Source organism: Helianthus annuus, chromosome 13 (assembly GCF_002127325.2).
Source record: "Helianthus annuus cultivar XRQ/B chromosome 13, HanXRQr2.0-SUNRISE, whole genome shotgun sequence".
Lineage (NCBI taxonomy): Eukaryota > Viridiplantae > Streptophyta > Magnoliopsida > Asterales > Asteraceae > Helianthus > Helianthus annuus.
The window spans coordinates 91574480-91646568 of NC_035445.2; the positions used below are offsets into that span (position 1 = coordinate 91574480).

Below are 72089 nucleotides of genomic sequence, written 5' to 3' on the forward strand. Positions count from 1 at the left end.
GAAATCATCTTATTGTAAATTGTTGAGTTTTATCCATAGATTATATAAACGGGCAGTTTTAAATATTGAAAGATCCTGTTTTAAAAAGACTTCCGCTGTCGCCTAAATTAAATACCGCAGGATTTCTGTCCCGCGGCTCCTGGAACGGGTCAAACCGGGCCGGGGGCCGTGACAGAAATATGGTGGTATCAGAGCCACTTCTCAAGCCACTGATTTAAGCCAATTAAGTATTTAGAAAATACTTAATTTCCATTAATTGCTATTTTGTAATTATTTGTTTATTTATCTGACTAATTGTGTATAGTATGAGCAGATCTTTACATGCTAGTCAATGTAGTAAGTAATGCAAATTCTTAAATAATTTAACTCAAGAGTTAGTACCTTTATTGTCCACAATCTTGAAGTCTTATCAAGAAAATCATAAAATTTACAAAATAAAACCTCGTGTAATGTAAATTTCAGTTATTTTAATAGTACCCAGTAGAAACTAATATTTAAAAAAGTTTTCTATAAATTTTATGAATTCTGACTATATCTATTTTGCTAAACAGCATGAGTAATTTGTCTGAGGCCCTTCAGAATTTAAATCTCTATCCAGTAAGAGTAGAAGTTTCCAGAGATTTCAATAGATATATACCAGATATAGAAGAACCTATAGAATTTGATTCTTTACCTCTCGAAAAACCCAAGCCCAAGGAAATAGAAATTGGGGAAAACTCTAGGCAAATTGAAAAGTTACCATCTCAGGAAGAGCTAGATTTTATAATGGCAAGCCATAATATTATTAAGCCTGTTAATGAAAATATTTTTAATCACTCTCTTGAAACACAACTACCAATGAACTTAGAACCAGCCATTCCAAATTCTTCAATCCACTCGCAAATAGATGAATGGTTGACTAATAAAATACAGTTACAAAACCATCCCTATAAGCTTTTTCCTCAGTTCAGTTCAGAACCTTTACCAAATCCACCAATAAGTAACAAGAATACGGATGAACTTCGCTTTGCTGAAGAACTAATGGATACTGAGAATAGAATCCAAGAGATTTGGGGAACAGATGAGAGGGAACGCCATTACTAGAATATCATCCACATGATAGGGGATATATGGAACTGTGGTTATGTAATAGTAAAAAAATAAGTATGTGTAAAATAAATAATAAAACGGCTATACATAGAAGCATGATATAATCAATAAAACAAATGAAATTTTAGAAAATTTACAAATTTTGTTCGTTTATGTGATTATGTGCAATTAAGTGTAACCTTGGATTATTTCTTGTATACTAATTATTTATCTATAAATTAGTTATCGGATGGAAAATGCTAATAACGAACCAGTTAACGAGATTAATCAATCTGAACATCAATCAGGGGATCAATATATGACTAGGCAGGATATAGAAAATATCGTTGCTCAAGGAATCGCCAACACTATTCCAACAATGATTGCTCAAGGGATAGCCAACGCTATTCCTGCAATCGTTGTTGCTGTTAAAAATCCAATAGAACCACAACAAATCATTCCTAGCAAACGCATTTCTGAAGATAACTTCAGTAATAGTGTAAACAGAGGCAATGATCATGTTAATCATGACCATGAACCACAACAAGCGCCGCTCCCTAAGAAAATGAAAGTTGCAACGCCTGGTTGCACTTACAAAGAATTTCTTGCTTGTAAACCATCTGAGTTTGCAGGCAATGAAGGAGCAACTGCGGCACTACGTTGGTTAGAGAAAACTGAGGCAGTAATTGCCATAAGTAAATGTGTTCAGGATGATCAAGTCATGTATGCGTCAAACCTTTTCAAAGAAGGGGCACTAGAATGGTGGAATACGGTGTTACAACCAAAAGGAAGAAGAATGGCGTATGCTCTGAACTGGGAAGAATTTAAGAGTCTTGTAGAAAGAAAATTCTGTCCCGAATATGAAAAGGAACAAATGACAAATAAGTTTCTAACCCACCGGATGGTGGATGTAGATTGTCGAAAGTATACTACGACATTCTTCGAGTATGCTCGAGTAGTACCATCCCTGGCTTCGCCAGAACCGGTACTTATTTCTCGTTATATTTGGGCATTGATTGCTGAAATCCGTAATATCGTCAAGGCTGCGAAACCTCGCACGATTGATGATGCGGTGGACTTAGCCAATACTCTGACTGACGAACTAGTACGGACAAGAGAAGAAAATAGAAGAAAGGAAGTAGCCCAAAAGATTACCCAAGTATTCCATTCGGGTAACCATAACAATTTCAAGGAAGGAGGGAATGGGCAATCTTCCACTAGTCCATTTTGCAATTCTTGTAAAAGAAAGCATTTTGGAAGATGCAAGGGATATTGCAATTTTTGCAAAATTCCAGGGCATCAGGAAGAAGACTGCCGGAGGAAGAGATCTTCAGTCTGCTACAACTGTGGAGAAGTTGGACATCTTAGGCCAGATTGTCCAAAACTGAACAAACCATCTGACAATAAAGCCAAACCTGTAGAAGGAGCAAAGAGGAATGTAAGAGCCTTCCAATTGACTGCTCAGGAAGCAGAGCTCATTCCAGATGTGATAGCCGGTACGTTCTTAGATTACAACGGTTACACAAAAGTATTATTTAACTCTGGTGCAAACCAAAGTTTTATAAATACTTCATTCTGTCAAGATCTTAACTTACCTTTAACTAGCATTAGACAAATCTTTACAATCGAAAAGGCAAGCGGAAATACCCTCATCTATTTCAGTAAATCTCGAGGACGAGATTTTTCTTAAGGTGGGGAGGATGTAACAACTCTCATTAAAATCAATAATTAGGATGATAATTAATCAATAAGGAAACCCTAATTAAGACACCCAAGCATGTCAAGCAGGTAGCTAGGTATGTCAATCAAGCAGGTAGCTAGGCATGTCAATCAAGCAGGTAGGTAGGCATGTCAATCAAGCAAGTAGGTAGGCATGTCAATCAAGCAAGTAGGTAGGCATGTCAAGCAGGTAGGTAGGCATGTCAATCAAGCAGGTAGGTAGGCATGTCAATCAAGCAAGTAGGTAGACATGTCAAGCAGGTAGGTAGGCATGTCAATCAAGCAGGCAGGTAGGCATGTCAATCAAGCAGGTAGGTAGGCATGTCAAGCAGGTAGGTAGGCATGTCAAGCAGGTAGGTAAGCATGTCCCAAAAAATTAGTATAAATAGAGGACATTGGGACTTGATCTGGGAAGTTGAAACGACGCTCATAAGTTCTGTGTACGTCGAGTTATAGTTAAATCAGTCCACAACACACACTAATTCACGAAGTGTTGCCACAATTAGGGTAATAACTCGATCGCTATTACGATTCATTTTCCGACTGATCAGTATATCCAATGGATGTTTAAGTGCCGCCCACATTAGGGTTATACTTTGTCGTTCGTCGTTAAATCGATGGATGTTTAAGTATCGCACTTTGTCGTTCGTTGTGAGAATTTGATCTCGTGAGTTATCGTAAATGTTGTATTGATTATTAACCTGGTTTTGTGTGCATGGTTATCTAAAATTAGGTTAACAAGGCTAATCAGTAGGCTTATACTCTGCTCGTTAAATCTGCAATGTGAGTCATTCTCTTTTTCTCAAACTGTTTTACAATACCTCAAAGTATTTTCAAAAAGTTATAATTACAGGGACTAAGTCGTGGATATCTTGCTTTATTGGTTAGTGGGGTATTGTGCACATTACTAATTTTATCCCAGTTAGGTTCATTGACCTACTTGGGATAATCACTGTTAGGTTCATTGACCTACAGGGATAATCATCACTATTTAGGTTCATTGATCTACTAGTGGTATGACTATCGTCACCATTGTGAAAGTGCCAGATAAATATAAGATATAAAACCATTGTAATCGCTCTTATGCTGTAATTAATAACTACGCATCATTTTATGTAAATAGAATGATTCACTCAGTATTTCCCCGCTGACAAACCTTTTTCAAACATGTTTCAGGTAATCTGTTGTGAGCAAAGAAAAGTGCCATGAAGCACTACAAGCTTAGAAAAGTGGCTCAATGTAAATAAATAAAGAAACATGTTTTGTAAAATAAAGATTTCCCCGTGAAATCACCTTATTGTAAATTATTGAGTTTTATCCATAGATTATATAAACGGGCAGTTTTAAATATTGAAAGATCTTGTTTTAAAAAGACTTCCGTTGTCGCCTAAATTAAATACCGCAGGATTTCTGTCCCGCGGCTCCTGGAACGGGTCAAACCGGGCCGGGGGCCGTGACAGTTAACATGGCGCATAATTGATTCAATAGGGTTTATGGTTCCAACTCTCCATAATTTTGATTTTTGATTGTTGACTTAATGACTTCCTTATGAGTTTACTAGGTATACTAATCTTTCTCTCACTTCTTATTGTCATACTTGGATCAACAAATCCTAATTCACCGTTTATTTTGCAGATATAGATAATCACCAATCTTTGTTCTGTATTAGATTGGATTTAAGAGAATTCATCATGTTTCGTTTCTATCTGGCAATCCAAAATCGGATGGAGTTTGAACAAAAGGTCAGATATGTATTTGTCAAAGAAATATGCACCGTTCCAAAATCATGTATTTAACAACATAAACAATCCATCGTTCCAGATTTCTCTCCTAATCCAAGCATTGTCGTCGTTCGAAGCCATACGATGACTGCCGCTCCCTTCCACCGAACCGGCGATAGAAAACACAAGTGAAGGTAAAATACGATTTTCGTTTTTAACTATATTCTTTTAAAGTTGGTGATTCTCATTCAAACATCAAAATCGGTAGATCACTGAATGTGATAAAAAAAATCGATATTGAAAAAGTAAAATAAATAATCTCGAAGCGCCAGAATCAAAATCTGAATTGTCAAATCTTATGTTATCACAAAAATTTTCACACACTTCTGTGTGAAACAGATATGATAACTTCAGCAACTTTAATAAAGCAGCAATCAAGTTCGAAACTGAATTCACTGCATTAGTTGCTCGTAATTCATGAATTAACATCCTTGAAGTAATTTCTTATTTGAAGGTTAATTTGGTCTGCTTCCTCTTATGTTCGACTTCATCAGCAACTTTTGATTCAACAGCTCCAATTTCAAAATCGAGTTTTCTAAAGAACATTGCCATGTAATCAGCTACAAGCAACCACTAGGCAATCTCTCGATTTCTCTTCTACCACGATTTGTTATTTAAACTAGCCATAAGTTCTTCATAATCTTAAATATAGATACAACCTTGATGTGATTTATGTATGCATTTCAATGACATCTTATTATATGGCATATGCATTAATAGTTATCTTGGTGTGGTTAACTATCTGGCTTGGATTTTGGTTTGTTTGTGTAGGGTAAGGCAGGACGTATTTTATTTGCAATAAATCCCTCCAAAGATATCAAATTATTTGAAAATGATTTTGTCACAGCTCAAAAAGAGAAGATTTTGAACAAGTCTCATGAATAGCGGGTCGAAACGTGTTAAGGGGTCGGGTGGATGTAGCACGGCCCGTGGCTTGGATGGCAGCAATTATGGATAATCTTTCTTGCATTTATCGTAAGATATTTTTTAATTCTGCTAATTATTTAACAGTTCTGTTATGTTGTGCTTACATTTTAATTTATACTAATTTGTTGGTCATGTGGTTCTAGTGGTGAGCCAACTATGGGTAAAACGAGGCCTAAGACAATATTTCGCCAACTTAACACAAATAGGGGCAGGTAGTAGACAAAGGGATTCCGCTTCAGTTTGATTTTTACAGAAATTTGTGTGACAATGTGTTAATGTTAATGTTAATTTAGGTGTGCATCATGCTTCAAGCGAAAAATCTATGTGTAGATACATTGCTAGCAAAATGGGTATTATGGAGGATTTTAGCAATGTTCCACAACTTGCTGGAGGTATTATTATAGTGATTTTTGGCATGAAATGTTTTTCTACATTGATAAAAGAGAATATTAACTATTTAAGTGAGCAACTACGCTGGGTGTATGCCTCTGTTATTTGTAATCTAGCTTTATGGAGTAGTAAAAGAACTTATATACTGTTACAGACTCTGGGAAGGTGGACTTAACAATTATTGCAGTTGAACATGGAAGTGGTGGCATCTCGGCTAGTGGTGGAATTTCAAGTGGGTATGTGATCTAATTTTGGTTTCGTGTAGTGTAACCAGAGGTGGCAGGATCGGGTTGGGTAATGGGGTCAAGGTAGGTTTGGGTTGAAATGTGTCCTTTTTTATTAATGTTGTATCAGTTGGGGTTGGATGTCTGTTATTAAGTCTATGTGTAGTGGGTGTTAAACCACTGTCACATACCCCCATAGGGCGCCATACACCGCATCACACCACCTTTCAAAGGGCACCAAAGCTTGGGGTGTTACCCCCTTGATGAGTGCCATGGAGGGATTGATCTGTTGAATGGTTTCGAGGAAAGGGGGCGCCAAACACCATTACACACTTTTAGTGCTTTAGTTAGTGAGAGCCCCACTACCTATGTGGCATTCCAGTAAGCACTCACTTTTTCACTTTTTAGTTAAATCACTACACAAAGTCTAAACTTACAATTAATGTATGAGGTGTGAATTTTGAGTGCATAAATGACAACATAGTAATAATACAAATCTTTGAATAAATTTATAAAACTGTTTAGGAGTTTGGGGATGATTAAAATTGGCTTTTGGCTGCTTTTACCCCTTTGACATGCTCCCCCTTTAGATATTTTTTGATGTGTTCATTTGACCCCTTTGATATAAAACACCACCCAAATTGACCTATTGATAAATAAATGGATTGAAAATGCTACCTCTTGGTGTAACCTTCTATGGAACTACTTTTTGGTACTTTTCAGTTCCTTCCCTCATTCGCTTTTCTAATTAAAGCATTTTTCACTCTTGAAGGTCAGTTTGAAATTGTGTATGTATATATGTATATGACATATGCATCATGTATGGATGGATGTATGAGTACAGTTCTGTCTCCAAGGAATCGGATACTCACTAGATTCGACTTTTTCATTCGTCAAGATTGCTACACCATACGCACAGGTTAGTTACCTATCTTTTGCGTTGTTTAAATCATGCCACTCAGCAAAAAAAAAACATGGTTTGAAGTATATTTGAGATCATATATCTTATGAAACTAAAGATACTGGCATTGGCAAATCATTGACTCAATTGTTTGATTGTTATTATAGGGAACCTCCGGGTCATGAATGTGATAAAACACGACTGTACACAGGCAAAGGAAAATGAAAAATGTATTGTCAAGTAGAAGCAGGTGTCTAGCCTACCTGTATTTTTAACATATATGAACAAAAAAATTAAATTCTTATTACATATATGTGAAAGTAAAATTGTGTTTGTATTTAGGTCCTTTTTTCACTATCCACATTGATGTCTTTATCTTGGACATTAAAGACAAGATCTTTCAATTTAATGCGACAAACTTAAATAAACAAGAAAGGGCTAAAGCATCGGAAGTTATTCAGTTTTTAAAGGATAAATATCATAAGGGGACATGTGATGTTGCAATTGTTGGTAAGACATGTTTTTATATTTAAATTGATTATTTCATTTAAGCATATCATTTTCTTTTCAACAATCACCAACAACAATACTACAACCTAACATATGCATAAAATGCATCTCTATGATGAGTTTGGGTGGCTTTGCTCCTATTGAGAAAAAAAAGTTAGTGAAGATGATATAATTCCCCGCAACATTCAGATTGGATGTTGATATTAGTTTTCCTTTTATAAATTAAAAAATGGTGTTTTTGTTTGTCGTGTTGTTTAATTTTGTGTACAATATAGGTTCAGTCATGTTCTTAATATATATTACATTAATGTAACCCGGTTACTTTCTATCATTTTGTGGTTTAAATTTGTTGTAGTTCGTTTTCCTTTTATAAATTAAAAAGATGGTGCTTTTGTTTGTCAAGTTGTTTAATTTTGTGTACAATATAGGTTAATTCATGTTGTTAATATATATAAATTAATAGGGGTGTTCAGAATTCGTTTCGAATTCGAAATATTCTAAATTCGATTAAATTCAATTCGATTATCAGGAATTCGTTTCGATTATAAGAATTCGAATTCGATTCAATTCAATTCGAGTAAAGTAAATCGAATACGAATCGAATACAAATTTATAATTTCAAAATTCGATTCGAAATTCGAATAAAAATTATACATTTTATTTATTATTTTTATATGTAATACATATATAATTTTTATTGGGCTATACTATAAATTATTTTCAAAATTTGTTCCAAGTATTAAAATTACCTATTACCAAACCCACTACATGACCCATAACTAAAACCTAAGTAGCAAATCTATCAGTAGATTTCTAACCCTAAAAATATTAACTTGTAGTGGTTATTCCCGAATTCTCGTTTTTAATGTTAGACTTATGGTATTTTATTTGGAATGTTTTATGGCTGCTTTAAAACTTATGTTTCATTTTAATAGTTATTTACATGTTTTAAAAAAACTTAATCAAATCGAATTTATTCGAATTCGAATTTATAATCGAATACGAATCGAATACGAATTGGGTTTTTTTATTCGAATACGAATTCGAATCGAATTGGTTTGGTTTTAATCGAATACGAATCAAATTCGAATTCAAGTAAAAATAAAAATTATTCGAATAATTCGATTCGAATAATTCAAAAATTCGATATTCGATTCGATGAACACCCCTATAAATTAACGTAGCCCGTCCACCTGACGGGTATTAAACTAGTTGAACTAGGTGCATCCAGAGGGTAAATATGTGGTTGATATTGATAAAAGCATCGACATCACTAAGATTACACCATCAACCAGAGTTGCTCTTAAGAACGATAGCTACGTTCTTCATTTAGTTTTACCAAGCAAAGTAGGTCCTCTGGTCAACCTTATGAAAGTTGAAAAGGTTCCCGATTCTACATATGACATAATTGGTGGGCTTAACCAGCAAATCAAAGAGATTAAGGAGGTTAGTTCCCATTCGTTCCCATTTTTCCATTTAAACTTAAAAGTATCATTTTGGTGTTATTATAAATCATTATTCATTCTAAAACAATATTTTAGGTTATTGAATGGAACGAATGTTAATAGGTATTCAATGGAGGTGGGGAAAGAGCTGTTGGAAGGGACAAAGAGTTTGGAAGAAATCGTTAAGAATGTTTGTGAATTTGGGGGATATCTATAACTAGGGTTCATGAAGAATGAAATTGGGGAAGATGATAATTTTGGGTGTTAAAAGAGTCATTAAATATGACAGATCTACCCTCACATGATCTGCACATGACCACTTTTAACTGAAAAATTAAACTAGGTTATGCCAAAAGGACAAAACATGATAGATTTTAAAAGATAAAGTACAAAACCCATCAATTTTAAACATAAAGGACAGCGCCTAAAAATGGGTATAAAGATAAAGGACAATCCTTGAAATTCACTCTAAGTTTGAATAGTGATGTAATACCTGAAATCACACAACATACATTTATTTAGCAAAATGCTAGTTAAATACAAGAAGGTTGATGCCGAAAAGGTCTATAGTTTATCTCAAAAATAGAACATTGTTTACTTTCGTTTCATATATATGTGTGTTTTTTACTTTCAAACAATGTATAAAACAATCTATATCTCTAATAAAGCAAACCATTGGGGGACACATGTCACCCAATGGTGCAAGCTAACTAAGCATCCACATGGGTAATGAGGTGGCAAAACTCAAATGAGAGGACATGTGGCATAGTTGTGGTGAGAGTATTGGAGAGGCTTATTATGTACGCTTCAATTACTCCCTCTCTCTCAATTTTTAATCATCTTTCCTTTTCTTATTCAAAACCCACTTACTCTCTCTCTCTCTCTCTCTCTCTCTCTCTCTCTCTCTCTCTCTCTCGATGACCGTGTAATTGGTTTCTTTCCTAAATCAAATTGTTGACCATCTCTCTCAATTATCAATCGCCTTCTTCCGAAAACCCTAAAACAAAAGTCATCTGCCTCCATATATCTGAATCAACCCTGTGCGACAACCTTCAATCCATCTTCAAGACCCAAGACTCTAAAATCGACGGTAATGTTTGATTCGTTGATCTTCTTATTAAATATATTCGATTTGTCTTCCTCTTCTCTATCAATCGTGTTTATATGATTTTGTTTATTCTTATTTGAGGTGTATTGTTCATTCAGGTCTATGGCTATTGTTCTTTCAAAATTGGGGTCAGATCAAACCGGTCGATTTTCCTCCGTATTCGTTTCATTTGTCTCTGACAAAATTGAGTTTAGATTGCAAGTTCTTTGCTTTGTTTTAATGTTGGTTGCTCAATATCATGTTAAACATTGATGTTCATCTGAAATCTAAAATATTGAATCATATTTGATATTTTTTTATATATGTTAATGTGTTTATTGCTTGAAATATAGAATCATTTCTGAAATTTGTATTCTTGATTTCTGTTTTTTGGAATCGTCTTTGATTCTATCGGTCATCAAAGGGCCGTAGCCGTCTTCCGTCGGCTAGGGTTCCATCATGAAACACTCGCGGCGGCAGATTCAGGGAAAGACCTATTGAAGTTAGGGTATTTCGATTCCATTGAGAGAAAACTAGGTAAGAGGATTGATTTTAATGTGTTTCTAATTGTTGGGTAGTTTATTTTATGAATGATTTATCCTCTTTTTTTACATTGAAACAGATTGATCCTCGACATGGCTATAGTCAAAATCTTCAATTTTGTTTTGCCAAATGGATTCACTGTTAGAGTAGACAAGCTTTTTCTATTGGTAAGCTTCAACACTTACTGTGTTTTTGTGATTTAAAACAAAGATTTAAACTAATATATAGTTTTGTATAACTAAAGTTTAGATAAATAAAATATGGAATATGAAATAGTGGATGAATCACTTTAATCAGCAAGCAATCTGATTGTGAGGAGAATGAATATGATGTATAATAGTATGTTAAAGATTACAACTCTATGATACACTTGAGGCATATAAAATAAGAAAACATATGACCGAAACCTACTTTTAAGAAGAAATAATATATTCGAGTTATAAATTTGAATGTGAAATGCAGTAACATTTTTAATTTGAAAATAGGCGAGTGAATGATATTGTTACATATTATAATTTATTTAAAAAGGACAAGCTTTTTCTATTGTTATGCCAAATGGATTCACATTATATTTTCTCAGGCTTGACATAGGGGAAGGGAAAGAGGTGGATCGTGAAAGATCCTAAGAACAAAGCTTCTTCAGCAATGCATCAAGTATCTTGCCCCTGTAAGTATTAGAGGTGCAAAATGGGTGGAATGGGTAACTGAGAAAATGATGGAATTTGTTTAAATCGGCTTAGGATGCCACGAAAGACTTATTATCCAGCTTTTTGTTTAAATGCCTCTTAATCTTTTGTATTACTAACACAATTCATAACATATACAAGCACGAGTTTATGATGGATCTTCTCATTTAGGCACGAGTTTATGATGGATCTTCTCATTTGGATGAGCTTAACCTTTTACTATGTGAAAGGTATCTTTTTTTTTCAATGACAAATAGAAAATTAACTAAAATGCGTCAAAAGGTATGTGGGGGCCACCAACAATGGGGTGTGAATTTATGACATGGCACGAACCCAACACGAAATTTACGGGTTTGGGTTTTTTCATAAATAGGTTCAGATCAACTTTGAGTCGAACCCGTGAACATGTTTAGCTAATTGGGTTGTGTTCGTGTTAATTTGGCAAGTTCGTGGGTTGCGCGATCTAGCCCATTTATTTATTTTTAGTGATTTATATGTGATTTTAAAAAGTTTTTATGGTTTGATAGCTGGGATGAATGTGTAAGCATGGATCATCTCATGGCCAATAACAAAGACAACCTTGAGAATCAAAAAACACCGAAAATATGAATCTATCGATCTCCTTCTTCACCATTCTCGCAAATCCCCTTCTAATGCCATATGTAAGTCCTCGAATCTTCAGTTCTTATAGCTTTCAGTTTTATCTTGATTGATAATCCCAACAATCATTTGTTTTTGGCATATTGTCTAAATGATAATCCCAACAATCATTTGTTTCTGGCATATTGTCTAAACTATTTGTTAATTACAAACAAACGATTAGAATAGAGATCCAAATGCCTCCTTTTGGCACATGTTTGAAATCGATTGATGGTTAGTTTTAGTGATACATCTTAAGAGTCTTATTATCATTTGGTAGAATTGCAGGTATAGGGAACACCGATGGGACCCTAAGCGGCTTATAGGATCGGGTGGCATGCCCTCATCACATCCTTTAGCTGAAAGAATGCTATTACACGAACTTCTTGGCCACACCCCTCCTCGGGTCTGTTTTCATAATTTGGTCGATTTGATCTGTGTTTTATGTTAAACGGGTCAAATGGTTCAGATTTTAAAAAAATAGCTAAAAAGGGAACGGGTCAAACGGGTTGCAAGTTATCAAAAGTCACTTTTATTGCATACAACCTCTTAAATTGTTTCTCACAAATTCAGATTATTATTACGTTGAGCTAAAAAGGGACGAGTGAAATGAGAGAGACTGTTGTTAAAAAAAATTAAATTGAAGTAGTCTTGATTTTTGTAATCAAAGTTAACATATTTATTATTTATAAAAAAAATAAAAAAACTGGATGAAAAAGTGTTGGTAGGTTAAAAGATTTATTGAACAATAATAATGTAAGGATGATTATATGATATGCAGGTAATTGCTGGTAGGTTATTGAGGATGATGACATCAACAATTATTTACGTGATCTCACATTCAGGTAATAATGCTTGAATTCATTTTGCATCAAGGATGAATGTTTGAAATTTTTTAATCTGAATGTGAAGACGATGCTGGTTGTTTGAATTTATAAGGTATTGTGTCTTTTCTTTTTTACTTATCATTGTATTGATTTTGTAAAAACCTTTTGTTTTGGTTTTTAGGTACATAATTTCAATACGAGTAGAGGATTGTACAGGAACCGCAAATCTAACTCTATATTAGATGAGGATGGACAAGTTACAAGTAAGACAACAATGTGGTGTACAAGGAGATTTTTAGTGAAATTTGAATTTTATTTTGTACTTTTTAAACTATCATATATATTTTTAACTATATTTTTTAAATATAGAATAAAATTTCTATCTTCTTTTTATCATGCAGGATTGTCACTGTGATAGATGCGGTTACGGTACAGAAGATGCGAATCAAGTTTTTGTTAATTGTATTTGGGCCCGAAGTATATGGTGGCAAATTGCGGTTTGGATGCGCATACCCCGTACGACTAATATCTGCAGTTTAAAGGAAGTGGTGAAAGCTTTGACCGGAAACATAGGGTCGGCTAGATGGAAGAGAGTCGTCTACACGGTTATTCTGGCTACGGTGTGGCGAATCTGGAATGCAAGGAATCTTAAAGTTTTTGAGGGGCAGTTTGTTCCAACCCGGAGAACTGTCGATCTCATAAAAGAAAATGTCTTCCTTTGGATTTCTCATCGCACAAAGTTACCAAAGCTGGACTGGAATAAGTGGGCTGAGTTTAATGTTTCAGAAATTTTGTAATGGTTGTGCTTTTGTTTTCTGTTTCCTTTCCGTTTCTTTGTAGTTGTTTTGTCCAGTTACTCAACCCGCCTGGATGAGATTCAATTGGATCGGGAAGTAGTTTGTGCTGATTGATTTTTTTTCTTATTTGGATAACTAGATAAGTTGGCTACCAATGTCGAACACCTTTTTAGGATTTGCTGAAAGTGTCATCATCTCATCAGGTCATCAGGTAAAAGTGTTGATTTTAAATGTGACATTTGTTATACAGCGCCATCTTATTCTTGAAAATATTTCTTAGACAGGTCACTCACTTGGTGGCCTGAAATCAAGATATGTTGTTGCTAAACTCTACAATCTATACATACGATTACACAAAATCAATTATGCATGTCAAGGATATAGAAAGATGTGAGGAAAAATCAATTAATTAAGCCAGTTTATCCTGTTATATGATTAATTTGTTAAAAATCATTTAACTAAGTCAATTTCATTTATGGTTTTGTAGATGTAAGGCCAAAGCATGGATGATGCAGTTGCATGTTGTATATCATTTGCAGAGAAAAAGGAAAAGACTGAAACACAACACACTGATGCTTGATATAAAGGGACCATAAGATGGCATCTAAAAGGATGCTTGATATAAAGGGACATTGATGCGTGAGAGACAAGAAACATTTATGTCTGACAACTTAATAACGTAAGACAAAAGACATTTTGTTAGTACTTTTCATTATATTATTAAGGTATCAAAATGTTTAGTTAGTGCATAATGTGCCACTTACATATATTTCTTGTGACGTCATCATGTAATGTGGCCTCCCACCCATTGAAAATTCTTATGTGTTCAACCCGTGTATCATAGAACATTTCATTTCAAAGTAAATAATATGGTTTTGGTTGAAGCTCGCGTATTACGCGGGCATTAACCTAGTAAGATAATATAACTAATTTCATCAGTTTTATTTCTCAAAAGCTTTCAATTTATGTTTTGAACTCTTTATTTGAGGTGTACGTAGTCGCATTTTGAAAAGCCTATGATCCACACATTGTTCAAATCATTCAATCTAGATAAATTCTTAAACTTGTGTCAAATTCTTCATATTATAACTTTTTTACTCTTACACGTAAGCATCCATCCATGCTAGACCATAAACTTACAAAACATACCTCTGGTGGTTAGTAGCTCAATTGGTTTATCTATTCAGTTTTTAATCCACGGACATGTCTTTTACCTTAATTGCACCAAAATTTCACTTGTAAGTCATATACTCCAATTGATATTCTAAGTGAAAGTAGGCAATAATCTCTTGGTTACTTCGGATGGTGGAATATCCACTAAGGTTGCGGGGCGTGGGCGGCTTGAGTTGGGAGCATTGCTCGAGACTTGGTAGATGTGGGCTCCACCTGTCCACACCCAAAAAGTGGAGTGTGGAAGGGGTGTGGCTAGTCGGCGTTGGGGTGTCATGTGGCATCTAAATTTCTTTTTTTTTTTATTGTAGTCCTAGAATTTACTAAATAATTTTAAAAACATATTTTAGTTATATTAAATAACTACAATAAAAAAATACATTACATCACCAAAAAAAAATCAATTATCTTCATCTTCATTGGAGTCGAATTTAGGAAGTGTCGAAACATGTTCTACCAAATCAGCTCGAAGGTTTGAACTTATTTGTCTTGACTCGATTAGATGTTGGTTTTGCGTTCTCTCTTCGTCACTAATATCTTCGTTATTTGATTCGGTCTCCTCGCCATAATATTCAACGATTGCACGCCCTTCATCCTCTAAAATCATGTTGTGTAGAATGATGCATGCGTACATCACGTTTCTTATTTGATCTTTTTCATACAATCGACAAGGCATGCTCAAAATGTGCCACCTTTTCTACAAAACACCAAATGCTCGCTCGACGTCTTTGTGTGTCGCCATCTGAACTTTGTTAAACTTTATTCTTTTAGGATCTAGGGTTCCATCTCTTGAAAATGATGTCACAAAAACAACATACTCAGGGTAAATTCCATCAACAAGATAGCACCGATACTTATATTCAACCCCATTTACAAAAAAATGTTCATTTCGGTCCAATACCATTTATTAGATCATTGAATAGAGGCGAGTGATGTATAATGTTTATATCGTTATATGAACCGGGCATACCAAAGAATACATGCCAGATCCAAAGATCTTGTGATGCAACCGCTTCAAGCATCATAGCCGACATTCCATAATATCCATTTGTGTGAGAGCCTTGCCATGCAGTTGGACAAAGTTCTCACTCTCATTTCATACAATCTAAACTACCGATCATCCTGGTGAGACCATAATATTCAGCGTGATGTTGTGAAATTTGTTGCATATCACTAAACGTCGGTTTTCTCAAATATCTTTTCATATATAGTTCAATGATATACGCACAAAAATTGTGAAGACTTTCCCTAGCCACTCATGCCGACATTCTTAAATAGTCGTCAATTATGTCGGAACTATTGTCGTAAGCTAATTGTCTTAGAGTGGCCGTAACCTTTTGCCACGTGGTAAATCCTAAATTACCACGTGCATCGGGTCTTTGTCGGAAAAAAAGCATTATTATCCTCTAAATAAATTGTTATTCATAAAAATAAATTTTTACTCATACGAAAACGACGTCTAACATTCTTTCATTATACGTTGGTTCGGGTGAGAAATAATCGCTTACTAGCAAATCGCTTGCGGTTTTGCGTTCACGAACAATATACTTCCTCTGTTTGAGTTAGGGTTGGAAAGTCCCTTCATCTGCATCTTCAACAATAGCTTTCATCACCATCGTCACTGCTGATAATATTAATTCCGCCCCGTCGTCGGATAAGGATGACAAAATAAATTTATCATACGAATCGCTTGAACTTGAAGAATCCATTTTATATACGAATCGCTTGAACTTGAAGAAAGAGAAATGGATAAGAAGGACGCTGAAGAGAGAAACACAACAAAAAATACATCCGCAACCTGAAGAGGAGAAAAGAGAATTCAGTTAATTCACGAAAAAGGTGAATATCCTGGTGTGGAGAGCGCAAATGGGTAGGATCGCCACGTTGGACGCTCTCTCCAAACGTAATTGTTTTAATGGGGACGAAAGGTGTATCTTGTGCAACGACGGGCTTGAATCTGCTGACCACCTATTTCGTTCGTGTAGTGTTGCCTCAGAGGTTTGGTATCTTATTAGTCGATGGTGTAATATCAGTCCGATCTTCGCCTTCTCGTTAGAAGATTTACTTGAAGTTCATGTTTTCTCTGGTTTGGGGATCAAAGCTAAGATTGCCCTGAAGGGCATCATTATGGTAGGTTGGTGGTGCATTTGGATAGCTAGAAATAACAGAAGATTCTCTAATAAAACGTGTTCGGCCTCTAGTATTGTCCAGGACATCAAATCGCTTGGTTTTCTATGGTATAGTAATAGATCTAGATGTAGAGATATCAGTTGGAGAGATTGGCTGTCGTTTTCTTTTTTGTAATCGGTTTTGTTTTTGTTGGTGTTGGCTGCCCTTGTTTTTGAGGGTGGGCCTTTGTGAATAAAAGTTAACTTTCAAAAAAAAAGTTAAGTCACGCAGACAGTGTTAAAAAAGTTTTGAACATCTTTTATTTCGTGTTGTGTATGAAACTTGAACTCAAAACCTCCCGATTGGCCCCAACCACTACCTATTAAATGTCTTTTAAATAAATGTTTTATTTCCTCTTTGTAACAGTCTATAGAAGCAAATATTTTCTTGATTTCTTCATTTCATTTTTGTTAAAACAATAACTTTCCATTATCTTTTTGACCTCAAATCTGTCTGCCAATGGATAGTGGCCCAGATACGTTGTACACAATACACCTATAAAATCACAAATTTATTAATTATTAATTTATTTCTTCCCTCTTTTCCTCCACCATATTTTCTAGGGTTTCAAGAATCCGTTCTTTTATGTTACTATCTTCAAGATTTTGGAGCTGATTGACACCAGGTAACGAATTCTACAACACCCATGTGTTCAATTTTGTTAATCTTTCGTTTAAATTATTCTATTTAGCTTTTGATTGACGTTTCGGTGAAAAAGATTGAATCTTTATTATTCAATAAGTTTGATTAGTTTATTGAAATTGGATTCTTATGTGTTTAAGTTATTAAAGTTTGAATCCGTATTGGGACATGGTTTCGTGCAGAATTACGAGATTGGAGGTTTAATCAGTTTGATTCGTTAGGTTTAACTGTTTCTTGTTTGGATTAAAGATTTGGGAATTTTTGTGCATGTGAACTGTTTGATGAAATTCCTCTGAGAGGCGGGTTTTTGTAATATATTGGGATTAATACGTTTGAAGAGTGATGGATGATTATATGATCGATACGAATGGATTGGACAATGGTTCGGATATTGAAGGGGATGATATAAGGTGTGAAAATATAGCGGAAAAAGACGTAAGCGATGAAGAGATTGACGCCGAAGAGCTGGAAAGACGGATGTGGAAGGACCGAATTAAGCTTAAACGGATCAAAGAGAAGCAAAAGATTTTAGCACAACAAGCTGCGGAAAAGCAGAAGGCGAAGCAAACGAGTGATCAAGCGCGTAGGAAAAAGATGTCTCGGGCTCAAGACGGGATCTTGAAGTATATGTTGAAGCTTATGGAAGTGTGCAAAGCGCGTGGTTTCGTTTACGGGATTATTCCCGAAAAGGGTAAGCCCGTAGGTGGTTCGTCTGATAATTTACGGGCTTGGTGGAAAGAAAAAGTTAAGTTCGACAAAAACGGGCCTGCGGCCATAACTAAGTACGACACCGATTGCATATCTAAAGGACAAGGAATCGGTTGTCAAAACGGGAACTCGAACGCCATTCTTCAAGATTTACAAGACGCTACATTGGGCTCGCTTTTATCAGCATTGATGCAACACTGCGACCCACCGCAGCGGAAATTCCCGTTAGAAAAAGGACAACCGCCACCGTGGTGGCCCACTGGCGGTGAAGATTGGTGGAGTAGATTAGGGCTTCCAAAAGGGCAATCTCCACCGTACAAAAAGCCGCATGATTTAAAAAAGATGTGGAAAGTCGGTGTTCTTACTGCGGTTATAAAACATATGTCGCCGGATATTGCTAAGATTAGAAAGCTGGTTCATCAGTCAAAGTGTTTGCAGGATAAGATGACCGCTAAAGAGAGTTCGATTTGGTTGGGGGTTTTGAGCCGCGAGGAGTCGTTAATTCTACAATCTAGTGGCGATAACGGTGGTTCGGCGATAACCGAGACACCTTCGGGTGGCTGTCTTGATAAAAACCGACCTTCAGATAGTTACGACAGTGATTATGATGTTGACGGTGTTGACGATGCACAGGCCTCGGTTTCATCTAAAGATCGTGAAGCGCCACCACGCGTTAATGATAAAAAGCAAACGCGATCTGGTAACAAGAGAAAACGGGATACGTTAAAGCCACCTCAGCAACAAATAACGTCAGATGAACCACGAGATTCGGTGCCCGATATGAACCAAATAGGTACATCGTTAGCTGATTTCCCGGTTCAAGAAAGCATACAAGAAGAAGATCATACGTTGACAGGTGTCGGACCTCCATTGGTAGAAACCGGAACCAATGTTCAGAATGTTCAGATCGCCGCTAATGACATGTTACTGTATCCGCCGTATCAAGAGAACGAATATAGACCGAGTGGGGTCCATTCCGGACGACAAAGTTCCGAATTACATCATATCGTTCCGTACCGTTTATATACTCCATCAATCGAAGAACAACAGCATCCGGTTAACGAGTTCCAGATTGAAAACCATAATGCGATACAGAGTGAAGGTCTGCACAATCTTGAAAAAGACGGGTTTCATAACGGGCATGAGAGACCCGTTGATAACCATTTTGAATCGTCAATCAATAGTTTGTCGCTAGATTATGGGGGATTCAATAGCCCGTTTGATCTAGGGATCAACGCAACGACTTCACTGGATACGGATTTTGATTATCTGCTTGATGATGACCTTGACCTCATGCAGTACTTCGGAGCTTAAGTTTTTTAGAATGTTCTTCAATGGATAATTGTAAGTCTTATTAAACTATTATTTTTGAGTAAAGTACACGGAGGGTCCCTGTGGTTAATTAAAATTTTGGATCTGGTCCCTATCTTTTCAAAAGTACACGGATGGTCCTTGTCGTTCGCACTTCGTAACGTATTTAGTCCCCAGCTAACAAATCTAAAGGTTTCAGTAGGTCCAGGTTATGAACTAAATACGTCACAAAGTGCAAACCACAGGGACCATGAATGTACTTTTGGTAAAAGTTGGGGACTAAATGCGTTAAAAAATGCAAACCACAGGGACCATTCGTGTAGTTTTGGAAAGCTAGGGACCATATCCAAAATTTTGATCATCTACAGGAGTACAGGGACCATCCATGTACTTTACTCTATTTTTAATACAAAAGTAACTGTTTTGACTCGAACCGTTTTGACCCAGTGCTCAATGCGCCTGTTTTGCCGCTTCTGCTTTTGTCCCTTTTTGTACTAGTTTTGTTTAGCAAGGTAGTTATGTTTTGTTGGATGCAGGTATGAGGAATAATACAAAGATAACAACAATGGCATTGTTCAAGCCGATTTGTCTGACAAGAATGTAAGGTAATAGATCGATTTCGGTGCTAAAATAATGATGATCCTGAATGGTTGGTTTGTAAAATGAATGTCTTTCTGGGAAGTTCAGTCGTTTTCTTTTTTGTTACGTTTTATGATTCTTTTTTTACGAAAGAAAAAAATCCTTTAGAATTTGGTGATGTTGCCATGTTTGCCATCTGTTCTGTCTTTACACGATTTAAGAATTCTCGAGCATGCTATTTTTGATATAGAAAGGTACCTTCGTTGGGGCGACAAACTTATCTGCCTCCTCGATAAACAATAGTGACGAGTCAAATCACTTGTAAATAAAGTCAATAGTGATCATGTAGACGATAAACTTTTGGTACCAAGCGTGAGGTCCGAATTGAGACAATACCAAGCTAAGAATGGTGCATATGGCGGTCGACAAACGGATTGAATATGTCATCACAAACAATATGTTATATTTAATAATTTACACACTTTGTGTGTCCATCCTTCGCGTGTAAGCGAAGTGGGTTTGGTCTTTAAGCGACATGCTATGTTTAATAGTTTACGTAGTTTGTTTGTGTGTATGAAACATGCTTGTTCGCTAGCCGCACTTGTTTTTTTACTCATCATGGGTTTCACTATGTACTTATTTACTACATGCTAGTGGCAGATTAGGAAATATATTCTAAGGGTGCGAACGGCCGAACGAGTGGTTTAACCAAATTTTCAAGGGTGCGATCGAAATTTTTTCATATCAAATACACTATTTTTTTTTCCAAGGGGTGCGCCTGCCCATCCAACCCTCTACCTAGGTTCGCCCTAGCTACATGCCCGTTCAAAAAAGAAAAAGAAAAGAAAATAAAAACACTTGTCACCTACATACAAGACATCAAAAAAGAAATAGAAAAGAAAAGAAACACACTTGTTTACTACATACAAGACATAACAACACGAGAGGTCAACACTGGTCATTTTGATTGAGAGGGACTTTTTTTTGTCAAGTTTTTAAAAGAAGATTATATATACAAAACATGAGTCAATTTCGAATAATTTTTTTTTTTTTTTTTTTTTTTTTTTTTTTTGTAAACTTATTGTTTTATAACTAATAACAACTATGTAAGGGCTAAAGGGCATGTGTTATACCTAATTAAAAAATGTTAGCTACGTAGCTATGTAGGCATTACACATAAGAAGCAAGGACACTCTCATTAAACATGCATTATATCTTGCAAGTGTGAAGGTGAGTGATCTTTTTTAAAAGTTTTTATACAATCTAGTAATTATTTCTAAGCAAGTATTATTAAAAATTTGAAACAAATTAATAAATAAAAGCCGGTTAAATATCATTTTGAAGCATGCAGTAAAACTGCGTTAACGAGACTAAAAATACTTTATTTACAAAGCAACTCATTTTTTGTTAAAGTTTATATCGGAATGTTTAGAAAAAAAAAACAAAACAATGTATTTTGCTTTTTTAAAGCTAACAAGTAAAAGTTATTTGAGAAATAAACATATTAAATGTTAGGTGAGCTATGGCAATAAAATATTAAAAAAAAAAAAAAAAACAAATGCATGAGTCGTCTCTCTCATTGGTTGATCATTTTACGAAAAAAAAAATGCTCACATTTGTAATGACCCTCACGCTTTCATGGCTCACGTCTCACCCTCACACCCACATGGTGTTCTAGTGCGTAGCGAGCTCTCCCACACGCCCACACTGTATAACAACCCTAATTTGCCATGTTACTAACAAGGATATGCGCTATATGGGTTGAGGATAGTGTGTCACAGGAGTGCTGACATGGAGGTGGGGGATCAAGGGGAACACCACGCCCCTGATGCGGGAGAGAGTGAAAGCTGGACTACGGAAATGTTACAGATAGAGATCTAAAGCTGATGTGAAGGTGAAGGATGGAGGAGAACCCACGCTTTTTACTGGATGTAGCCCCTTTCACCCTCTTCCGAAACCATAACAGATAGTCTAATCCGTTCAATCTTTTTATTAATATGAAACAAATAATACTTTGAACCTAGACCTTAGTACATATGTTTTATGCCAAACACCTAAACATTCATGATAAGCCATTTTAGGCAACTCAACACTCAAAGTGCTATGAACATCATAAAATACATCCATAAACAAAGTATCCGAGGGGCAATTTTGGTAATCCAACAATCTAAATGCCACATAAGCAAAAAGTGCAAAATATCTAAATGCCACGTCACACCTTCACCTTCATATTAAAAAGCCGGTGAAACTAAAACCAATCGGAAGCTTCTCAACCACCACTAACCGCCCATGGCTGACGTCAATTACGACGACGTTTTGGAAACTCCGGTGGTAGATTCGGAGGCACACAACCTCCTGAGAAGGATATTGAAAGAAGGCGGTTACGCGTACGTGAGTATGTCCACACGCGCCGCGAGTGGAGACGTACGAGCGGCAGAGGCGGCGCGTGAGATGGCGTGGGAGCAGCTTCACTCCGGTCCGGTTCACTCGGTGGTTCCTGTGTGGAGAGACGCGTACGCGATGGCGTGTTTGTACGTCGCGAAGTGTCATTATGTTCGTGGTGAGTTTAAAGAGGCGGTTAGGGTTTTGGATATGGCATTGATAATGGGAGCGACGGTGTTAAGAACGGATTTGGTTGCGGCGGTTGGAAAAGCTATGGAGAGAGTGAATGCAGTTGAAGAATCTGTTAACGGTTCTGTTAATAATGTTAAATTGTTAATGGATCAAACGGCAATTAACTTGACGGAGGTGAGTTAGTTAATTCAGTTAGGTTACAATGTTGTGTTAATTTGTTATTTGAATAGATTGTGTCTCTGGTGGTATAAGTTATAACCTTAGGTTTTTAAAATGTGTGCATCCGGAGCGCATTATGCGCGCATCACACGATGAGGTGATGAGATCGCGGTGCACGTCGCACGATGCGATTTCATGATGCGCGCGTCACCTGATGCCGCGTCTTGTATGGTTGACTAGTATTTAAGAAATTTGGACCGTGATTGCGATGGGTTGAGTAACGCCTCGCTTGGGATGATGCACATATAATGTATATATGTGTGGGTGCTCGGGGGGCAAAAGTGAAAGTGCACTAATTTTAACGTTATTTTACTAATTTCGTGAAAATAATGTTAAAAGAGGGGGTACATGCAGTAATCGGCCTTTGTCTCAATTGATCAGTGTTATATGCCTTATGTCCAAGGCGTGATGCAAAACTACAATTGCGTCAGGGGTTTCACTGAATCCCTGGAAGCAGCCTCTATATTCCTACGGGGTAGAGATAAGGCTGTCTACATCTCACCCTCCTCAAACCCTACCTTAGCTTTGCTATTGGTGGGATTTACTGAGTATGATGCTGATTGTGATGGGTTGAGTATATGAACAAATTAGATTATAGATTGAACAAATCTGACTAGAGATGAGGAGAATATATTATATTTTAGTGTTTAAAATTATCCATACATCAAACCGTATGATTTTTGTTGATGAAACTATGCCCATTGATTGCTGAGTAATGTTTTACCCGTCTGGATTATATATTTATCAGCAAAACAGTGAAGATTGCAAGAATGTTGACATCATGCTTAGACGGTTCGAAAGTGAACCTATTTTGTTGATGAAACCTCGCTTTATGTTTCCCTGTTTTCGAAGTCTAGAAAGGCTGGATTCGTTAGCTTTTCTCGTGGTTCAGAACTTCAAATCATTTCTTTAAGTTGTAGTTTCTTATAAATAACTTGCTGCATTAAACTTGTAGGTTCTTAAAATCTTACCCAAAAAGTCCTTATCTTGTAAACTTGTTCACAAGAGATCTGCACTTTCATTGGAGGAATTTACGCGTGACCATTTCCTCTGTGGTTCTCCAGTTATATTAACCGATAATATGACTCATTGGCCAGCTACGACCAAGTGGAACGACTTGAATTACCTTCAAAAGGTTGCTGGATACCGCACAGTTCCCGTGGAGGTGATATATATCTTCAATCAACTGATATTAGATTGTTTTTTTCTTAAAATTTTCAGTTCTGAAAAACTTACATAAAGTGTTCGATATATGAAGCTAAAATATGAACTGATATTGCAGATCAGACCTTTGTGTAGATTCTGAAAAAAATATATTATAGAACTTCTTGCAGGTTGGGAAAAACTATTTATGCAACAATTGGAAGCAAGAGATGTTAACATTCTGTGAGTTTCTTCAGAGAATTCAGTCCAATAGTCCTCGTGTTCCTACTTATTTAGCCCAGCATCCTTTGTTTGATCAGGCATGTGTATATTTTCATGCATTATAGCTAGAAGATGTGGCTAAATGGGTTGGTTGGGTAACAGGTCAAAACAAGTAATTTGAATCGGGCTGGGTTGAGCCAGAACACCTTTTGTTTTGTGTGTGTTAAATATGACTGCATAAGTTACATATCTTAATGAGTAAAATGCCATTTTCGTCCCTGAGGTTTGGCTAGTTTTGCGACTTTAGTCCAAAGGTTTGTTTTTCCGCATCTGGATCCAAAAGGATTGAAATCTTGCATTTTCATCCGGCTCGTTAACTATATATCATTTTTCTCCGTTAAGTCAAGGGTATTTCTGTCCTTTTTGTTAACTTAAAGGGAAATTCGCGGATGAAAATGGCAAGATTTCAAACCTTTTGGATCCACATGCGGAAAAACAAACTTTTGGCCGAAAGTCTCAAAACTAGCCAAACCTCAGGAACGAAAATGGCATTTTACTCTATCTTAATTATAATGTAATTTTTTAAGGAAATAATTTAGAAGATTTTAACTTCTATCCACTAATAAACAAGGGGCAAAGAAAGCAAGTTTTGTATTGGGTTCATATATCATAACTAAAGTTATAAATATCCAGCGACGAAGCTTGAAAATTTCCACCGGGGGGTCGGAAGTCACCGGACCTAAAAATTCTATATAAGTAAAAAACAATTTATAAAACCGGGGGGTCGAAAACGTATATACCTAAAAAATTCAATACGAAACGTACATACATAACACTACTGAGCGAAAAGTTCGGGGGGTACGCCCCTGTAAATATCAGTGGGTTCAATGTGGCTCTGCTCTGCGCCTGATTACTTAATAGTTAATACACCGATAGACCCTCTTCTGCCTATTTGATATGTTTTCTTTTAAGCTGGTTTTTTTTATTTACACGTTTGACCCGTTAGATAAAAAGAAACCCAAATCGACTCATTCATAAATCAATGTGTTCGATGGGAGTTTTGTTATTTTGTTTGCCTTATAGCTCATTCATTATCTTTGTCTTATAAACAGATACAAGAGCTAAGGAACGATATTGTTATCCCTGACTACTGTTTTGTTGGTGGAACCGAAATGAAGTCAGTCAATGCTTGGTTCGGTCCAGCTGGCACAGTGACACCGTTACACCATGACCCGCACCATAACATTCTTGCTCAGGTAATCTGTAACTTCAGTTTATAATTAGTTATATACCCTCCTCGCTGTTTCTTCTACCGACAATTATAAAATAAAAAAGTAAATTTGATATTTTTATAGTAAAACTTGGATATCACTACACCTTCAGGTTGTTGGAAAGAAATACGTGAGGCTTTATCCAGCTTCATTGTCAGAAGAACTTTACCCGCACACTGAATCAAGGCTTAACAATACCAGCCAGGTAGGACTAGTATTAAAATGGGAGATTGGATAACGGGCCAAAATGGGTAGCTCTTACTGCAGGTCATGATAAGTCAGGCTGGACCAGAAACCAATGTTTTCAGGATCGGACTGGACGTCGAACTGGTCTCCTTACCGGTCCACTGGTCGGGCCGGATGTAAGAACCAGGTTATATTGTAAATATTATAAAAATAAATAGGGTAAAATTGAAAAAATTAAATCAAAACCCGGTTCAACCCCTAAAAAATCTGGCTCGACCACCCGGTTTGCCGGTCCGACCGCCGGTTCGACTCAAAAGCGGTTTGATAGGGTGAACCGGACCAGTCAGACCCCCGGTTCCTGGTTTGACCGACCGGTCCGGTTTTCAAAACATTGCCAGCAACCCTTCTTTATTATCTTTAATGAATTAACATGTGACATATTATTACAGTAATAATCTTAACTTTTATTTGATAAAGTGGTTCAGAAGGTTTTATGCACTTAAATATATATTCTAAACAACCTGCTCCATCCATTTAACCGGTTTCCTTGTTTAAATGGGTCATAAGTACCACCTCTAAATGGCGGTATTGGTTTCATTGTTTGAAGGTGGATTTGGACAACATCGACCCGAATGAGTTCCCGAGAATTCAAGACATCGAATTTATGGACTGCGTTTTAGAGGAAGGTGAGATGCTATACATCCCTCCCAAATGGTGGCACTATGTTAGATCACTCACTACAAGTCTTTCGGTTAGCTTTTGTTGGACCGCTTCGCCAAGCTCACCAACGTCTTGATCCGTTAATTACATTGTATTATTATTTTAAAATAATAATAATAATTATAATTTTATTAATATTATTATTATTATTTTATTTTTTTCATTGTTGTTATTAATAACATTGTAATTGCCTTCTTGTTATTTCTATTCATTTTAAGCCTATCCTTAATTTTAAGAGTAAAACGTCATTTTCGGTCCCTGAGGTTTGGCCGGTTTTGCGACTTTCGTCCAAAGGTTTGTTGTTCCACATCTGGAACCGAAAGGTTTGAAATCTTGCCATTTTCATCCGGCTCGTTAACTCCATCCGTTTTTCTTCGTTAAGTCAGGGGTATTTCTGGTTTTTTTTTTTTTTTTTTTTTTTTTTTTTTTGCTAACTTAAAGGGTAATTCAATCTTTTTCACTTTATGTAAAAAGACCGAATACCCCTAAAAAAAGAACAAATGCCCTTTAAGTTAACAAAAAAGACCGAAATACCCCGACTTAACGGAGAAAAATGGATGGAGTTAACGAGCCGGATGAAAATGTCAAGATTTCAAACCTTTTGAATCCAAATGCAGAAAAACAAACCCTTGGATGAAAGTCGCAAAACCATCCAAACCTCAGGGACGAAAATGGCATTTTACTCTATTTTTTACTCTCAGCATTTGCATCCAACAACGTTAAGGTACAACACAATTGATTAAATCCACATAAAGAGAACATTTTGTTAGCCACTTAAGAAAAAATAAACAAAGATTGACAAATTAAGACTAGTGTTTATTTTTTCAACCAGCAGTCTTATACCTGCAAAGAACCTTGCATCTTAATACCCTATCTTGCACATAGAACCCAGGCATCACCATAACCTTCACTCGGGTCGGGTTCTGAACCCGTTGTCTATCCACAAACACATCCTCCATGAACATCCCATCAAAGCTTCTATTCTCTTCCACCCTCAAAATCCCCAACGCCGGATTAAACGAAAACGCCAACAAATGTAACAACCATATGCACTTAGCCGCCACAAAAAACGCTTGCAACAACTGTTCGGGCCAGGGCCGGGTCCAGTTCAATGACGTGATTATACCGCTCATTTTCTGATCACAAAACCGACTAAAGTCATCGCTGTAATACTTCGTTCCCTTCCTCAAAACCTCGTTCCAACTCAAGTTTCTAAGCGCGCAAAAAGACGAAAACTGTGCTTGGCGTTCTTGTTGCGGGTCTAAAAGCTTCGGGCTTCCGTTCTTTTGAAACACGCAGTTTTCAAAATCTTGATATAACGATTGGGTTATAATCGCTTCTAGATGGTACAAAACCGCTCTCGAGTATTTTGAATTCAAAGATAACTTATGAGGTTGAAGAATCAGGTTCAAATTCTCTAGTAAAACCGCATCGCCTTCATCGATTTGAGCTACTAAAGTTTTACAAAAGTGTTTTACCGATAACCTTGCTTCGGAAACTATCTGCATAAACCCTTCCACCATTACTTCATTGCTAACCGGCATGTTTTCGTTGTTTACATCAACGGGTTTTCCTTTCGTTACCGCTCGGGAGTGATCGTTATCTTTCGTTTGTAACACTGCTTGACCTAAAGCCTTCTTCAATTCTTCACAATAGTTTTCTAAATACTCCAACTTTTCTTTCAACCCACCTATAGAAGATTTCATTTCCGAAACTTCCATTAACGCTGCATCCCGTCGCTCGTTCGCTTCAAGTAATTCTTCCTTTAACGCTTCGATCGATAATATACCCAACTCTTTATACGAAGCTTCATCCGATTCTCTCGGGTTTGGAGAGTTTTCTACAGTTTTGTGTTTTTTCTTGTTTAACCGAGGAAACAACCACGAAAGACTCTTTCCGGATTTCGGTTTGGAATGAGAGTGAAGCGATGAATGGGAATCGGTCATTGGTACCACCAAGCTAGAGTACTTATGATTCTTGGTACCGTTTTCCACACCGTTGTTATTGTTTGTGGTAAGCGTTGCGGGTTTGCATTTGTTACATGATGAGATGGATCTAAAATCGCCGAGACTGTTTCTTCTCGATCTGGAGAAATCGGGTCCCGGTGAGGCTCGGAGGAGTGTGATGTGGTGGTTTGAAGACGCGGTGACAGAGTTTTGATCATCGGATGGGCACGTGTGAGGGACGATGTTCATTAGTTCGGGTGGCAACAATGTTCTTGATGATGCGTTCGGGTTTCTGTAATCGGACAAGAATCTTAAATCGTCGTTAACTCCTCCGTTTACGCTACATTCGTCCCAACTTGGAAAACTTTGATTTCTTGGTACATCATCATAACTCTGTCAAGATCAAGTAGTATATGTAAGACTATTAGTTAAGTTCATTTTGTTACAAAAACACCTAAAAGTTTGTTCAAAAAAAATTCATACATATGAATTGAAACTGCTGATGTTACAAAAACACCTAAAAGTTTATTCAAAAGAATTTTATGCATATGAATTGAAACTTCTGATGAATTTTTTTTTTTATTATTTATATTTACATGTTAAAAAAAATTACATTAACTGCATGATAACTTGATATATTTAAAACTTGGATTTAAAATCACATTTCAATTAACTAGCCATAATAAAAAAAAAAAAAGGCATCACAACTACATGCACTCGCTATAGCGATACAGTGTCAATTTATATCGAAAGAAAAAACAATAAAAACAAATACCGGTACCAAAACCGATGTTGTTCGTTAAGTTTTGGTTTGGTCCCCTATGGTAGCGGCATGATGATCGGTGCATTTTAAATACACCTTGTTTCTTATTAATTGTATTATGAATGCAGTGATATAGCTGTAAAATATATTAGTTTAGTTTGTTATTGTATTTGATAGGTTTTAAGAGATTACGGGCTAAAAAGATAAATTTCTAATAGGAAATTAATGATCGCAATAAAGGTTGTCTTAAATGAAAACTCTTGATCAAAAGCACTAATGAACCATGGGTGAGAAAGCATGAGAGTTTAGAATATTGATTGTATTTATGGTCAATAAATAAATAAATTAACTCAATATATATTGTTTTGACATATGGTTTTGCAGGTCATGGGAATCAAGTTAAAAGGAATTTGTGAAGAGAATAGGTTGTGTGCGTGGGATGCTGATGGAGTGCAACAACAAAATAATATTTGGGCTACAATAATTTAAAGTGGACTAAGCTTAAAATGGAGCCCAGAAGGAAAAAATATTAGCAGCCCATGTAATAAACGAATGAGAACTTTTGGTGGGGCGAATTATAGATGATAAATAGGAGAGCACAGCCGTCACGGAGGGCTGGAAGCCTGGAAGGGACGAATTTTAGTATTTTTCTCCTTCTCTCAAGCCAATCAAGGAAGTCGGATCAACTCGGGATGACAACCGGTGTCGTGAAGACAAGCATGTGCGGCTAACCTTCTCGTGACTTCTACCCGGATGAACTTTTGCTTGTTTTTACATTAAACTTTGTTTACGGATTCTTATAACTGGTACAGCTTGACCACTTGTGTTGGATTATTGGTAAACGTTTCTTGTGTTTGAATTACTTGTCGTTTATTAAGCGTATTGGCAACTTTCTTGCGTTGTTAGCGGGTTAGTAAATTGGTGGGTAGTTGATACAAGCAAACGGGTTATTAGGTTGCATAGTGAATCTTAAAAACTATCCCTATTAACTAATCAAATTCATTAATTCCGATGCCATGTCTATGTGGTGTTCTGAATCGGTAAACAGGTTTTTATGTTAAACGGGTAATTAGGATTCCGGGTGGAGGTCATAGTTATCGATAGCGAATAGCGACAACGTACCTATATGCTACGTAGCGATAGCGATGAAATAGCGCCCGCTATTTCGTGTTTAGCGATAAGGTAGTCAAAAATTTAAGAAATAAAATATAGCTATCTACATAACTTTCTTTTATATATAACGTTAGTTTTATACTTTTTATGTATAAATTTATAAGTTTAAGAACCAAATGTAAGCTAGTGAAAATAGGGGGGTTAAATGTTAAAATACACAAACTAATTTTACACTTTTATGTAAATTTTTACAAGTTTTAATTACTAAATGTGACCTAATGAGAGATGGAGGGGTTAAATGTTAAAATCCATAAACTTATTAAACCCTAGAAAGGCACAAAAACGCAGCAGCCGCTCTTCTCTTCTTCTTCTTCATAGTTTCCAGCAAGTTTCCCCAGCGACAGAAATTGCAGGTTTCCGGCCGGAGCAACAAAAACAAAAACGCAGCCACTCTTCTCTTCTTCTTCATAGTTTCCAACAAGTTTCCGGCAGAAATTGCAGGTTTCCGGCAGAAATTGCAGGTTTCCGGCCGGAAGTCGTCGTCGGAATCCGCTATTTTCACGCTATTCAGCGCTATACAGCATATAGCGACCATGTCTCGCCTCGCCACGCTATTCGCGATAGCGGTCGCTATGGCCGCTATCGATAACTATGGTGGAGGTTACTTCTACTTAATATTGATAACACTTTTGGTGACAAATTGTGTTTTCTTTTAAATCTACAAACAAACCCCCAATTTAGATAATTTAGTTTTAATTAATTTCTTTAACGCTAACCACAAATTCTCCGTGGATACGATACCCTACTTACGCTATCTACATAGTTTAATTAGGTTTTTGATTGACCCTTACGACAGTCATCACATAATATCCATTATCGAACAAGAAACCAAAAAAATAATACATATCGATATCGATATTGTTCAGTTCGGTACGATATGGTGGAGATAGAGTGTTTGTTTATCGAAAGTAAAAACAATAAAAATAAATACCGGTACCGAACTACTGATACAAATGTTGTTCAGTCGTGTTCGGTTCGGTTTGGTATGATAACGACAAGGTATCGTTTTCAAAAAAAAATATCGCAATGTTAAAATAAATAAACATAGAACGCAAACCAACCGAACCGATATCAACAGAACAACATTGGTACTAATATCCATCTTCGTTTTTATTGTTTCCGATCTTTGTAAGGTTTTCTCTTTCAATTACCATAGCGAGTGTCGGTACCATAACATACGATCACACACGCGACTAAGACCGTATAAATCCTAAATAATTGGAACCAAATGTGTAACTTCTGATACGAGATTCAAAGGTTTAACTTTTCTTCTAAACTTATAACATAGTGTTTATTAAAAATGTCTCAAAAATAAGAGAAAGCGTGTGTTGGTCCAAGTAACATGTTGCAACATTTGCATGCATGAAAGCCTTAAAAGGTGAACTTTCTTTTTGAAGCAACTTTAGTCTAAAAAGCTGTCTAACAGAAACTTGAAACTGTAACAAACAAAGTTTCCTTTTATTTTTTTTTTTAAATAAACAGAGAATCTTTTTTTTTAAACCAACGTTAGTTTTCTTTTTTTTTTTTCGGAAAAACCTAAGTTTTGTCATCTTATAAAATTAACGTCAACTTTTTAAATAAATCGGGTCAAAAAAGACGGGTACTATAAAAAATCAAAAAATCAAAAAAAAAAAAAAAAAAAAGAAAGGTCTAGACAACTTTTTAAACAGCTATGATGGACATGGAGATGGAGTTATCAGTATGAATCATCATCCACAGGACCACATGATCTTTCAAAAAGAGGAACCTTAATAATGCTGTAATATGTAAATATCGGGTCTATTTTGTGGGTTCATATGAACTTACTTAGTTTGGAAAATAAATTGAAAAAAATTTGTGAGAATATATCAAAATGAACCCAGTAATAAAAAAAAATCATGAATCCGTCACAGTTTGGAAAAGAAATTGTAAAAAATTAGTGAGAATATATCAAAATGAACCCAGTGAAAAAAAAAAATCATGAATCCATCACTGCCCAACTTCACCTTTAGTTTCAACCTTATTTGACCTGACCCGACCCGAAAATTATATAATTACAAAACATTTTGATGTTCAACCTAATAATGCATGGTTGAGATTGAATTTGATTGTATCCAAAACTAGATAAAAACGGAAACCAACGTGCATCAAGGTGTGTAGAAAAGGTGTTTCTCCTGTAGTGAGTGGACACTGGTGTATATTTAGAAGTACGTTTAAAGGTTGTATGAGTTAGTTGTTCTAAAAATATAAAATGGCGACACATGTATTTTAATTAGTAGACAAGATTACATATTTACAAAAAAAAAAAAAAAGAAAAAAAAAAGCTTACTGGGGTAAAAACAGGGTAATCTTGAGCAGAGAGTTGAGAAGCAAGTTGTGGGTGGGGGGACGCCCGAAGGTGTGCGGGGCTGTTGCTTTGCAACAGCGCCGCATGAAGCGCTCGAAGCTCGACCGCTTTAGCAATGGCTGCTTGAATATCCTGCTTGCTGACCTCGGTGGCTGTTCGGTTAACGGTTGTATGGAAAAGTTTGGATGATTCCGGAGTTCCGGTGGCCGCGGTGGTGGTAGTGGTGGTCATTTGTAGAGTAGGAGAGAACAGAAAATAATAATAATGATGATGATAATAATAATAATAATGATAATGATATTAAGTGGGAGGGAGAAAAGAAGAGTGTATGGATTGAATTAACGGTTGGATTTGAATTCCAAATAGAGAAGAAGGATCAGAGGTTTATCGAAAAAGGAAGAGTGAGACTGAGAGAATTTGTCATTGTTACCAATGGAATAAAGGGACGGGAGCATGTGAAGACGAGTGTGAGTGTGTGTTTGTGTTTTTCTAGTGGTCTTATTAGATGGTGGGTTGAGTGTGAAATTTATCAATTACTATATTGCCCTATTAGTTTATTTATTAACTTACCCACCTTAGGTTAAAAGAAAATTAACCTATATGATTTTGTATAGTTTGTATAGTTGTCTTATAGACCTTATACCAATATATAGATAAGGCATTCCATCATATAAACATTTTATGTAGATTGACACAAAGTATGGTATAAGTTGGAGAATTATGTTTAATGAATCAAGTTGGTTTATTAACTCAGGGGTTGTTTGTTTTGAGCTCTGAATGAGCTCTTAATGGTTTAGACTTCTTACTGGTTCAACACTTAATAAATTAGACTGTTTGTTTCGCGAGCATATGTTTGAATGGTTCAGACATTTGCCTCTAAATGGTTAAGCATTGTACTGAGTCTGAATGGTTAAAACCTCTTATCTGAATTGGTCAGACATTTGCCTCTGAATGGGTAAACATTATACTAACTTTTAATGGTTCAGACCTTTTACTGGTTCAACACTTAATGGTTTAGACATTTTACTGGTTCAGCACTTACGTTTTTAGAATTGCCAAACAGCCACTTACCTACTTAGGTTAGTTTTCTTAACCTTATGTTGTGTAATTGAATAGTTGCCTTATACATATAATATCGTATAACCATTGGGGTTGGTGGCCCAATGAGAGAAGTGAAGCTTCTAGGAACATCTAAATCAGAGAGTTCATTGATTCAAGCCTCATAAGAAGTAACAATGAAATTTGTCGTTAAAAAAAATGATAATAGTGTATAAACATTTTGTGTGAGATAATAGATCTGAAATTGAAAAATGTATCATGTATATGTATAGTTGCCTTATATGTTATATAGTATAAATATTTTATGCATAGTGACAAAAAAAGATGAGATAATAGATCTAAAATTGTAAATGTATTATGTGTATGTGTTTTAGCGAAGTTCTAGTATAGTTTGGGGAATATGTTTGGTTAATACAGTTGATATACAAATTTGGATTGATCTGCTAACTAATAGATCAATAAAGATCAACCAAAAATGTCTTCACTTATATGTGGTCGATTATCAAATTATGAGAATGTAACTTTAAATGATTTAAGTTGAAGTTTTCGATGTGTAAATATCGTATATGAATCTTTAAATTAATCAAGCTTAACTAAATTAGCGATACAACGTAAGGGAAGAGAAATGCAGGGTAGATGACAATGGAAATGACAAAAATATACGAGACAGCAAAATGTGAATGTTGATATGGGGACGAGGTTGATACAGGGGTGTACGAAGAACATGTCGTACCGTCTAAATTGTCTCATACCTAATTTTTCTATAAATTCACGGGCTTGTTATGGATAACTAAAATGACGACAATATAAGATTTTTCTAAAATAAAATGTTAATAACGCTGTAAGTAGTTTCGCTATCATGCTGTTAAAAAAATAGTTTTTTAGAATTTGAAAATCTCATTCTTTTTTTTTTATGTTTATAAACATAAAGGGTGTAGCATACAGTTGTGGTCTATACATAATAAAAGTTATTTACAAAGTAAACTTTATACACATCTCTTTCTGTTCAAAAAAAAAAACATATAAAGTATTTTCTTTTTTATTTGGTTGGTGACCACAACCACAGATAGGATGTGCATTAGATCGAGACCAACGATATTTGATGATTTTTTCTTTGTTAATTGATACTAATTTTACTAAAAACTTATAATAGTTGATACACTCATTTTCTAATTCATTTACATACTTTTTTAATTACTTTTTGCATCATTTTTTAGTTTTTAAAGATGCCTGATTTTCTCAGTCTTATCAGTTACAAGTGTAGAATAGATATGTAGTGTCAAGTCATATGTGACATATAAGAGTCTGGGAACCATTACACATCACATTATCATTGTAAATATGGTTTTTATTTGAATATATTTTAATAAAAATGTTTAATCATTTTAAAGCATATATAAATTTAGAATAGTGAGATTTACCACCCAATCAGTAACATATAAAACAAATAAGTTAGAAAACAGAATTTTACTGAAAACAATATATATATAAAAAGAGAAATTATTTTCGCTTTTCTTAAAAAAAAGATTCATGGAGTTTGCTTCGTCAAACACTATATATATAAATTTACTATATAGCCTCCTTTTTATTTTATTAATTGGAGTGGAGTAGTTTTAGGATATGAGAAATACACAATCATTAATTGTAATATTTAATTTTTAACATAAGCTAATGAGAAAATGTTTAAAAAAATAGTATAGACTCTATGTCTCTATGCTTTCATTTATCAAATTCACGAACATATTAATATATAAAGTTATACCATTGATTACATAAAAATAAATAAAAACTAGAAAAACCAAGTGAATTTTCATTTATTTTTATAAAATAATAATAATAATAATAATAATAATAATAATAATAATAATAAAATGGTGGGGGCCGAAAGACAAATATATCCAAAGGGCTGGCGTTGTACAGTTCATCCCGTGGATACTTCATTGTCATCAAGTGGGGACCTATACCTTTACCTAGACCACCCAAACATGGAAATTTTACCTACTTAAATAGACATTTTTACCCCTTGTATTTACTCTCACAAATTTTTTAATTTTTAATATAGGGTAGAGTAATTAGAGTATAAACAAGCTGAGCTATTTGAGATAGCAATGAAAAAAGTTCAATAAGAGCCGAGCTTTAAAATTTTAATACAAAGGGCAGCTGTAATTAGAGGTATAAACAATCCGAGCTATTTGAGATTGGCTCGAAGAAAAAAGTTGAATACAGTGGCGGACCCAGAAATTTTTCCATGAGGGTGCGAAACATTTTTAAAAATTTTAGGCCCCTAGGTATATAAGTAAAAAAATCGGTTCGTGTCGGGTCGGTTCGAGTCGGGTCATGTAAAATAAAAGAAATTGCGCCATGACGTCCCTACTCATGGTTCCTATCACAAACAAATTGATGCATAAGTTCATCGCTCCATAAAATAATGTTTCAATTTTAATTTTCAACCCTAGAAATCGTGTGCAATCACCCTAAAAATCATCTAAACAACATAATCACCCTAAAAATCATCTAAACAACCATAAAGAACGTCAAAACACATGAAATTTCAAACCTATTTAAGAATTTTGTTACCTTTTGGTGTCGGACGGCGATGGTTCGCGGCTGCTGATGACGTGCTGTTGTGGTTGCTGTTGTGGTCGATGATCGCTGGTAGGAGACGACCCAAGAGAGGGAGGGCGGGATGAATTCTAAGGGACTATATGGCTTATTTTAATTATTATAGTTTGAACTTAGGTTGAGTTTGGTTAATGGGCTAGTAATTAGTGGGCTAATTATGTTTAATGAAATAGTGGGTTAAGGTATTGGGTATTTGGGTTAAGTTGGGTAGTATAAGTTTATATAATTTAGGTAGTTTTTTTAATTAGAGATTACTAAAAAATTTAAAATATAAACCGAAAACATTTTTTACCTAAGGTGTGTGGACGAAAAATTTCAAGGGGTGCGGATAAAAAATTCAAGGGGTGCGGACGAAAAAATCCAAGGGGTGCAGACGGGATTTTCAACGGAAAATAGCACTAATTTTTTTTTTTCCCGGGGGTGCGCCCGCCCACCTTGGGCTATATGTATGTCCGCCCCTGGTTGAATAAGAGCCGAGCTTTAAAATTTTAACACAAAGAACAGTTGTAATTAGAGGTATAAACAAGCCGAGTTTATTTGAGATTGGCTCAAAGAAAAAAGCTCAATAAGAGTCGGGCTTTAAAATTTTAATACAAAGGACAGTTGTAATTAGAGGTATAAACAAGCCGAGTTATTTGAGATTGGCTCGAAGAAAAAAGCTCAATAAGAGTCGAGCTTAATTGAGCTCGAGCCCAAACCTAAAAGTAAATTTGTTTAGTAAACAAGTGCAAGTCTCGCTTATCTAGCTTAAACCGGCTCGCGAGCCTAAACAAACATATTACTTGGATAATAATAATAATAATAATAATAATAATAATAATAATAATAACTATATAAATATATATTTAACATATCAATGAAAAATAATTAATGAATATTTTTCATTAAATCTATACATATAATAAAGTAAATCATATGGGGTACACATGTCGCTCTATTAGGTGATCTCAACTATTTTTTCCCGCCTAAATAAGTAGATATAGATAATATTATTTAATAAGATTTAAATAAAAATATATTATTTTAATCCATAAATTTTATCTTTTTATCTTTTACCCTAAACAAATAGACAAAGATAATATTTATTAATAAAATTCAAACAAAAAATATATCCTAAACAAATAGATATAGATAATATTTGTTAGTAAGATTCAAATAAATAATATATTATTTTAATCTATGAATTTTATCTTTTACTATTTTTTTCCATTTATATTTATCATGACTTTATTTTATAGTAGGGATTAATAAAACTGAATTATAATAAAATAAGCATAGGTAACTCATGGCTTCTACTAATGTTTTAGATTTTTAATTTAAAAATATAAATAAAAATACAAGTAATAATTTTTTTCTTTTACTGTTTTGTTTTCCATACTAAATTATAAAAAAATATATTTCAAAAAAACACGTGTATTGCACGGGTTGAATAAATTTAATTTTGTATACCAAATAATAAAATTGATAAATATAAATGGAAAACAAAACAGTACAAGATAAAAAGATAAAATTGTTACTTGTATTTTCATTTATTACTTGAATCTTATTAACAAATATTATCTATATATATTTGTTTAGGGTAAAAGATAAAACGATAAAATTTATGGATAAAAATAATATATTTTTTATTTAAATCTTCGGTCGCCGGAAAAACGTTTTTGGCCGAAAAACTCATTTTTGGCCGGAAAACTCATTTTTTTGTCCCAAACCTCTTTGTGACCTTATTACTTACTTTAGGAACCTTTTTCTACTAAAAACCCCAATTATTGAGGTCGCCGTAAATTCTTTTATCGCCGGAAAACTTCTTTTTGTCCGGAAAACTCAAGTTTTTTGCTGGAAAACTCAACATTTTCGTCTGAAACCTTTTTGTAACCTTAGATCGAACATTTAGGAACCTTTTTCCGGCTAAAAGCGTTTTTCCGGCGATAAAAGACTAACCCACATTAGGGTTCTGTTAGTCAGGGTCCATTGGAAGCCAATATGTTAATAGTTGGGACAACCACTCAACCAGTGGTTATTTTTTAAATTGGAACTGTTAGCGGGCAACGACGAATAATTGAGATTATTAAAATCAAATATTCCTTTCTTTAATTCAACTTTTCCCAGGTTTTGTTGGTGTGAATTTTGATGACTTTGTTTTTTTATTTTATTATTTTAGGAGGTTTATCCAATGAAATTCAATGTTATTAGAGGTTTCTCCCATGAAATTCAATGTTGTTAATGACAACTTATGAATTTATCATGTATGTTCAATCAAAACTATCAAGAGTAGATTAAAAATAATAAGTAATTACAAATAATAAATTATATCGTTTTCATTAATCAACCCGTGTAACACACGGGGCCATAACCTAGTATATATTTATATAATAATAATAATAATAATTATTTATACAATTATGGAAAAATAATTGAGTTATATATAAGCGAGTTAAGCTTAAGATTGAAAAATCATCCACTAGCCGAGCAAGAGCTCAAGCTTTTATAAGCTAATCAAACCTGAGCTCGAGCTAGTCGGGCTTAGAGCATTTGCACCCCTTGTAGTACATCAATTTTTTATATTCATGTTGGCTTTTTTATATGATACTTTTAATATTATTTATATTGCAAGTGTTTAAGCAGATGGTTCGGTTATGGATTAAAATATCAAACAAATTTGGTCGAACACAATATTTTATATTTATATCTTTGTATTCATGTCGAATCCTTTATCTTTATTTATATAAAAACACATATTTCTTTAAATTTTATTAATTTTTTAAAAACATCTTATATCCAACTCTCTGTCTCTATCTCTATCCATTTCTTACTCACAAACAATTATTTTATTAATTTTTTCTCTTTTCTGCACACTCACAATAGCAATATAGAAGGTTGAATATAAACCTCTAAATATAAATGTGTATTTTACTTTCTATATATTTTTTTCTATAGATTTTCGATAAATACAACTTTAAAAACTGTCTTGAAGTTAAGTTTTTTCGTACATTATTATATCTTTACATCACACCATCAACTTTTGAGTAAATTGTCATTTTGGTCCCTGTGGTTTGGTCACTTTTGCCACTTTAGTTCAAAACTCAAACTTTTTTGCATATGGGTCCCTGTGGTTTCAGTTTTATTGTCATTTTGGTCCAAAAACGAAATCATGTCATATTTGTCTTAAAATATCTTGCTATTTTGTCATTTTTCGCAGGGGCAAAATGATCATTTCTTTTTTATAAATAAATACCATAGTTTATAAGACAATATGACCTGATTTGCCCCTGAGGAAAATGACAAAATTGCAGGATTTTATAAGACAAGTATGATCTGATTTCATTTTTGGACCAAAATGGCAATAAAATTGAAACCACAGGGACCCAGATGCAAAAGGTTTGAGTTTTGGACTAAAGTGACAAAAGTGACCAAACCTCAGGGACTAAAATGGCAGTTTACTCTCAACTTTTTTATGTTATTTATTAGCTTGTTGCTCCCGCCACTCCTCATGGTTCTTCAACCTTCTTATTTATACATTACTAGGTTATCACCCGCGAACTTCGCGGGTAGGAAAATTTTATCTACATTATCACAAAGTGTATAAATATAAATACAAATATAAAAGTGACACATTACATAAATTACTTGTTAACAATATGAAAATATAGTTAAAATGCACTAAAGTATAAAACAATAAATTTTTTTACTTTTGTTAAGAATTAAAGTGTCTCCAGACAAACAACAGTTACTCTTTCTGGGAGCCATCTATAATATCTTGTTGCGGCCATCACTATAGATCTGCAAGTTAAAAGACAATTCTAAATAACATCACAAGGTAACTAAGCTCCCAGTGAAAGATATGTTCACAAAAAGTATAAAAAAAGCAAGTTAACAAATAAGATGTGCATATTTTCATAGTATTCACATGTATATTCTATTAATTGATAGGCCAGCTTTTAATAAACTCATCTTCAGTGTGTATCATGACATTTGTAGGGCCTTGGTCTACACCCCATATTTTGCACGCAGCGTCGTCCGGAATAGACTAAAAAAACAAACATATACATTCTTAATTATTAGTATAATAAGAAATATATAAACAGTACAATAATATTAAAGTGTATTTAATAATGATAAAAAACAAAATAATAAATATAAATTATAAAGTAAGTTATCAAAATACCAAAATAACTTCGTCCGCTACATTCATTAGCCTACAGAACCAGTATCCTCTGAAACTAATTTAAAAATTACAACATTAATAAAGAGTAATAAGTAAAGGTTAGTGTGAGAAAAATAAAAAAATATGAAAAAATAAACAAAGATAATACAAATTAGATGTTACATAAAGTAACAAAATTAAAAATAAATACCTTGATGAACCTTCAGCCATAAGAAATACCTACAAAAGGACGTTACATAAAGAAACCGCATCTAATTAGTTATTAAAAAAATATTACTAACAACATAAATAATATGTGAACAACATCTTATAATATAAAATAGATATGTAATAGTTTCTTCATGAAACGTCATGTGTATGTTTTTTAATTATTTATTCATATGAAATCATAAATTCAGTAAACAACAATATGTAATAGTTCCTATAATTTGATTACTATATATGTTTAGAAACACCTTTAGACACTGCATATAAAAAAAGTTGATTATGGAAATTATGATCAGCTTATTTTGTATTGAAATATATATATAATTTCTAAACTATTGAACTACATATCTTATTTTGTATAATCAAAATATACGAATTTTTTTAAAAAGTTTTCCATATTTATTGTTAATGCTTATGGCGGTGTTACAATCTATTATCTATATTAATAAACATCAAAGATATTTTTTTTTAATTATAAGATTTGTAATTTTTTTAGGATGGATCTTAATCAATGATGGTATTTGGTAATAAAGAATGCAGTCACCACAGTGAATGTTAAAATATGTAATTTACTGTAATGTTTAATTGGATATAAGAAAAGATGAAAAATAATACTAAATTCTTTTATTATTAAAGTAACGATAGGATAAAATTTCAGATAATTGAAACAAATTAGATTGTTCGAGAAACAAAAGATGAAATAGTATCAAATTAATTCCTAATTTTTAATCGAAAGGCGAAACAATTGTCTCCAAAAATAATGCGCCTTTCGGTCCGTTGTAGCTGTCAACATGTTGGATGTAGTTAAAAGAATCATTGCAAAGTAGAACTTCAACAGTATCTCCACAAATACTTGTTATCAACCACTTGTTGTCTTGAATTACATTTGTCCTTTGCTGAGGCTCCAAATGTTGAACTATGCGAGCCTTATTGAAAGAAAAGACCTTGATCCAGTCATCATGTTCATATTTGACCAAATCTGCAATTAGTTCACCAGCATAATGAACAACAATGACATGGAGCTTGTTCGAAATTGTTAGAAAATGTACTTGGCAAGGATTGACTTCAATACGCTCCGGAAAACGAAGTAAACTGAAAGATTCAGAGATAACATCGTAAGCAACTATGTTCCTTTCACCAGGTGGAATCCAGTAACTTGAAACAATGAAATATATTGTTTTGCCGGAATAAATTCCAGAAGACCATGAATAAAAGTTTGAAGCGAATTGAGTTCCGTTCAAGAAGTTTAATTTCCTCCATGAGTCATGACGTCGTGAATATACACGAGCAGTAACTACGTCCCAGTAACAATTAATATGAAGCACTTTTAGATCGTTGTCCTCGTCTAAGTACATTCCACCAGTATCGTAGTGTCGACCAAAATAACGAATAAAGTAGTCGTCCGATATCAACTTAAAACGTCTCGTCGTTGGATTCCAAAGGACCAGCTCATTGGGATTCCTTTTAATGCAAACTAAAATCAGACCATTAAACGAACATATAATGCTTAAAAAGGATGGATGGACATCATATGGAAAATTTACGGTTTTGCTAGTATCGACTTCTAAGTTGCCAGATACTATGTCGTCAACGACTATGGAACTTTCTTTCAAGGAGAGCAGCTTCTTTTGTATTGAATTTCCAACTCGCCGAGTATGGATGAAAACAAACTTTGGTGTGGATAATTCATAACACCATTGTTTAGAAACACATTTGAAACGACAAACTGCCTTTGCAGGTAGTCTCGATAAGATCTCTTCAAATATCATGTCATCCCCAATAAGTTCCATGATTCCTAATAATCTGAAAAAATAAATAAAAAAAGATTGAATACAAATGTTAATATATTATAATACGTGTATTATAAATCGTAAAAAAAATATTCTTTTTAAAAAAAAGTTGGGAAGGAAATAATCTTTCTTAATTTTGTAAAATTCTAATACAGTTAAAATATATCGAACAATTAATATCATATATATACAATGTAGATGTAGATAAAAAATATGTAAATAATAACATCAAATAACATTGCAGCTTTAGATTTCATTGAAAGCTTTAAAAAGTATATAAAAATTTCATTAAAAGAATGTCATGTAACATAAAACAATGAAAGGGTCATTTTGTAATACAATCGCATGGAATAGATGATCGAATATTAAAACCAATAAGATGTGATTTCGGAATTTTAGGCGAAAAAATGATGTTAGTCAAATCCGTTGATCTCAAAATGTTTCCTGTAAATTATATTATTGAGTTTTAAACAAATAATTGTGTAAACTTAAATGTTATATAACAAAATAAATTAAGTTGACAATTTATGTAAAATAATTTAATCCATAAAACTATTCAATTTACATGTAACAAAAGAAAAAGGTTTGAATTAATGCAATAGAGAAGAGGAAATTTAATAAATATTAAAGCAAACAAATAATCTTTTAATACCACGATAATAAACGAAATATTCATATGAAACCAAACATCAAGTACTAAAATAAATGTTCCGGAAAAAATTAACCAAAAGAAAACATCTCAAATTGTTCGAAAAAACTGAAATGACTATTAAATGTTAATACTAATTTTCCAGCTTTGCTTTCATCTTCAAACCTTCATTGTTCTCACAATCACCCTGACGCGGTTTAGTTGAAGACTGAGAAGAACAAAGATCCACATCATAAACCGCCTCCAAATTACGCTTCAGCTCATTGTCCAGCATCTTTGAAGAACAACTATTATGAGCTCCAGAGGGTGTAGTAAAGATGCTGTTGTTCAAACTGGACATGGGAGTGTCTTCATCAACGACACGGGAAAGAGAATCCTGTACAACAAAATTTAAAAAGTAAAAAATATAAATGGACATAAAAGTTGAATACAAAACAATAATAAAGGTTTACTGATATAAAGAAGTTGCTTAACAAACCCAGATGTTAACGTTAACAATTGGATTTGGAACAGAAGCAACAGGATCTAAAGGTTTTTCATCAGCAGCCTGTATGTATTTCATAAATTCCAATAAGTATTCATAAGTGGTATAAGATTTCTATAACAAAAAATTTAAGTTAACGTTTAGGGTACATATAGAACCTGGTAAACATCAAAATGAGTATCAAGATCTTTGATGATGGAAGGATTTTCAGTCAACTTGGAAACAGAGTAGCCATCTGATTTCTATTTTATATTAAACGAAGCTATGGCTATCTTAAACTTATAAGCTTAAATAACTTTTTGTCTGTTGATAAAATGAAAACCAAAGAAACATACCAAAAATATAGGATGATAGTCATCAATCAACTTTAAAAACGATTGGAGCATTGTTTTTAGGTTCCATAACTGCAAAGGAATAAGGAATTTTTTTAAAAAATATAACGACAACTTATTTATAGAAACAATGCCTAATTACATAAACAGAGTTATAATTGAGAATAGAAAAATTAACCTTAAAAACAGTAATGTGTTTATGGAAACAAAAACATCTTTAGAAATAAATTAAAGGTATCTTAAACCTAAATAGAAAAACTCATAACTGACAAAACTAACAATATGAACTTTAAAATATAATAACATAAAGTTTCAAAATTATGCATAAACAGAAAATTTAATAAGAAATAAGAAAGAGTATAGACATCAAAAAACAAACAATACCAACAACATTTAACTAACCTGTTTTGGTAGACGAACATTCCGAGTCCGAATTTTAAAAAAGATTAAGGATTCACCATGGAAAAATACAAACAATCAATCATTCAGAACATATATTTCTAATTTAAAAAAAAAACTGAAAACTAAAGAAACATATAAAAAATTAGGATTATAGTGATCAATCAACTTTAACAACGAAAGAGCGTTGTTTTTAGGATCCATAACTGCAAAGGAATAATAATTTTAAAAGATAATCTATTTATAGAAACAATGTCTATTTACAGAAACCGAATAATAATTTCGAATAAAAAAAATTAACATTAAAAATGGTCATCTGTTTATAGAAACAAAAACAATTTTAAAAGAAATTAAAGTATCCTTAAATAATTAACAACATAACTAAATAGCAAAAAAATATAACTGACAAAACAAACCATATGAACTTCAAAAGATAATCACATAAACTCTCAAAATATAGCATAAAGACAAAATTTAAAACCAAAGACTATAGATATCAAAAAACAAACAACACCAAGAAAATTGAACTAACCTGTTTTGGTCGACGAACTGTCCGAGTTTGATTGTCACGAAATATTGAGGGTTCAACATGAGAAAAACAAACCATAAATCATTCAGAACATATATTATTAATTTTTGAAAAAAAAAACCGAACATAAATGATAAAATCAAACATTACAAAGTTAAAAAAGATAAAACAACTATAACATTCAACTAATCTCTGTTGCTTGTTGAATGACGGAGTCCGATTGTTATCCAAGATTTAGGGATTCACATGAAAATCAAAATAAACAAAAATCAGTAAGTTTGATAAATGTCCAAGACATGATTAACGTTCATAGACACTACATAAATCAGAGAATATAGATGATGATAACAAAACCTCTGATCTTGATATTGTTTGCAAAAAAAATATAAATGTTCAATCGCTTAGATTAAAGATGCACGGTAGATAAACAACAAACTAAAACAACATACCTTCAATTTTATGATCGGATCTACAAAATTCAGAACAACATAACTTATTTTGGTAGACTAACAATCCGAGTCCGAATTTCAAAAAAGATTGAGGGTTCACCATGAGAAAATACAAACCATAAATCATTCAGAACATATATTAATAGGTAAAAAAAATAATGAACATAAAGGATAAAATTACATATTACATACTTAAAAAAGATAAAATAACTATAACACTTAACTAACCTCTTTTGATTGACGAATTATCGGAGTCCGAAATCAGATCTACAGAAATCAGAACAAAGAAAAAGTTATTACAAATCAGAACAAAGATTATTAGAAATCCAAAGAAAGAAAAAGATAAAGTTTGATCGGATCTACTGAAATCAGAACAAAGAAAACGTTATTAGAAATCAAAAGAATCTTTATAAAATGAACTTTATATATAATCGAACAACATAAATAAAAACATACCTTTAATTTCTTTGATAAGATCTACAGAAATCAGACAAAAAATGATTTTTAGCAATCACAACAATATTCATAAAAACAACTTTGTATAATACAATCGAATAACATAAAAAACAAAACACCTTTAATTTCTTTTATCGGATCTACACAAATGAGAAAACAAATGGTTTTTAGCAATCGAAACAATCTTTATAAAAACAATCATTTACAACAATTACAACAAAAAAAATCAAAAAATCACGAAAAACTACTACATATCAGGATTCAAATTATCAGTTTTCCGCCAAAATAATAAATTTTTTCAGAAAACTTAAATATCGTCTAAAACTGAAGAACTTCAATATACCGGAACAACATTAGATCAGATCTAAGCAAAACTAACCCAGAAGCCATGTCTCTGAAACTCAATGTGACGCTTCAATATAAAATCTTTTAGATCTAAGCAAAACAGACATGAATTCATCTATAAAAAGTGCATCAAAAACTCTACTAAATCACCACAAACATAGAGAACCATCAATATAAACTCATAAATTATGAAAAAAAACACGTTATCCCATTCAAGCATTTCATCAAACACCTTGCGTGCAATCCAAAAACTAAAACATTTTCAAACATTTTACACTAAAATTAACGTTCAGTCATCACGGAAAAAGCAGTGATACAATAGATAACGAAAAAGATTAAGAGTCCGGAAAAAAAAATCTTACCTGATGCTTGAATCCATGGATCGTACATGACTGGACCAGAAGAACACGAAGCGAGATTCAAAATTGAATACGGAAGAAAAATAACTGTTCATTGAAACAATAGAAAGAGTCGTCAAATCTAAAAACATAACATATTTGAAAATAGAAAACATTAGGGTTTCGATTGAGACCTCAAATCTATAAAATCGGTGGTGAAAAGGTAACATGAGAATCACCATCGTCGATTTGCTGAAGAACATGTGTGGATTTGCTGAAGATGATGCATATGCGCCGCTAGGGTTTTGAGGGTGATGATAGAGACGAAGGAGATCTGATGGAATTGTGTGAAGGAAGAAAGCGTTCAAAAAATATAAGGGATCCAAATCAATTTGATCCGACCCGGAGTTTATTCGGATCCCACGTCCAATGTGTTTTTGTTTGTGAATTGTGAATTTGAGAATGGTTTCCCTCCTAAACTCACAAAACACTGTTGCCACATCAGCAAAATTGTTCCAAATTCAGTGCCACATAGCCCAAATCACATCTCATTTATATATATATATAGAGATTGTAGATCATGTTATAATTATATTATATACCCTAATAAATATAAAGGACATGTACAATGAAATACAATTTATTAAACATAAGGTATAATGTGAAATATATTACTTTCCTAGAGGTTTACATGTGTCAATGGAAAAGGTTTTAGAAATATTGTTTTTTTAATATAGCTTTTATTCTACTATTTTAAATAGATCTTTTTTATAATAACTTTTATATAAAGTTACTTTTAAACATATTATATTTTTCACTTATAACAATTAAGATACAATATTTTACAAAATTTTAAATATGTCAATGTGATATGCTTATTTTTATATGTGTCTAGAAATAAACTTTATTTAAAACCGAGTTATAAATAGTAATTTCCAAGTGACCAAAGCACAAGCGTATATGTTATCAACGTTATGTCACGGTTTTTTAAGTGACACGTTTACCTTCCTCGTTATTTTAGCAAAATAATATAATGTTTCATAAATTTTGAATATTCGTTACAACGTTCTTATTTTATCCAAGATTTGATAAAAATATAATTTGAACGTATCAAATATAGTTAATTTTTGTTCTTTCCTTGAAAATTAAACCAATACCAACCAAATAACATTGGTACTGGTACCATATTCGTTTTTATTTTCTTAATGTGCCAAACAACATTGTTATGGTAACAGTGTTGCAACGAGTCGAACCGATACCGGCCAAACAACATTGCTACTGGTACCTGTACTGTAATGAACCAAACCGATATGAACTAAAAGCCCGCAACAAAGTGCGGGAATTCCACTAGTTTATTTATTTAAAAACTGGTCATTCATATTACTTTTTATCGGGTTGGCTATGATTTATGTGTCGAGTGGAATAAAATATACGATAAACATTTTGTTTTTTTATATAAAATAACCTTTTAATCATATTTACACCTTCGAAAAGTTTATAAGTATTCAGTGGCGGATCCAGGATTTTTTTCTAGTGGGTTCATTAGTCTTTAGGTGTTCCAACATAGGACCGGACTTAAAAAATTTCGGGTCGGTTTGACGGTTCGGGTCGCCATTTTTAATAAGCGTTGTTTACTTATCTGTTTCTCACTTCTATATAATATTCAAGTTTTACCTAATGTTTTCTTTACTTTATGTTAGACAGATATAATGTCACAAAATTAAATAATTATTACACGAAAACTTGTAATAGATGAAATACTGTCATACAAACACGAATAACCTCATCAATTTTTCCTTTCTAAGAAAGAATGTTTATTAAGCATTTAACTCGTATGTTTCATTAATAAATACTGAAGAATACTTTTGTATGATAAAAGTATGTAAATATATAAGAGACATAAGAGAACAAGTCTCATGATAAAAGTATGTAAATATATAGACATAAGAGAACAAGTCTCGAAACCTATCAAATTCCTAATCTAATCTAAGCGATATCTAGATACCAATAACTCAATCATAAAATCATAACCGATAATTATCTAAAAAATAAAATAATCAAAGAAATAGAATAATAATTCAGAAAGTAGTCACAAACAAGTTTAATTCTATTAAAAACTTCTATTCACTATAAATTAGATAACTTAATGAATATAACTAACAGGTAATTGAGAGGAAATCTAATAAAACAAATCACATTAAAAGAAATGGGAAGTAATTTGGAGCTGGGAACAATATTTAAAACCTTATCTTCTGTTTTAGATTTTTTAAAAAAGCAGTCAACAATTAACTCGAAGAGTCGAACCCGCGACCTTACTAGAATAGAAGCCGCATCAGGCTTTCCTTAACCACTCAGCCATCTTTCAATTTAGTGAATGGGTTCATCCCAAATTTCTTTTATGGGTTCATATTAAATTTTCTATTACCATTTCTACTAAAAATTTGAAACCGAGTGGGTTCGTATGAACCCGTATTCCTCAACGTAGATCCGCCCCTGTAAGTATTGACAAAACTAAAATAAAACATGATAACTATGGTAATAAAATCCAAATAAACTATTATTGAATAATTGTACCCACAATTGGTACTAGTAGTTGGTTGTAAGTATTCCAAATGGAATCCCACGTGGGATTTTTAATCATATTTTTGGTACCACGCTTAACCACTTTCCTTTTTAATAATATTATAAAATATTAATAATATTAATAATAATAATAATAATAATAATAATAATAATATATCATTTGGAATATACAGTCCGTTTCACTTTTGTCACTTAATTTAATATCGCTATCTAGGCTTTATATAACGAGATAATAATTATCAGTAACACTGTATTTATTTGTCATCGTCTATATAATTTTAATTTTTTAATTATCAATAATCTGTATGATCTCTGCATCGCATTAATCCAAATTGTATTAATTTAACTGGTTCCAGGTCAATTAAGCGTCCAAATTGTATTAATTTAACTAGTTCCAGGTCAATTAAGCGATTATAAAATTATTCATTTTGTATTTAACAATAATCTATAGCTTTTATATAACCGGTAAGTTTTTATTATATTTTTAGAGAAAGAAAAAACTAAAACTAAAATGCATGCATTCATGCACAAATTAACCTATGGGTTAATTAAAGTCCTGAAACCATAGCATTTTTTTAACGGTGAACTTTTTGGCCTCAACGGCACTACTTCATATATCCTCAATCTCAGACGGAATTGCAAGCATCCACAGTTAATTTGATGCTCGAGGTTGACCCTAGTTTTAGAGGGAACCCGAATAATCTGGGAAAACCCCTGACTCCAACCGGGGGAGCATTTTGCTCCTTCCAGATATCGAACTCAAGACCTTGAAGCTCAAATGTTAGGGAACCCAAATCAATTAGACAGATAGATTGAGAAACGTCTACACAGTCATCTGGTTGAGACTCTTGAACCCTTCATTTAGGCCAACTAGTTAATCAGGTTATCAAACTGGTGGTTGAACGTGGTTTATTTGTTCCCTTTGTCATATGTATCTTTTCATTTACTACTTTAGATTTTTCATAAAGTTTATTTTAAACTTCAATTTCTTTTAACATTGTAAATTTCCCCCCAAAAAAAAAAAGTTGGGTCCATTTGTTTTTGCTCAACGCAACTAAATAATCAGTATAAAAAGAAAAATTAACTGCATACATAGTTCTTGTGATTTATTGGAAGTAATATTTTTGTAATCTAAGGGTGGAAGGTGCACCCCGCGTACTACCCTAGCTCTGTTAAATTTTGTGTTGTGATGTCAGTTCTACACTCAAGTACCCTAGAAGCACTAAAACACTGATGACGCCCACCAACAAGTACCCTAGAACCATGGACTCCGTACACCAATCACACACACCCAAGATATATGGAGTATGGACCCTAAAATAATGCTAAATGACCTTTTACCCCTTTCAACTCACGATTTCTTTGCTATGTTACCGTTAAAAAAAATTGCTTAAAACATCCATAATCACCACGGGTGGATCCAACGGGTAAGGAGGATCGAAGGATACCCACACAAAATTAGCCCAACAATAGAAAGAAAAATGAACTGAAGATATATAATTTACCCTACTCATAACCCAACCCGCTAGCTTATATCTGCTACAATTATTTGATGAAAATTCTTGAACCCGTTAACGTCGTGGACTTGAAACATGAATTGTACTTGTGAACTTTAGACATGATTGGAAACATCTCTCATTGTAAAAGAAGATGGATTCAATGGCAGCTTTCGGTTGCTTTGAACACACTTTTTTTTATTTTTATTTTTTATAAAATGCCTTGAAAATATAGTGCAAGGGAAGACCACTTTATTCCAAACAGAAGACGACGATGATGATGATATGTAACTTAAAACATTCCAAACAGAAACTACTTTATATATTTATACGTATACACACATAGTGGAAGGTTCAAATGAAAACCATTAATTAACGCGAAAACTCGAAAACTAGCTAAAAAACCTAAAAAGCATACCAATATTTTTTTTTACCAATTTTCGCTATTTTATGTATATAAAAAAACTTTTTTTTCAAAAAAAAAAAAAAAAAGATTTGTAGTGTACATGTGTAATAGTACACATGTGTATGTGTACTACACATGTGTATTATTACATATGTGCACTACAAATTTTATTTTATTTTTTTGAAAAAAGTTTTTTTATATACAAAAACAAGCGATTTTTAATAAAAAAAATTATAAAAAAATGGTGTGTTTTTTTAGGCTTTTTTAGTTAGTTTTCGAGTTTTCACGTTAAAACTGATTTTCATTTGAACCATACCCTACACACATAAAGGAGTCATTTATTTTTTTCAATCTTGAAAATATAAAAATAAAAGAAAATGATATGAAGATAATGCTTATAGTTTCTCACTCACCTCTCCTAGAAAAAAATATATAAACAAAGTAGTTATATTACTCATTAATGTATATAACTTACACATATTTATGTTGTCATATCTATGTAAAAGTTATTAAAATACATGAATAGATTAGTTTAATATTTTCCTTATTTACACAATTTAGATTTTTCCTTTCTGTCCTCGTAACAATTTAGTGCTATATAATAATATTCACCTTTTATATACATATGACTATCAACTAACACGTTTGATATGTTTGATGGTACATATAGTTTTAGTGATTTTGGATATATATTTTATATAATATAGTTGTTGTTTTAATATTATATTTGAACATATATATTTATAATGAAAGAAAACATTTGTATTCATGTTCTTGTTCCTTCTGTAAAGTACTCTTCCTTTTCAGACTTTGTTTATGCTTTACCCTAGTAAAGTCATTCTTATGCCACATGTTGGTCAAGAGCCGATAATTGAATATAAAACTTGGACTTTAACTAAAAAAGTTACATCCAATTATATATCCAATTTTGGATTGTTGTGTTTATATTTATATGTTTCTTATTCTTTTTTAAATGTATAAAAATATAAAAAGGTTGTTTTATTTTCCTGAAGTTGATGAAGAAAACGTGCAAGCATTGAAAAGAATCCATCAATTTATAAATTATTAAATTACCCTATAGGCAACGGACCATTATAAATTTAGTATACGGCTGTAGGTCGTAAGAGTTCACGGACAACAACCAAACTAACATTATTTAGCTATTATTATTTATTATTTTTTAGAGATATTGGATTTAAATAACATTAACTTTCACTAATTGGCTGATAACACTCTTAACTTTCGATTTGTACCGCACCACTCCTGACTTTCAACTTACTGGCCGACAACACTCACAAACTAACCCAATTTGTTGCCATCAGCTGTCATGTCACCAAACCAGTGCCACATTATCTGCCACGTCAACACACAAGTGCCACATCATCAAAAAAAGTAACTGAGTTAGGGTTCAGTTAGCTTCGGAGTGCTATCGGCTAATAAGTTGAAAATTGGGAGTGGTGTACAAATTGAAAGTTGGGAGTGCTATCGGTCAATTGGTCTAGGCGGTTTTTTTCATATACACTTACGTGGGGGTCTTGTGATTCGATTATTATTTTTAGTTTTAGTTTTATTATTGTTGTTGTAACATAAACCATATAAATGTTTTATTATTAGTCAGGAATTTTGATAAAGTTTGTAGTACATAAAAAGCCATGTCTTTCGGATGCAATGGCAGTCCTTTTAACCGGAGGAGTTGTCAAACGAAAGTGATGTGTGGTTACCTAAGATAGTGAAACGTCAATAGAACAAAGTGAATTTAGTAATTAACTTCAGATTGAGTAAGCTAGGCTTGCAAGTCGTGTGTGTCTCGTGTCGGTGGTTACGAGTAACACAAGTTATGGCCAAAATAGATTCAGGTTGAAATAAGGCATTCAATAGAAAAAATACAAAATAGGTTTACTTGTTATGTTTTTTATTATGCAACTAGTGGTGTTGGTGGCGCCATGGCGAACACAAGGACAATGGTGGTGGTGCGACTGTATTGGTATATGGTGGAGAGAGTGGTTGAAGACAAAAGATCAAATACAAATAAGCTTATTGTACAAAACGTACGAATATGGTGAAAAAATAAAATAAAAAAACGCGGTGGTATTTTCGTAATTATTTATTAATGGAGTAATTATTTTATTCGTAGAGTAATTATTTTAATGAACACGTAGAGTAATTAGGATACACTTGTAGAGTAATTTTGAATTTTATGTTATTTGATACACTTGTAGAGTAAATCTATCTATTATTTTTTTATGAACTGGTAAGTTAATTATGATGCATTTGTAGAGTAATAATGAACTAAAAAAATCATACGAAAAAATCACAAGTCGTTAAAGATTTCTTTATACACCACATTTGTTGTTTTAATTGTAGGTTTGTCGTTTTTGTCTAATATTAGGAATTTGACTTCATATATGGGTTTTATTACTTTTGATAAAGCGACAGACAACTGGACATGGGTGAAAACGGGTTGTTTTAAGTACAAAACAACTCTAGATAGCGGTGTCTCTGATTTTTGTTGATTGTCATTGTGAAACATACAGTTCATATAGATTGTATTTATATCATTTGTAATTAATGAATGTATTTAAAAAAGATGATTGTATTTATTAAGTGTTTGGGAATGTATTTAAAAGATAACTTGGTTTTAAATTTTAAATTTTAAATAAAAAATACATGTGCACTCATTAATTGATTAAGATTTATTATAGAAAGTTTATAAAAGAATTAAATTTATATAATCTTGAATAAACTACTGACAACTATATGTTGAAATATAGAAAGTTTGTAAAAGAATTAAATTTATATAATCTTGAATAAACTACTGACAACTATAATCTTGAAATGTATGAATATTATTAAATGTCGATAGTGTACATTAATTCAGAAGTGTGAGAAGTGTAATATAACACTATATATAACACTACTAGCTTATATCCCGTGTGACACACGGGCTTAAAAAAGTTAAATTTAAAATATATTAAAAAATATGATGTATGATTTAAAAAAAAAATCCAAATAACATAAAACCAAATAATTTAAAATAATAATGTTTTCACACTTGTCAGTTCTATTTTCCATTTTCTATTTTATGAACACAAGTTTTAGTCTTGTCAGTTCTATTTTCCATTTTCTATTTTATGAACACAAGTTTTAGTTTAGTAAGTTGGTCATGAACTAAATCAGTCTTTTTTTTAAATCCTTGTTCCCTAACAACCCTTTAAGTTGCTGAAGCGCAATGGTAACGACCACTCCTCCCATGAACCCCACAATCGCAGCATGTGACAGAAAATCGATCAGAAAACCCAATCTGTAAAAAGAGCAACTCTCAAAACTATATAAGATTCGGATCAAAACGACAGTTTTTGTTAAAGTTATATTACCTGAAAAACCCGAGTGCAGCTTGAGTGACTCCAGCAAAGAATGTTGCAGTGAAAGCAAGACATAAATATTCAGGTGTATTTGGCTCAACCTCATCTCGTAACAAAGTTCCAAGCAACAGAGAGACCACTGCCACAGGGCCCATTGCAATATCTCTCGAGCTACCAATGAACGCATATATAAGAGGTGGAACAAAACTCAAGTCTACAAGTCAACTTAGATTGGTCAAAGTTCCAAAACAACACTTGCATGCAATTATATAGTGAAGGAAACTTACACAATCCATATTTTGGAGGTAAGTAAAGTTGAGCATGTACACTTGCATACCCCACATACGCAAGGATCCAAATCATCCCTCCAGCTTCCTGTCCTACCATGATGAGCATGTAGACTTGCATACCGCACAATCCCCCTTCAACAACTGCAACTGCTTCATCATCTGCAAAATAAATATGGAAAAAATGAACCTATGTAATAAGTTAGATATAAATTTGTAGGTTCATGAATGCATCACATCAACAATTGACAACACAACAACTAAAAGGCCTAACCTTACTTAGCCTGATTCTTCAAACCTGTATTTCCATCCTCGTTAAACTTGGCTTCAGCGGCCCGTTCTTCAGTCGAAGGCGCCATTCCTAACTTGTTCCCGATAGACTTTAACCAAATTGAGTCATTCAAGATTCATAAGGTTATATGAACCTTAAACAGCTAGCCCTAGAAATACCTAAGCATAAACCGAAATCACGAAAAGCGAATGAAAGTAAATTTTTTTTAATAAAGGCTTGTAGAAAAAAGATTAAATGCTAGAATTAAGGGTTACAAGTCACATCTATTTCTTAGATAGAATGAATGGGTTAAAAATGGTTGAAAATAGTGTGAGGTCTACTTATAATACATACATCATTATTGTATGAAATATCGTATTTGGGATCATAAGTACACATCAGTTATTTATCTAAAAAACATACAAATTTGTGGGTCGAACCAGCCGAACAACGTGTTCTGACTCATTACCCAAATTGCAAAATCTTGTCACCTCTAGAGAAGGCGTTGGCAGATAAAATCGCTTCCTCTAATATATAGTTGGTTAATAAACATGCTAAAAACTTAGTAAAAAATTACAAACAAAATGTAATTAAGAAAACAAACACAATGTCTAAATAAATAGCAGAAACAAAGATTTACTCGTACGTTTTATTGAGAAAGCATATGGATATATTGTTAGCCTAACCTCAAAATTCCCCCACAATGAAACTCAACCCCTGAAACCTAATGAACTCAAAATACATTTACATGATTAATGGTAGACCTGGCAAACGGGTCGGGTTGGGTCGGGTCATGGGTCAAGACGGGTTCGGGTCAAAATGGGTTCGGGTCAAAACGGGTCAACTAAAAAAGGGGTTGTGTTGGTTCGGGTCAAAACGGGTTCGGGTCAGAACGGGTTCGGGTCAGAACGGGTTCGGGTCAGAACGGGTTCGGGTCAGAACGGGTTTCGGGTCAGAACGGGTTTCGGGTCGGAACGGGTTTCGGGTCGGGTTGGTTAAAAATGTTTTCTAAAGAGATTGTACATCAAGGGGCAATTTTGTTCGGGTGAAACGGTTCGCCTCGAAACGGTTCGCGTCGAAACGGTTCGCCTCGAAACAGTTCGCCTCGAAACGGTTCGCCTCGAAACGGTACGCGTCGAAACGGTTCGCGTCGAAACGGTTCGCGTCAAAACGGTACGCGTCGAAACGGTTGAACTTCAAACCATCTTTACTGTTAAATCTTCCTATAACGATGCAAAATATAGTGAATCTAGCATAGAAAATAACCTAATCAATCACAAACACATATGTTCAACGTAATAGGCAACAATCGACACACTAATCGAAAACCTAGAAACGAACATCAAATTAAACAATATCTGTCAAATATTGACATGATTACCAGCATAACAATGCAGAATACAGTAAATCTAGCACAAAAAAAATAACCTAATCAACCACAAACACATTCAAGTGTTCAACGTAACAGGCAACAATCAAAACCAAATCAACAAACAAATTAAGCAATATATGTCAAACATTGAGATGATCAGCTGCATAACGATGCAGAATATAATAAATCTAGCACAGAAAATAACCTAATCAATCACAAACACATATACGTTGTTCAACGTAATCGAAAACCTAGAAACGAACATTAATTTAAACAATATTTTTACAATTTTACAAACTAATTATAAATTTTGTTGCTTTATTTTGTTGGTACTGAAAATTACAAGTTTATCATCTAAAACTCAATCAAGAACCAAATTCAAAGGCCTTAAAGATAAGCAATATAACAGCAAAATCAACCCACTAAACCCTAAAAAACATGAGTTTAATGGTAACATAAAGTCTGATTACAATTTTTCTTGCTTCGTAAGGTGGGAAGCAACCTTTAACCTTCGAGTTCAGAGATGTCCCCCTCCACTTCAACAGAAAACCCTCTTAAAAGTATACAACCACCATCCACCACCGCCATCATTAAAGTCCCTAACATTACAAATTTTCAACATCAGTTGCTAGAAGTAAAAAAAACTAAAACACATGACCTACACAAATAAAAAAAAGGTCGATTGACTTACCTCGCTTGTCAGAAAACATACATGCAACTAATAAATTAGAACCGCATTGTCGGAACCTGCCTAAATCACCATCTACCCTCGAAATCTCGTCTTAGTTGCCTACCAATCTGCTCGAGAATCCCGCCACTGAAACACTTAGTCGGCGGATTTTAACAATAAACACCACACCATCGCTAGATAGGGTCATGAAATTGAGAAATCGAATGAGAGGAATTGTCCAAAACTTTTTAGAGAGAACTAAGCAGAGAACGGTTGGTTTGTATTTTGAAATCGTGAGTTTTTGTTTGTTGTTGTGAACCATTAAGGGTTTCTGTAGGAGAATATGAAACAGTAATACACAAAAAGTTGATAGTGAGATGACAGGGTAATGAGTTTCTTGGGATGAGTAAATGGAATTCAAATTCAAAAATTGAATCCACAGAATCTGGCCGCCCAAACATTTCAGCATATTTGAAAGAATTAATAATACACAAAAATTGAAAAATCTCACAAAATTACACCTAGGATAGGATGATGTGGACTGGCTAGAATTTTGACATGTGTATTGGTTGAATGTGGGGGTGCCAAGTGGCAGAACCTTGTTCTTTTATTAGATATAGAGATATAACACCATATAAACACCGTATAACACTATGTAACACCATATAAGACTATGTAACACTACATGACACTATATAACAATATATAACACTATACATCTATCATAGACATGCTATCAGACAAACTATAGTGTTATATAATGTTACATAGTGTTATATGGTGTTACAGACAAACTATAGTGTTATATAATGTTACATAGTGTTATATGGTGTTACATATTGTTATACGATGTTTATATGGTGTTATATAGTGTTATAATACACTTCTGGATTAATGTACAGGATCCTCTACCAATCAATGGATATGACTGAGTCTTTACAAGTCTTAAATAATATTTTGAATGGTTTTAAAGGAGTGAGTCACAAGATCTAGGCTCGTGTCGTTACCCCTATCCAACAATACTCATAATCGCCGCCAACCACCATTGCACCTACAAACATTTATTGAAACTATAAACACCATCGTTGCTCTCAACTTCACCGCTACCCAACCTGTCAATGCCATCGCCTGGTTACCTAGAACATTCGGTTGTCACTTGTCAACACGTTGCTTAAAATTTTGGATGTTGGAAGCATGAAGTCCATTACTTACAAAACAAATCTCTGTCATTATAACATTACCAAATATCGTCATACAACCCCTCTTCCTCAACCATTCAGTTGTCATCATCCGCTAGGTGAGGGTCTAATGTGCTTGATGTTTCGCCGGTTGCTTTTGTTGGTGTCATGTTTTTTTGTGCCTAGAGAAATGAACAAATAAATAACATTATTGTCTATACTATTTCATATAATAGAAACCGAAACCTTTGTCACGTTGCACCCTAGCTTCCTCAATCACCCCAGCCCCAAGGCTGAATCGACCACTCAAATTCGGGATTGATTTTGACCTTCGAACGATCCTGTTGACTTCATCTGATTCTGAAGTAGAGGCGGTTGTCAAGTTCAGAATACTGCATGAACCTTTGGGTAGCTGCTTCCCATGAAAGATTATATCTTTCTTCAGGTGTAAGAGGTTGTGGGTCACCTTGGTTTAGAAAAGCGACGAGGTCTGAAACCGAGGTACAAAGCGCAAAAGCGGTGAGCTTTTCGTACGCAAGGCGCAAAGTGATTATATAAATTATTTTATATATCCCATAGGCTTTTAGCATCCCATGTACAAAAGGCGCGCGCCTCACCTGCGCCTTATGTCACACAAGGCGTTTTGGTTTGCGCCGCGCTTTTTTAAACCAAGCGGGTCACGTGACATGGCTTCATTTATTTTGTTCACAAATTCTTCAGGTGTCTTGTATCTCAAGCAATTGGGAAATGATCTGAAGAAGTCGTTTGACAGATGGTCGGCTGTGGCTATGCAGAGAACGTCACTCACACTGGGGTTTACCAACACTTTGTAACCGCAAGCAATCAACAACTATTTAGCAAATGTTTTATAATGATGAATAAATTGCAATTTTGACCCATTTACTTAAGTTATGGTTAAAATGTACAGGGTAAACTTCAACAATTTCGTTAACAGTGAAACGGGTCTCCAAGTGTATGTATATATATGCTTACAACTTCTTACATCTTTTCATTAAAAAAAATTAGAGAAATATCCAAATAGTATATCCTTTTTTAATCACACTAATATGTGATTATTAACAACAAAACTCTTATTATAAAATAGATAGTTTAAATCCGACAATTAGGCCATGTGGGGGGACCGGTTTTTAAACCGGGTTTTTATGATGAGAACCCCGAACTGGTACGAACCGGGTTTAAAACCGGTTTAGATCAGCTTTTTACAATCGGTTCGGTTTTTATGTTGAGCCCGAACTGGTTAAAAAAACATTTTTATAATCTTAAAAACCGGTTCCGGTTTTTTTTCGGTTTCAAATCTAAAACCGGTTTTTTGTACATGTCTACCCAGCAGTCAGCGCTAACATTAGAAAATAAAGTAGAGAAAACTTACCCGTGAAGCAGTGGCGAAGCTTGGAAAAAAAGTTTGGGGGGGCGGAAGGCACCGGACCTAAAAAAAATTTTCTATGTTCGGGTCAGACGTCGGTGATTCGATTCGGGTCGGGTCAAACGCTAATATCAAATAAAAATGTTCTCAAACATTAAAACTTAAAAATTGTTTAACAAACAATTGAACAAAGACACCAAAACATTAAAAAGAAGAGGAAGGTGGGGTACCCGGTTCACTTGGATGAAGAATTATAGTTCTGTCCCTAATTTCAACCTAAATCACATAAATTGCAGCCCTAATTTCAGTTCTGACCCTAATTTCTACCTAAATCACAAGTTTAGGGCTAAAATTCACCTCTAATTTCAACAAGTTTAGGGCTAAAATTCAGTTCTGCCCTAATTTCTGCCTGAAGAATTATAGTTCTACCCCTAATTTCAACAAGTTTAGGGTTAAAATTCTCCCCTAATTTCAACCTAAATCACATAAATTGTAGCCCTAAATTAAACCTAAAGATAGAAAAACACATACCTTTAACCTTATGAAGATTGAAGAAGTCAAACAAGACCACAATAAGTAGCGCAGCAGCTTGCAGTCGAACAAGAGCAGGCACAGCAGCAGCCGGTCAATCCCATAGAATAATCTAATCTAATAACAAATTAACAAATCACCCCAAATTTCAAGTTAACATAAAGATTTAACAAGTTTAGGGCAAAAATTCGGCCCTAATTTCACCCCAAATGTCAACCAAAATCACATATATTGCAACCCTAAATTAAACCTAAAGATTAAAAACATATACCTTATGAAGATTCAAGAAGAATTCGTCGAAGATTGACAATTTCAACAAGTTTAGGGCTAAAATTCACCCCCAATTTCAACCTAAATCATATAAATTGAAGTCCTAGATTAAACCTAAAGATAATTGAAGAAGTCGAACAAGTACAAGACCACACATACCTGAGGATGAGCCGTGATTCGTGAAGAAATCGAGCAAGTTCAAGACCCCTGCCCTCGGACTCGAACAACAACAGCAGGTCAGCAGCGATTTGGGGTTTCTTTCCCCCTTCTGTTCTGTGCGTGCGACTGGTTATGCTCGTATTCCACCAGGACTGAATTTGGGTTTATTTTTTTTTTTGGATGGTGGGCTTTTATTTTGGGCTTGTATGATTTTGGTGTATAATAAATTGATTTGGGCTAATTAAGTATTTTATTTGGGCTACATAATAGAAAACCGGGGGTCGAATACGTATATACAAAAAAAAATTTATAAAACCGAGGGGGTCGAACACGTATAAACATAATTTTTTTTTTAAATTCGGGGGGCTGAAAACGTATATCCCTAAAAATTTCTATACGAAAAACACATACGTAACACTACTAACCGAAAAGTTCGGGGGGGCGGGCGCCCCCTCCCCGCCCCTTACATGCTGCGCCCTTGCCGTGAAGTGCATCATCAGCATGGCTAACCAAAGCAATACCCCCCCCCCTAACCGCTGCTTTAATAGGGACTATATTTTCCAGCCAATCCCCCTCGTGAATAGCTGCTATAGTCTTGGCCCAGAGTTGATTGCTGCAGCCCCGATACCGCCACCACCAATTCACCATTAGACCAGTGAAGCTCCGAGCCCATCTGTCCACCCTTCTTCTTAGACCGAAGAACCCGATCCCACGCTATCCACCTTACATTTATCGATTATACGAGGCAAAAGAAACGTATACTAATTACTAAACACCGACATTACAATATTATCCACCTCACATTTATCGATTAATTATACGAAGCAAAAGAAACGTATACTAAACACCAACATTACTATATATATTATATAACACATATATGCAAACCTCACCACTAAATCTAACAATTACACACAATATGAAACGGTATCAGTATCAGTAGTGGACCGTACCGTACTTATTATTATTTTTATTTTTTTGTCATTTCCGGGATCGGTACTTTTGGTACTGGAACTCATCCTTAAGTACTGTCCGGATTGGGTCATAAACCGGTATTTTTTTTAGAAAATATATATATTTTTTGGGTCGGGATGATACCGGTTTGGGTGACGCGAGGAGGAACCAGTATACAAACTAATGATTTGGGTCAGGCTGAAACCGGATTGGCGCAAACAAATTTGGTAGTTCAAATCGGGTCGGTTACTAAAGCTACAAGACACTCAAAAGATACAAACTAGAAAATAGCAACAAATGAGCATCTACAACCATAATAACAATAATCAAAACTACAACTTTATTAATTTACCAAACCATTTGTCAACAAACTTCAAACCTACATCGACTCCCGTAAACAAACACCAAAGCGTTACCCGGTAATCATCGTCCCAGCCCCTTCATCCGTAAGAACCTCCAACAACAACGAATGATCCAACCGCCCATCAATAATACTCGCAGTCTTCACCCCTTTCCCCAACGCCTTCACACAACAACTCACCTTCGGAATCATCCCACCCGCAATCTTCCCATCATCCATCATCCTCCTCACCCCACCCAAATCAATCTCCTTAACCAAACTCCCCGGATCATCCTTATCCTCCAATATCCCCGCCACGTCCGTCAACAACAACAACTTCTCCGCCCCTAACGCCGCCGCCAGCTCCCCTGCAGCCGTATCCGCATTAATGTTATAACTCTGCCCTGTCCCATCCGCTGCCACCGAAGCAATAACCGGTATATACCCGTCCTTCACCAACGGTTCCAACACCGACGTATCCACACTCGCAATTTCTCCAACAAACCCCAACTGATCCGCATTCGGTGACGGCACAGCCGTGAATATCCGCCCATCCGTTCCACACAACCCGACCGCAGTCGCACCCGCTTTATTAATCAACCCAACCAAATGCTTATTCACCTTACCCACCAAAACCATCGACACAATCTCCATCGTTGAAGCATCAGTAACCCTCAACCCGTTTAAAAAGCTTGATTGAATCCCCAGCCGGTTCAGCCACTGGTTAATCTCGGGGCCTCCGCCGTGAACAAAAACAATACGGAGGCCAATGCAGGAGAGTAGAACAAGATCGGCTATTACAGATGCTTGCAGGGCTTCTGATTTCATGGCGGCGCCGCCGTATTTGACGACTACGGTTTTGCCGCGGAACCTTTGGATGAATGGGAGGGCTTCTGAGAGGATTTTGACCCGGGTTTTGGCGGGAGTTGTTGAGAGGGTTTGAGTTAGTGTTTGTTGAGATGACGATGATGATGATCGGATACGTGTGGGGGTGAATCTTGAGGGTTTGGGGGATTTGGGGGTTGGGGATTTGAGGATTGAGGGGCTGAAGAGAAGGGTTTTTGCTGCAGACATGGTGGTAATGGTGCAGGCGGCGAGGGTTTCCAGTGTGCGTGTAGTGAACTAACTGAAGTCTATAGTAATTGTTAAATCAGTTTCATACTTTCATTCCTAGGTTACAAGTGATCCACAACGTAAGGATAAAGGGTAGTTGCACGGTACCCCTGACCGCGGAAGGGATTTTCCTTCCTGATTCACCACTCGACAAGGATCCCTGGCGGCAAATACCCATAGCCATCAAAGAGGGGTAAGAAACATGTTTCGAACCCGAGACCTCGAGTGTCCTCGGTCCGGCTTTAAAGCGGGTGTCGGTGGCCATCAAAGTGGCACTAATGGGAATTGAACTTGGGTCTCCATTGGAGAACCCAAGTCACTCCACCACTAGGCCACTTGTGGTGGTTAACAACGTAAGTATAGGGGCTTGGATTTGGGGCATTATTATTCGACACGTAGCGTAGAGGGGCTTGGATTTTGGGAATTATTTGACACATAGAAGGGTGAAATCTACAAGCTAATACTAAAAAACCAGGGGTCTGGTGGGGCGTCGCTTAGCTGGGCGTGGCCAGTCATGTGGAATTTCTTTTTTTTTTTAACTCTTAACTTTGAAGCAGACAACCATGGTCCACCATGTCACCCACCCCCCCCCCCCTTCCCCCGCCTTACGCCAGGCAGAATATCCACGCCAAGCGGGCAACGCCGAGTCGGGGCGGTGTAGCAGGCGTTAAACCCCCTTCAACGCCACAACCCACGCCTCATACCCACCAGTCTTACCTTAACTTCCGTTAACTAGAGTCGTCTCTGAAAATCACTAAAACAGTTGGGCTTCTGAATTTGATTGGCAAAAACAATTGGGTTTTAACGTTTTTGGTTCTTAACTTTAGGCCCTTTGAGTTTTTTTTCTTTAAAAATACGTATTTTTTCTTTAAGTTGTATTATTCCATATATAAATAAATAACTTTTTCATGCATAAACACTTTTCGTATAATTAACACGTACGAGTGTGGTTCAACTTTTTATGTTTTGTTTCAAATTTTGCAAGTTAACACGTCGCAACGTGTATGTGTGGTTCAACGTTTTTACCTTTATTTTTTCATGTTTGACAGGTTCGTCGCAACATGCAGATCCTAGGTCGAGTCAGTGTTCGTGGTCGATCACGGTTGTGTGACATTAGTACTATTTGACACCGTTTACGCCCCGCCGCAACGCGGGGTGTGCTTAGGGGGTTTTCCAAAGAAAAAATGGTTATGCATATGGTTGTCGTAACCTTTGCTTTAGGGGTTTTCCAAAAAAAGATTGATTTTTTTTACTTTTCACCCAAAAGTATTTCATAAATTACTTTTAACCCAAAACTATTTTTTTTTACTTTAACCCAAAACTTTTTATCTTTTGCAATCTATCCTCACAACTTATTTTACTTTCAACTTTGATCCTTTATAGTTTTCATTTTCTGCAAATTTTCCGTTATATGCTTGGTTCTAAATTTTGTGACTTAACACATCGCAACGTGCGTCTTTGGTTTAATGTTTTTACGTTTCATTCTAAATTTTGCGAGTTAACACCACGCAACGTGCGTGTATGGGTGAACGTTTTTACATCGTCTATTTTTTTTCTGTTTGACAGGTTTAACATAACGTGCGGGTCCTAGGTCGACTTAGTTATAACTAAAGAATCATCACCGCATTGCGGCGGGTCTCAATTCTAGTTTTTATAAAATATATGTTTACATTTTTTTATAAATTAACAATATGATTTTTTTCTAAGGGGCGGATGAAAATTTTCAAGTGGTACGGTCGAGATTTTACGTGAAAAATAAAACTACATTTTTTTTCAAGGGGTATGTCCACCGACCCAAGCCGAAGGGTGGGTCCGCCTAGAGGTGTACAAAAAACCGGTTTTAGAACCGAAACCGTTTTTTTTTACCGGTTTTTTTATAACCGGTCTGGTTTTATAACCGAACCGCCGGTTGGTGACCGGTTACTATTATCGATCCGAAAAACCGGTTAATAACCGAAACCGGTTTTAAGAAAACCGGTTAAACCGGTTTTTTTGAAAGAAAAAAAAACGGTTAAAACCGGTCCCAACCGGTTACACCGGTTACTGTTTTGGACTTGAAAATTGATTAGTAATCGAAACCGGTTATTAAAAAACCCGGTTTTTTGTTTTGAACGAAAAAAACCGGTCCGGTTAATAACCATAACCGGTTTTAAAAAAAAATGATTTGTACACCTCTAGGTCCACCCATGACTGCATTATCAATGGACCCACATTTTGCGTACATGTCTACCAACGCCGTGATTCCTTTCTTCAAAGCGAATCCATTACTCAAAATATAGTCATGTATTCTCGTTCCTGTCTCAATAGCTCTTGCTTTTGCACAAGCGAAAAGTACACAAACAATAGTTTGATCATTAGGTTTCACACCATGTTCCAACATTTCAAAGAACATTGATAGTGCCTGTTCGTCCCCCCATTGAGAACTTTCATCAAACAGTTGGCATGCACACTCCAATAAACCAACTTTGGCAGGCATACATATCCACCAAATGAAGCAAAACAACTCGATCGCATAGTAAACCCATCTTCAAAATCTCGGTATGAATCTCCATACCAAGCCATCCCTCTTGTAACGCGGCTGTAGATTTCAAAACAGATGGGAAAGTTAAATTGGTGGGACTAATATTGGACCTCAACATGAGAACAAAGTAAGGGGCTGTTTGGTAGCCTCTGAATGGTCATTAAGAGGCTACCTCTTAGTGGAACCACTAAGAATTTTACCGATGAGAAGGTAGAAGAATGTGACATGTGATGATTTACCATTAAGAGGTTACCTCTTAACCATTCAGACTTGAGGTTACCTCTTATTCATTCAGAGGTTTTAAACCATTAAAAGGTAGCATCTGAATGGTCATTAAGAGGCTACCAAACAGGCCATAAAGCAATCGAACTTTTACATTTTCCATTAATTTTTTTGGCTTGACACCCTGCTTTTACCCTTGCTAGTAAAGATAGCTAGGAACTGATTTTCACTTTACTTTCCACGTACCTTTTGACATCAATCAGTTTTGTGTCGTTTTTCTTAGGGGTATTCAGAATTCGATTTGGATTCGAAAAAATCGAAATTCGACTCGATTCAAATTCGATTATCAAGGTTCGAATTCGAGTAGATTCGTATTCGAGTCCAGTGATCATTAATAGGGCCATCTCAACCTTTTTATGGCTTAAGCAAACTGTAAAAATGAGTCCATTTTGTAGTTATAGCATTAGGGTCGACATAATTATGTTAAAAGACCATTTTTAAAGTAAGATCTCTTCAAATTTTACAACTATGTTATATCTTTTTCTTTATTGTTGGGGCCAAGTTATGAAGGACACCCAAATGGTCAAATCACTTTCGAAGAACCCAACCCTTTGAAAAACAAACATATAACATCACTTTTATTTTTATTCTTTTAATATTGAAACTTATAAAGCAAACACCTTGTTAAATCTTAAAACTTACAAAATATATGAAAAGTAAAAAAAAAAAACACGGTGACATTTTTCGTAATTATTTTACTCGTAGGGTAATTATCAAAATTACTGTACAAATGTATCAAAATTACTCTACAAGTTTATCAAACAACATACAATTCAAAAGTACCATACAATATCAAAATTACCCTACAAGATCATTTGTAGAGTAATTTTGATAATTATTCTACGAGTAAAATAATTATGAAAATAAACCGTGTTTTTCAGAAAAAATCTTTAGTTCATACGCTAAAGGTATTTGTATCAACACATATAATCTAGTGCTATTCATACCGTTTTAGCTATTTTGTAAGACTTTGATAAACGAAAAGAGACGTATCGAACATCATTTTCATTTTTAATAACCAAACAACTTTTTAAGAGTGCAAAATTTTAATTAATAGAATTAAAAAAAGATTATCAAATATCAATCTCAAAGATGGTCAAATAATCACCGATCCAACGGCCCAGATTTTACACCGCACACGGATCGCCATCCTACACACCAAAGTTTCAAACTTTTACCGCCAATTTCTCCATCTTATATAAACCATCGAAAACCCTCTTAACCCCACAACACAACTCAAACAATCTTTCAATTCTTCACACTTTATCCATCTCTCAAACACCCAAAAATGGCCCGTACAAAGCAAACCGCCAGAAAATCCACCGGAGGAAAGGCTCCACGTAAGCAACTCGCCACCAAAGCAGCCAGAAAATCGGCTCCGGCCACCGGAGGAGTGAAGAAACCCCACAGATTCAGGCCTGGAACCGTGGCATTGAGGGAGATCAGGAAGTATCAGAAAAGCACTGAACTCTTGATCAGGAAGCTCCCGTTTCAGAGGTTGGTGAGAGAGATTGCTCAGGATTTCAAGACTGATTTGAGGTTCCAAAGCTCTGCTGTTGCTGCTTTACAAGAAGCTTCTGAAGCTTACCTTGTTGGGTTGTTTGAGGATACGAATCTGTGTGCGATTCATGCCAAGAGGGTTACGATTATGCCGAAAGATATGCAGCTTGCTAGGAGGATTAGGGGTGAGAGGGCTTAAGGTGTTTTGTGTCGTGTTGGTTTTAATGTTTTGAAAGTATTGTGTTAATTACAGTGAATGAAAAATGTTGGTTTAGTGAATTGATGTGGTTGATTTATATTGAATCTTGTCGAGTTATAGTTCTACTGTTTGTGATTTGATAATTAGCTCTACAATTTATATGGTGTGCATCTTGTTAGTGATTCTTGTGACTCAATTATCACATAAAAAATATGATTGTGGCTAGCATTTGCTGAATTGGTAGCAATGTGGAACTCCTTAAACAATACATCCCAGATCCCACAAAGTGTTTATTATTTGCAGTTATATTAGGGTGGAGGGTATGGTTCAATCACTCTAGGGTGTTTGAGTCATTCTCTTCTCAATAATAGTATACCATGTCAACTCCCTATTCTACTCCCCATTTTACACTCAATCACTAGGTATGGTTCAATCACTCTAGGGTGTTTGAATTAACTTTTTAATAGTAAAATTTCATTCAATCACCACTCAATCAAATCGGTGACTATACACCAAATACCCTCACCGAATCACCACTCACCAAACACCTTCATCACCACGGTGTGGTTCACCGATCGGTGACCCCCATCCCTGAATTAGTCCCCGCAACCATACCGCTTACCCTTATGAATTTACGACTACTAAGCTTAGACCACCCGTGCTCGTTCATTTTTTGGGCGTTTCGCCCCACCACGCTCGGTTCTCCGCCCCCATGGTTGTTTTTATACCAAAATTTGCCCGGAGCGTTCTTAAATCAACGCCGGAGAAGAATTTGTTTGGCCAATGACACTTAATCTTCTTTTTGTTTGGCCAATAAGATTTTTTTGATGGTTTTTTTTAACTTGTTTAACATCTCTTTTAATATAATGCCCCACAATGCACACATCTGCACTACATCCATTTAGAAAACGCCTCATAATATCCCATTGCTGACTGGACTGCTACATGGTGCAAAACGCCCAAGGGTGGGGTGTCTTCCACTACGTATAGTCTTAATGCGTTATTTAACTGAGCCCTACCACATATATTTCGTTATTTAATTAGATATAGAATTTTAAGTTTTTTGTTTGGTTATATAAGGTTATTGGATTGAATGAAAAATGAGTTCAAATGGGTAAAAATTAGGTAAGTTAAACGGTTTAAAAATCATATTAAGTTGTAAATATTGGTGTTTTTTTTAAATCATTGATTTTTTGTTATATATATATATATATATATAGGGGAAGGTTATTGTAAAAAAGGTAGTTTTTGTGAGAAAGATAGGAAAGAATATAAACCATTAGATCATTGATCTAATGGTTAAGATTAGAGTGGCAATATTGTAATTAAAATAGTGTTTTTTATTAACTGATTTGATTTGATAGGGGTAAAATAGGGCTTTCCTATACTTTCAAATCAAAAACCGTATCTATTATACCTGATTTCTCTCTCATCAACGAATTTTACTCTCGAATATACAGGGGCGATTTCTTCCCACAAATATTATAAGATTTACATGGTTCAATGAGCCCTAAAATCACAATCGTCTACAATCGAAGGAAGCGAAAACAGACATTTGATGCAATGGAACGAAGGACGAAGAAGAAATTTGATCATTTGACAGTTGAAGACACTACAAATCGCGGGATTATGAAACCAAAGTTTAAGAAATCAACCTCTGATTTCAAAAAAGGTTCGACTTTATTGTTTAATACTAGGGTTTTATAGATTAATGGTGTATTTCAATGGTGTTATTTAGTTCATCAGTTAAGGTTTTTTTTTTTTGTTTTTGGGATTGACTTCGAATGTGTTAATGGTGTTTCTTATCATGAACAAAAACCTTAGTGTTCAATTTAATAATGGTGTTATAATGTTGTTGTACCATAATAATAGTGTTATAACACTTGGTTAGGTGTTTTTTTTATATGGTGTTTTTTATTGGGTGTTTAGGTTGCTTAGGTTTTGGTATTTGGTCAGATAGTTTGTGTTAACTGTTGTTATAAATCTTAAATGATGTTATAAACGCTGTATGGAGTCTATATCAGGTGTTTTTTGAATGTTGTTAGAAATAGGTATGGTGTTATTTATACTACAATTTCATATGGGGTGTTATTTATCTTGTAGGGTTTATCTTATGGTGTTATTTAAGATATTGTCTTTTGTTTGAAGGGTGCGATAAATAGATATGGTGTTATGTATACTGCAGCTTCAAGCTGCTCTATGAATGGTGTTATGTATCTTGTAGAATTATATGAAGGGTGTTATTTAACATACTGATCTATAATAAGAGTGTCATTGTTTTGGGTGGTGTAATAAATAGGAATGGTGTTATATATATATCAAGGTGTTATTTCTCATTCTGATCTATAATAAGATTGTCATTGTTTTGAGTGGTGTTATAAATAGGTATGGTGTTTTATATATATTAAGGGAGTTATTTTAAATATAGTTTTTAATTATTTCTACAGTCAGGTCAAGCCATCGGCTTCGGGGCAAAATGTACAAATCACGTTTCAAAAACACAATTGAACGACCATTGGTATGTAGTGACTCAGAAACGTCAACTAAGGACGACAAAGGTAATTGAATTGAAGTTTAAATTATCGAGATATCAAAAACAATAAGCGTTATGTTTTTTAAAATGTTCTCTTTGATTAAAACAGATGTGGGTAATGCGAAAACAAAAGAAGATGATTCGTCGTCGATAAAAAACACACAATGTGAGTTTTGGAAAAAAAAAATGATGTTTTAATTGTAAGTTGTTGGGTTATACTAAAGGATTGAAAATTGTTTTTTGTTTGCAGCCCAGGATGTTATTGATAGTCAACTTGTCGTACACCCATCCATCAAAATAACATCTGAAAAAGGTATTTTGTTGAAGCGCTAATATTTTGAAGTAGTTATTTACTAAAATTCATATTAAAAATTGTTGTAGATCTGGTACGAGACCCGGATGACGATTTTGTCGACACCCCACCACCGGGTAAACGACGGAAATCGGCTGCCAAAAGAGGCACGTCTCGTGGAATGCATCAACAAGTGAGGCAGCCGTATAAGCCGTTCACGGGTGCCCGTATCAGGCCAAAAGTAGGTATCGACAATATGATAACACTAGCATCCGGCCTAAATGAGGAACAACGTAAAAAAGTGGGAGAAATTGGGTTTGGTTCGATTTTTCATTACAAGGTGACAGGTGTGCCTACTGCTTTGGGAAATTGGTTGGTTACAAATTACGACCCAGACAATGATATTTTACACGTGGACGGCGGGCGCACTATAAACATATCGTCGGAGCTTGTTAGGAGTGTTTTCGGACTGCCTATGGGTCCAACGGATCTTGCTGAAAAAAAGAAAGCGAGCAAAAGGAAGGATGTTGTTGTCCAAGCGTTCAGAGAACAGTTTAATCATATGGATATCACCCGCTTGTCCCCGGTTCAGCTGATGAATTACATATTGGATTTCCAGTCTGATAACGGAAGACTGTTTGTACTGAACTTCTTGGTTCTTTACTTCTCACTCCTTGGAGAAACCACGACGAACAACTCCGTCAATGTGCGATTCATTTCAAATATTCAGCCGGGCGTGGATATCAAAAGCTTCAATTGGTGTGCGTACATGATCTCGTGTCTCAAAAGAACGAAAACAGCGTGGCGTGGTGGTGATGATGCTTTTAGAGGTCCTATGTTATTACTTGCGGTAAGCAGTTAACTTTTAGTATTAAAAAATTATTGTGAAACATCGTTAGTTAATAACACTTTATATCTCTAAATAACACCACAGTTTAGTGAATAAACACTTTATTTTTTTCAAATAACATCACAATTTAATGAATAACACTTTATGTATCTAAATAACACCACAGTTTTACTGAATAACACTTTAGGTATCTAAATAACACCACAGTTTCCTGAATAACACTTTATGTATCTAAAAAACACCACAGTTTCCTGAATAACACTTTATGTATCTAAAAAACACCACAGTTTACTGAATAACACTTTAGGTATCTAAATAACACCACAGTTTCCTGAATAACACTTTATGTATCTAAAAAACACCACAGTTTACCGAATGACACTTTATATTTTCCAAATAACATCACAGTTTACTGAATAGCACTTTATGTATCTAAATAACACCACAGTTTACTGAATAACGCTTTATTACCGAATAACACTATATATAACTGAATAACATCAATATTGCTATCTGGTTAACGATTATTTTGAAACTGATTGCTTACGTACTGGAAAATGTTGTCGCAGATTGCTTACGGAATTGTGTTAAAGAAGATACCTTCATCACACAGTTCAAATATAATTGAACTTGTTGATGACGATCTTCTTTACAATCTCGAGGGTGATATAGAAAGGATGGATAATGAACAAATTAAGAAGACAAATAAAAGGGAAGATAAAAAACACAAACGAGCAGAAGGGGTTGATGGTGATAGAAAAAAATTCAAGAAGCAAAAACAAGGACATAAAAAGGGAATGGACAATGTGCTGATCGAAGATGATGATGCGCACTTGGGTATATACAGACACTGTGCTGATTACCTACTGTCACAGACTGACACCCAAACATGTGCATTATTTGTAGGTCCGGATGGCGAAGTCCACACTCCGATGGCATCTCGACTTGGGGACACTCCATCAGCAGCAGGAACAGGCGTTCATGACGATTCTGAGCTGGTAAACATGTTAAAATTTGTAATATACTTGAAAGTATATGGTATTTTTAAT

At 34.5% G+C, this 72089-nt stretch overlaps 7 protein-coding genes and 2 long non-coding RNA genes across 33 annotated transcripts; 4 read left to right on the forward strand and 5 right to left on the reverse strand.

Annotated features, from left to right (window-relative positions):
* Positions 1-8745: 8745 nt before the first annotated feature.
* On the forward strand, positions 8746-14465 carry LOC110898632. 17 transcript variants are annotated; one of them, XR_004877502.1, is made up of 14 exons: positions 8746-8966; positions 9089-10055; positions 10172-10589; positions 10675-10762; positions 11176-11262; positions 11453-11511; positions 11809-11943; positions 12209-12326; positions 12702-12765; positions 12833-12859; positions 12929-13010; positions 13149-13755; positions 13825-13934; positions 14032-14387. It is a non-coding gene; the product is annotated as an uncharacterized LOC110898632 (long non-coding RNA). The 17 variants fall into 17 exon arrangements; XR_002569516.1 differs by lacking the exon at positions 12833-12859 and having other exon boundaries at positions 13149-13546; positions 13684-13755; XR_002569518.1 differs by lacking the exon at positions 12833-12859 and having other exon boundaries at positions 13149-13546; positions 13684-13755; positions 13829-13934.
* A 2828-nt stretch (positions 14466-17293) lies between these two features.
* On the forward strand, positions 17294-20370 carry LOC110898631 (ETHYLENE INSENSITIVE 3-like 3 protein). The gene is made up of 3 exons (XM_022145446.2): positions 17294-17508; positions 17708-19577; positions 20081-20370. Exon 2 carries the CDS (start codon positions 17868-17870, stop codon positions 19545-19547), a length of 1680 nt encoding a protein of 559 aa, XP_022001138.1. The 5' UTR covers positions 17294-17508; positions 17708-17867; the 3' UTR covers positions 19548-19577; positions 20081-20370.
* A 1778-nt stretch (positions 20371-22148) lies between these two features.
* On the forward strand, positions 22149-26593 carry LOC110898630 (lysine-specific demethylase JMJ30). Of its 2 annotated transcripts, none has more exons than XM_022145444.2 (6): positions 22149-22871; positions 23872-24081; positions 24239-24379; positions 25394-25537; positions 25665-25757; positions 26346-26593. In XM_022145444.2, the coding sequence occupies exons 1-6, from the start codon at positions 22413-22415 to the stop codon at positions 26532-26534; spliced, it is 1236 nt and encodes a 411-aa protein (XP_022001136.1). In that variant the 5' UTR covers positions 22149-22412; the 3' UTR covers positions 26535-26593. The 2 variants fall into 2 exon arrangements, with proteins under 2 accessions (XP_022001136.1, XP_022001137.1); XM_022145445.2 differs by having other exon boundaries at positions 24251-24379.
* Positions 26594-27177: 584 nt separating this feature from the next.
* LOC110898628 (IRK-interacting protein) lies at positions 27178-33142 on the reverse strand. Its single transcript, XM_022145443.2, has 2 exons — positions 32649-33142; positions 27178-28797 (listed from the first exon to the last, which is right to left on the reverse strand). Exons 1-2 carry the CDS (start codon positions 32895-32897, stop codon positions 27283-27285), a joined length of 1764 nt encoding a protein of 587 aa, XP_022001135.1. The 5' UTR covers positions 32898-33142; the 3' UTR covers positions 27178-27282.
* Positions 33143-40095: 6953 nt separating this feature from the next.
* Positions 40096-40737, reverse strand: LOC110902966. Its single transcript, XR_002571555.2, has 3 exons — positions 40700-40737; positions 40510-40564; positions 40096-40371 (listed from the first exon to the last, which is right to left on the reverse strand). It is a non-coding gene; the product is annotated as an uncharacterized LOC110902966 (long non-coding RNA).
* Positions 40738-41441: 704 nt separating this feature from the next.
* On the reverse strand, positions 41442-42506 carry LOC110901293 (putative F-box/kelch-repeat protein At1g12870). The gene has a single exon (XM_022148130.1). It carries the CDS (start codon positions 42504-42506, stop codon positions 41442-41444), a length of 1065 nt encoding a protein of 354 aa, XP_022003822.1.
* Positions 42507-53982: 11476 nt separating this feature from the next.
* Positions 53983-60616, reverse strand: LOC110898627 (sulfate transporter 1.2-like). Of its 8 annotated transcripts, XR_004877506.1 has the most exons (11): positions 60457-60613; positions 60299-60378; positions 60028-60144; positions 59503-59559; positions 58147-58294; positions 56956-58070; positions 56767-56863; positions 54896-55071; positions 54622-54783; positions 54347-54505; positions 53983-54273 (listed from the first exon to the last, which is right to left on the reverse strand). XR_004877506.1 is itself a non-coding variant. In XM_022145438.2 (5 exons), the coding sequence occupies exons 3-5, from the start codon at positions 54740-54742 to the stop codon at positions 54141-54143; spliced, it is 456 nt and encodes a 151-aa protein (XP_022001130.1). In that variant the 5' UTR covers positions 54743-54783; positions 54896-55071; positions 55539-55664; the 3' UTR covers positions 53983-54140. The 8 variants fall into 8 exon arrangements, 2 of the variants coding, with proteins under 2 accessions (XP_022001130.1, XP_022001132.1); XR_004877505.1 differs by having other exon boundaries at positions 58147-59559; positions 60457-60616; XR_004877504.1 differs by having other exon boundaries at positions 56956-59559; positions 60457-60616.
* Positions 60617-61682: 1066 nt separating this feature from the next.
* Positions 61683-62918, reverse strand: LOC110898624 (acetylglutamate kinase, chloroplastic-like). Its single transcript, XM_022145436.1, has one exon. The coding sequence runs from the start codon at positions 62822-62824 to the stop codon at positions 61823-61825; it is 1002 nt and encodes a 333-aa protein (XP_022001128.1). The 5' UTR covers positions 62825-62918; the 3' UTR covers positions 61683-61822.
* Positions 62919-66884: 3966 nt separating this feature from the next.
* On the forward strand, positions 66885-67488 carry LOC110898623 (histone H3.2-like). The gene has a single exon (XM_022145435.2). The coding sequence runs from the start codon at positions 66955-66957 to the stop codon at positions 67363-67365; it is 411 nt and encodes a 136-aa protein (XP_022001127.1). The 5' UTR covers positions 66885-66954; the 3' UTR covers positions 67366-67488.
* Positions 67489-72089: the final 4601 nt, after the last annotated feature.

Coding starts and splice junctions, on each gene's coding strand:
- LOC110898631 (XM_022145446.2), top strand. CDS start 17,868: ATGGATGATTATATGATCGATACGAATGGATTGGACAATGGTTCGGAT.
- LOC110898630 (XM_022145444.2), top strand. CDS start 22,413: ATGGCTGACGTCAATTACGACGACGTTTTGGAAACTCCGGTGGTAGAT. Junction 22,872..23,871: donor CGGCAATTAACTTGACGGAG/GTGAGTTAGTTA, acceptor TTAAACTTGTAG/GTTCTTAAAATCTTACCCAA. Junction 25,538..25,664: donor ACCATAACATTCTTGCTCAG/GTAATCTGTAAC, acceptor CTACACCTTCAG/GTTGTTGGAAAGAAATACGT.
- LOC110898628 (XM_022145443.2), bottom strand. CDS start 32,897: ATGACCACCACTACCACCACCGCGGCCACCGGAACTCCGGAATCATCC. Junction 28,798..32,648: donor ATTACCCTGTTTTTACCCCA/GTAAGCTTTTTT, acceptor TGATCTTGACAG/AGTTATGATGATGTACCAAG.
- LOC110901293 (XM_022148130.1), bottom strand. CDS start 42,506: ATGGAACTTATTGGGGATGACATGATATTTGAAGAGATCTTATCGAGA.
- LOC110898627 (XM_022145438.2), bottom strand. CDS start 54,742: ATGCAAGTCTACATGCTCATCATGGTAGGACAGGAAGCTGGAGGGATG. Junction 54,549..54,621: donor ACCTCCAAAATATGGATTGT/GTAAGTTTCCTT, acceptor GTTGACTTGTAG/ACTTGAGTTTTGTTCCACCT. Junction 54,274..54,346: donor GCTGCACTCGGGTTTTTCAG/GTAATATAACTT, acceptor CTCTTTTTACAG/ATTGGGTTTTCTGATCGATT.
- LOC110898624 (XM_022145436.1), bottom strand. CDS start 62,824: ATGTCTGCAGCAAAAACCCTTCTCTTCAGCCCCTCAATCCTCAAATCC.
- LOC110898623 (XM_022145435.2), top strand. CDS start 66,955: ATGGCCCGTACAAAGCAAACCGCCAGAAAATCCACCGGAGGAAAGGCT.